Below are 72,089 nucleotides of genomic sequence, written 5' to 3' on the forward strand. Positions count from 1 at the left end.
TAAAGCGCTGGAGGAAGGACCTGTGCCCTAAGTGGCGGGAGCACCGTGGGGTTGCATCAACGTCTGGAGCCGATGCTGGTCCTGCTCCCACCACTGCCTGTCCTCCGCAGGGAAAACGGGACGGCAAAGCCAAGGACGCTGAAATGCCGCCGGTTGCGTGCGTGCAGGAATACAGGAACATATGGGCAGCAGCATGTCCCTGTCTACTCCAGAAAGCAAAACAGAATGAGTGCGAAATAAATTCATATCAACAACAGGATGAGAATATTTAAAGGAAAACAAAATATCGGATGGGGAAAAGGGGCTCAGGCTGGGCAGGGCTTGCGAGGGAGCAGAGCTGCACCTCGGTGGGGTTTGCTGTGCTGGCTGTCCTCACACACCCAGCATACAGGGAAATATAATAAAAAATGACATTAATCTGCGTACATACAAGCACACGCTTGTCCGTAAGCATACACGCACGTGATCCAGTTCTCTGGAGGACCTTTTTTTTATTTTTATTTTGTAATACATGGCTGAGTGAGCAGCCTTCGAGTGTATTTATTACGGTATTGAATTGCTTTCCATGGTAACTAATTGTGATTTCAGAAACACAGGTTCTGCAATGGTACATGATGAAATGGAGCTGAATATGGAAGCAGCTGGTAAGAAGAAAATCACTTGCTTATGAAATAGTATTTAATGATGAAGACTGATGGAGCAGAAAAAATGGGGGGTGGCAGGGACTAGAAAATAAACCAGCCCTCTCTTACCTTCATGTTTTCCCTTAGATTTTGAATTCCTCAGGAAAGCGTCTACTGAATATTTAAGGAAAGGAAACTCCCCTGTGTGGGCTGCCTTCCCATTTCCCGACTTACTGTTTTATTAAGAGGGAGAGTATTTAAAAATCTGGCTGTATAAAAGAAAAGGAACGCTCAGGAAATGAAATTATGATTAAATGGTTATTACTGGTTTAAAAATGGGAAAGCTTTTACAAAACATTATCCATTCCACTTTGAAAAACAGGTGAAAGAGCATGTTTTGAGCAATGTTAAAATAATACAGAAAGGTAAAAAAGGGTTTCCCCAGCCTGTGGGTGCCCTCCCGTACCCCGAGCTGTGGATGGCACTGGGTGCCCAAGGGTGAGCCGAGCGGAGCCGGCTGCGCATGCATGAAGCAAAGTGGTAAAATGCTGAAGACCATTTTGAGTCAGTTTATGAGTTCGCTAAAGTGGAGAGGAGATTTGCAGATTCCCTGGCACGGCAGGCTGCCATTCCCATTCCCTTTAACCGCATCAGGTGTTTGATAGCAAAGGGGCTTTTCGGGGGCAGCTCTAAGGGGCTGGCAGGAGCGAGGGAGCCCCTCTGGCATCCTCAAGCTGCCCAGACACACCAGCCTCAGCTGCTTTTCCTCCCCATTTCCACCAAATGCCAGCATCTTGGCCGTATGCAAACAGCAGTGAGTTTCTTCACTGCACCGTGAACACTGCAAGAGACTAAAAGGCAAAAAACACCCAAGTCAGGAATTTCTGAGCTCTCGCTTTGGGCTAAAACCTCCAACATGTTCCTTCCCCTCCTCTGTAAGGCACCAGAGGGTCCCTGGGATCTATCAGGGTACTGACACCCCCAGGAGGAGAGAACAGTATTCACAGAATCACAGCCTGGTTTGGGCTGGGAGGGAGCTGACAGCCCCCCGAGCCCCAACCCCCGCCAGGGGCAGGGACACCTCCCACCAGCCCAGGTTGCCCCCAGCCCCGTCCAGCCTGGCCCTGAGCACCCCTAGGGATGGGGCTTGTCCTTTTTCAAAAATATGATTGAATTAATAAGCAGTAATCCAAAAACCAGCCCATGAAACAAAAAAAAACCCCACCCACCCCAAAAAAACTCAACCCCCCCAAAACCAGAAGATCCAAATAACCAACCAGAAACCCAGCTGTGATGGGTTAACGTCACCCAGCTGAATGTTCCATTTGTAGGAGTTTCTCTGACTTTGGTCCAGCATCACTGGCATTGGCTGTGTTCATACTTGACAGAAATTCTACAAGCCTGGGTAAATGTGTGCATTCAGCGTAGGTAACGGTATTTTTAGACATATGTAAAGTCAAATCATTTGTCAAGTTCAGTATTAATTTCATTTACCCAGCAGACATTCGTGGTTTTGTTATATAAATGTCTGTCTAGGCACTTGAACTGTGCGTGTTTGACACAAGCCTGTTCGATGGCCAGCACAGAGCCACTCAGGTGTATCAGAGAGATCCATGAGAATCGGCTGTTCCATCACCTTCAGAGTGGGTCTGAAGCGGATCAGTGGTAAGTTTGAGTTGGTGGTTTATTGACCTAAGGAACCGTAACTGAACCTTTAGCACCCTTGCAGTTATGATACACCAGTTTGGCTGCTAGAAGTCTGCATGCCAGAACTGGTGTCCAACCAGAATAATGAAGGTATTACAAGCAAACCATACGTTAAACAAGAAAGTTATTTTAATGATCGTTCCCCAAATACCCAAAGGCACTAGTCGACACTGTGGACTAATGACCTACAAATTTGTGTGATTAGTACACATTTTTAGCATTACAATATTTTTTCAAAAGCTTCAGATGGCACATTAAGTGAAATACTTCTCTCACCTGCAGTAGCTTTGTCCTGAATACCCTTCCGTTTGTTTAGTTTAACAGAAAAACGTACCAAACAAAAACTGAGCTGTAAGGATCATGCTGACCTGCCAAACTCTCTTTGCTGTCCTTACTCCAGATATTTCTGCATATCATGTTGAATACACACCTGTGTGATGTCAAATTTATGTTGACATCACTCCTCTAACCCCAGTCACATTACACAGCCAGAAAACCGCAGTGACGCGGTGGTACATAAGCTCCGTCCCTCCGCAGATCTGCAGGCTCAGTGCAACACAACAGACGATGTAACATCTCGACTGAGGACAATTTTACATTCCTTTTACCCCTTGTAAAACCCTCTGTCATGTGTCGAGTATAAAGCTCACAAATTACATTTTAAAGGAACTACCATAAAGTATATGCTTCAAATAGACCTTTTACAATATAACACAAAATTCAAACGACATTTTTTAGGAAAGCACTTGAAACTTTTAACACTTAGGTCCTGACAACATTAGATTAAGCTGTAAACCTTAAGAAGTTTTATGTGATTAAATAAAATCAGCATTACAATTTCCAGGTATTATAATTATTGAACAGATTTTAACAAGATATAATGCAAACATGAAGCTCAGGAGAACGGTACTGAGAAAACTCTCAATTCTTTATAGATTTATATCTGCACATAGTGAAATCAGTAACAACTGGATAAGAGGTTACAATATTTCGTCTTACATATTGATACCAATGTTTTGCAAGCAGCAGTCTATACATCATCCCCTTTTTAATATTAGATTACAGAATCACTATGACTTTGGGAAAAAAAGAATCTCCAGGTCAAATACTGCTGCCAGGTATCAATAAAACATTTGGAAGGAAATAGTTAAAACCATTAGATTTTGTTAATTGCCAGTGTATGTGTAGATATGTGAGATTCTATATATGTAAGCACATACAAAATCATAAACCTTACTTAACCTTCAAAATGGAACTACCTCTAGGTAAGAAATACAAGACCTTTTTCAATAAATTTAAAGGGTTTATTTATACCTGAGACATTTTTGCATATTGATGTCTTCGTACCTTTACCTCTAGGTACCCATGTAAGTCCTTTATTCTTTTCTGGGGTCCCACACAAAGCCCATTACAGTCAGGTGGGTTCTTCCCACTAACTCCATGGACTTCAGCTGAGTCCTTCTTTACCTAACCTGGATGTATAAACAGTGACGTAACGGAATATATATATATATATATATATATATATATATATATAATATATATATATATATATTTAAATAAACAGTTTCTGTACAAGCAGACAGGCTAGTTTATACAAAACCAGAGCTAGTTCACCATTCCTGATACTTTCCACAATATCTGATTGAAAAAAGGATTATAGTCCTTTATACAGGGTGATACCTGTTTCTACTTGGTGGTTAAAAAACAGCTTTTTGAAGTTTTCTCCAGGTAATGGATCGTTGGCTATACATGACATGTTGAAAATGCTCCTTCTTGGCTGATCAATTTCCCAGTCCTTGACATCAACCCATTTCTCCACCCAGCAAGCAAGGAAACCAGGAGTGGGGGAGTAACAAGTTGATGTGGCTACACTATTTAAAGGTCACAGGGCAAAGTAAATGGACTAGAGATTTTAAAACAAATTCAGGGCATGTAGGAGCCCAGTTCCTCCTGAAACTCAAGTCATTTGGATGCCTGACTCCCACAGGTTCATCACTAATCTCATCTGTGCTCAGTCCAGCTTTCATTAGCAGGGACACAACCAGCATAAGGCTCTTCCAGAATTTCACAGTGCTATTTAGTTTGGCAAACACCAAACTAAAGTTTGCCTTTGTAATCTAAACAGCTCAACTTAAAAAACATAATGAATCCACCATGTTCCACTCCATTTTGCTCCTGTAAGAGGAAATTCCCTGGAAGTGCTTATATGCAAATATAGTGTTAGCATATCTGATAACACAGCAATTAGAATTGCCCATTTTATTAAATACAGTTTATCCAATGAAAATTACTAGTGGAAGTGAAATAAAGTGTGCTTTTAGACACAGAATTGGACATGCTTGAAAAAATCAACAAAAATAATAGTACCATATTTGTGAAAGACATCACAAAATGAATCAGCTTCCAAGGAGATTAGTATAGCCTTCTCATGTTGCAAAAACGTTGGGGGTTTTTTGCACTGTATTTTACAGAAAAGAGTTTGCTTTAGTGATGGTCAGCAAAGCTGCCTTCAAACAGCTCTTTGTTCTACTTACAGGTATAAAACGGGGAAAAGGAAAGCTACATTTCACTGGCAATAGGTCTTCATAGACCTTAGAAATTTTGGAAATGTGTCATTTAAAATAGTGGTATGTAGAATATTTCTGTGTAAAATCAATCAAACATTCTTACCAAAGTAGAAGAAATTTCTAAGACCTGACACCTGCTGTAAGTAGACAAAATGCACTCAATTCTTTTAAACATGAGGAGGATGAGGACATACAGTGATGTACCAGCAATGAGCTCGTAGTAGGACATAGCCACACATTAAGCATCAGATGTAAGAAACTCTACTGCTTGCATTTCCAGTTGGCTGTTCCCATTTTCCAACCGCATCCATTCTAAACCTCCTTTTCACACCATTCCTTCTTGTACCGCATTCAGCATCTAAGCCGGAGGGTTTCAGTGAGAACAGCTTAGACCCACCCGTCCCAAACCTGCCCAGACTGAAGGGAACAGTGCACAGCTCTCTGACCTTCAGCACTACGAGCAGTTTGCAACCCGTTGGTGGAGTACCAAGGGCATATGTTTCCCTTTCCGTAATTCAGGAGCTCTCTAGCACGATGGCCAACAGCATTACGACTTTCATGGAGCAACTGGCACAGGGAGGCACTTATGTGACATGTTTAAAACTTATCTTTGGTAAACACACGCACAAAAACCTGTAACTAATGTTTTACTTCCTGATCATAAGAGAAATCTTCATTTGCTACTAGCGTATGTGTGCAGGTATCTAAACATATACAGGACATTGCTAGTACAAAACATGTTTTCAAATGCCACTGCCAAGGATTTGTTTTAATTCACCTAAAAACAACGCAGTCCTGGGCTTTTTGGTTGGTGTTTTTTTCCCTAACTCTGCTTATTATGCATTAAAGTATCTCTGATCAATAACAAATGAACAATAGAAAGCAAGCCCTATTTGCTCAATTTTCACCTTCTTTCTCATTCTATTCCCTTGTTTTCCAAGACCAATTTAATCAGAATACTTGTATCTCTTACAGCTTTCAGTATCTGTGAGGCAGATCCTGGGGTCCCGTGCTGCAGTACTTGTGCATCCAAATCTCTCACTCACATGAGTGGAAATTTTGGATACACAAAAAGTCTGAGTCTGCTCTTGGTAGGGGTGTTTCCTGCTAACCATTACTAAACAGTACGCTGGTGAGGAGAGGGACCTCACGCCTCTAACTGGACCTGAAGAGTGATCAGACCAGAGCCTGTAAAGCAGAGCTCAAGCCACCAACAGACTGCCCATCAACGTGTATTTTCAAAATGTGCTGCAAATAAATGTTGCTGACCTGCATGGGTGTCACTGATGGATGGTCTACTTTAGTGTACCCAGAACACGAGCACTTTGAAAATCAGGTATTTCTACTGAGAGGTATTTTATTGGCTTAATTTTTAATTTTTCGTTTACCCTATTTAAATTTTGCCTAAGAATTTTTTAGAACCCAGAACTTAGTGCATTTCATTTTATAAAATTAGAATAATTTATATCCTTCTCTTTTCATTGAAAAAGAAATAATGTATAGCCCAAATACATGTAGGGGTATAAATACTTCATGAATGACAGCTGTTTCACTTATTTTACGATCTGCTTAACGGTGGTTTAGACATTGCTCAACCAAATAACTTTGGCAACTTGCACAAAAATGTCCTTAAATCAAAAGTGATGGTAACGCTTGCTTTAATGAGGCCTTCATTACGAAGAGAACTGGAAAGAGAGAGGAGTGTAAGTGCTGAGGAGGTTACCGTGTCCCTAAACCATGCTGCTTTGTATTTGTATGTGAAACGGGTATGGCTGGTAGATGACAGGTGGTTGTCCGTGAGCAATGTAGTAATTACTGAAGTTTCTGTCACTGATATACGGAGCAGGCTGATAATAGCAGGTTACATTGGCTGCATTTGGGATGATATTTTGTTCTCCGAGCACTTTTAAAGCCAGAATTGTGATCATATTCAGAGTTTGTCTTCGTTCATGTCCCATGAGACAGACTGTGCTCTCGTTTACAACTCCACGCAGAGTCATCAAGTAGTCATACTTGCTTTTCTCTTCTCCAATGAAATGGTTGCGCAGATATGACTCAATTTTCCTTTGCTGCTCAGCAACATCTGGAAAATCAATGAAAAACCTGGAGCACATGTAACGTTCCAGAGATTTAATTTCAGCCTCATCTGCTGGCTTAAAGTCACGAACCAGGAGATTGCTGTACTTCAGGAGGCCACCTCCTCTGATTTCCTCTGGGTTCCTTGTGGAAATCAGCTTGTATTTTAAGTGGTCCATTGCTTCGTTGAAGTCTCCATACATACTCTCGGCGATGACAGTGGGGTGAGAGTCTTCTGTCAGTTTGCAGTCTGTTGCCCTGTAAACATTCAGGATGGAGTCCAGGATGATTTGGAAGGAGTCCACGCTAAACTCAAACTGCCGTCTGAGTGAGTTGACGAACTTTAATTCTACATTTTTGCCGCTGTTGTTCGACAGTGAGATGAGGCTCCAGCGATCATGGTCGGTGGAGACTTTGACCATCTTCTGCACATAGGCATCTTTCATGGTCTGAGCAGTGATTTTTTCCTTATTAACACATTTTGGCAAGAAGTCCAATAGGCAATTAAGAACTGCTTCCTTAACAATCTGGAACTCAAGCTCACTTGGAAGTTCCACCCCAAAAATGATGTCTAGGTCCTTGTAACTGGTTCCATTCTGCTTTACCAGGATGTGACTGGCTGTTGAACCGTTCAGGCGGATATCTCTAACATTGATTTGCTTTTCAATGAGCTGTTCCTTTACCACATGAATAATATCCTTCGGCTTTACATCCAGTGTTGGAAAATTTCCTCTGCCATGAATAGGTATGACCTCAGCTAAAACTTGATCCAGGATTTTAATCTGATCCCAGGTGAGACTACTGAATCTGTGGCCTAAGTCCTCAGTCATCGTGATGTCGGTTGGCTAACTAGGGAGAAACAGAAATTAAGAGAGAAATGTTAGAACTTGCTCAAATACGAGAGCGCCTGACATCTCACTCGGTTATAACAAACATGTATCTTCCTTCCCCAGCGCAGTGACAAAGCAGTTCATTTTCCAGAGACACAATCCCAGTTAACGGTCTGAGTCAACCACTGCACTTGTCACAGGACTTTAACTGAATTTTAATGTACTTGGGTTTTAATACTGCTGAGAAACCATTGTCATTGTATAAACTATGACTCAAAGTAAATGCAGTAAACCATATAGACTTGATCTAAAGCTACTCAAAGGTTAATAACATGAAATACTTGGTAGCTATAATGAAACTCCAAATACATTATTTCACTATGAAGAGCTAAAATGAGCAGATTTGTTCTTTCTGTCCTGCCTAGAAATCTCCCTTTATCTTCAGTGATTTCCATACTTGAAACTACTGAAAGACCAGGAAGTTTGTTGTTTTATTTTTAAAGCAGGAATGGTGCAGCATGCTCATTGTTTACCTAGCCATATGCCTTGGGTGTACTTGAGTCTCTATGGATCACCTACACGCACACATCCTTTAGTACCACTTGTTGCGGTTTAAGAACTGGTTATCCGATAATTGTTAAGCTGTTTCTACTGTGATTCTGAGGCAAAACCTTTTCCTTCTAAGCCATTAACCATGTTCCTATGTTAATGTACCAACGCTGCAAGTTATGGTTCGCAGAGCCAATAAGAAAAACCCTTCCAGTCTGCACTGACACTCCAACAACTTCTCAAGAAAGCATGGAAAGAAGCACCTATAGAACAAAATATTGTATATATATAAAAAAGTATATATAAAATGAATTGAATGGGATGAAGCTCAGGCTCTGAAATTCCTCAGCTTAAAACTATATCCTTTTATATAAGATAGACCTTAGCATGGATAATTTATTTACTTTTTACAACGAGGAGGGAAAAAAGGTGCAACCCCCTCCACATTGGTTTTAAAATGTTTCTAATTTATCATACAAAAACTCTAGTTTAATTAAATTTTTGTAATGGGAATCTGCATGTTTGATTTTTTAAAATTGTATTGGTGTGTACTGTGAATATAATTAAGCACAATCATACATTTATACAATGAGGTGTGATTACAGTTAGTAAATAAGAAGTGCATTTAAGGAACTACAAAGAAGCAAAACATTGTTGGGCATTAGGTGTCCAAGGCGTAATGAAATATGCAGATCTCCATCTTACTGTCTCCTGACATTAACGTCAGTGTTACAGAAGAGAAACAGGTCAGAGGGCTACAACACTTCCAGAACTCCTGGGCATCATTTCATGCTGTGCCCCCTTTTGCCTGCTTACGCTTCCTCCGTTCTTTTCAGGTAGCTAACGCTCAGGCGGTTAAACCAAAAAGGTTTATTGCTGAATCCTGTCATACCATTTTCAATACTCTTTCATAATCCGCATGATAACTCACAGACGGATACTGTGATTTACTGGTAACTTTTCGATTAACCTGCATGCCTGGGCTGCTGTGCTTCGGTGCATGCAGTCTGAAGTTGTGTTTGCTGCTCTGAGCTACAGGCGAAGGAAGAGAATGCTTCTGGACATAGCAGGACCTTTCTTCATCGCTCCAGAGAGCAAAAACTCTTTAGTCAATACAGTTATTCGAAGCATTTCTTTACTCTCTGCAGTCAGATGTGAACATCCCCAACCCATGGGAAGCTGCAGTTTACACAGCTTATAGATGGAGGTACAGGCGCTGAAAACAACTTTGCTTACTGAAAGGAATTTCTTTCTCCTGCACAAACATAATTTTGCTTTCTCCTTAATGTTGCGTGTGTTAGCTAAGGCTTGTTTTGAGAGTATTTCTGTTGGGTTTGTGTAAGCTTAGTTCAGAAAGAATTCAGGGAAACTAAAAATTATTTTAAAACAATTGCAATAAAGTATTTGTAACATAGCAAGGGGGTTTAGATCATTGCTGCTGAAACACTACTTGCGCACCTAAAAAGAATACAAAAATAAAATCACTGTATTCCTTAATACTGCATACAAACAGGATGGGAATTCTACTATGCCACTGAACTTTATAATCTATTTTCCACAGAAAAACTATGAAATCCCTTGTAGGCAGACTGTTTCTCAGACAGAGCTGTGTCTCCCAGCCATGCTGATGCAAAGCTGGAGTTTGGAGGGACTGAAGAATGGGGATGCGGAACTCGGGTGTTCAGGTGGGATCTGAAACAGCTCAGCGAGTCACCAGCGGCAGGGAAGAAGTGACTTTCGGGTATTGGCCACCCCTGCAAACAAACTATTGAAACATCGAGAAACGCTTTTGCAGACAGATGGCTAAAACATATTTTTTCAGCTAAAGCTCAAGAATAAAAATAAAGTGAAATCATATTGAGTAATAACACTTCCAAAAAGTCTATGCTGTTGTTTCTTAATCAGTAGTCACTACATATGTACGTTGTCATACAGTTTCCTTCCCTCGCCTCCAGATTCCACATTCTGGAATATTTTATAATTTCAAGTAACTTGTGAACTGACAAATGAGCTATTTTTCATATACTTCTACTACAGTTTCAGCTCCCAAGTAAGCTAATCAAGAACATACATAATTTCAAGCACCTTTCTTGCCTCGTTACAAAGAATGGAACTAACCATATGTTTGAAGTTAAATGCCTGCTTTAAAATTTGGCTAAATCAGGACCAAAGTTGGGAGTTACACACAGTATGTAATTATATACAGTATATACACATATATTTATATACAGTTTTGGTTATGTGATTTGTCTGATATTGCAAAACTTTGAGAGAGCTTTTCAAGGTTAATTCTGTGATGCAAAAGAAAGGGCTTAGAGAAAGGAATGTTGAAATTCAATCCACTTTTTTAGCAGAGGGACCCTCTTCAAACACTTTTTGAAAGTTAGAAGATGCAAGTATCCCTAAATAAGCTTAGAAATCCTTCCTTTATTGCTATATGGCTTTAGTTATTTCAGATTTTATTGCAATATACTAAGATTTAAAAATGATAGGAAAAGGTAATGTCAGTAAATACTTCTTTTGTGTTGAAGAGTCATACATCAAAATGTCATTTCTCTAAAGTGATTCCTGGAGAATTCGGTGATGCTTTGTGAATTCAAAGCCTCAACATTAATGTCTTATGATATATACTAAGAATTCTGTGCTGAAATAATGCCTTCAACTTGGACAAGCAAGGAAAATGTCATAGGAAAACCAGGAATTAAGTTGGCAAGAATATAATTAATCTACAGATTAATTTCTTAATCTAAATGAGCTTTTTTATTATTATTTACCGATTTGCTTCCAGTTTGCAACTCGGTACATAATGCTGCACTTTCCTAGAAGAACTTTCTCTTGTACTTTTCCTTATTCTTGTCTGGCAACAAGAACAATTCCCAGGCAATTTTATAGTCATTAGGAACCTTTTTTCTTAAAATGGTGGTGAATTTATTTACCAAGGTGCTCAGGCTAACGTCAGGAGTTGTTATTATTAATGCAAGTAAGCCTCAGTTAAAATAAATCAGCAGCAGTACTGAGGCTACGATTAGTCAAAGCGTTGTGTAAAAGAAGAGAGACCAAGGGATGAAGGGAAGGCACCTCACTGCACGTGACCACAGCAGACAGATGAAGCCAAACCCAAGTGAGTGCCGGGATTGGGTCAGTTAATGGGAAAAGAAGCTTGAAAATTGCTTCATTCTTTGGGAATTGGTGATGTTTGCAATGGAGGGTGATCCCTGGAGGCAGCTATACCTCACTGCCCCTTTGCCGGCAGCAGCGTTATGCCGTTCAGGGTACCTATATACGTGACACAGGCTTGGAGAGCTGTTACTGACCGGCACCCCCAGCCCCAGCCTTCACTACGTCTGCCCTACTGCACCCTGTCAAAAGAATTGTTTCTTCAACTTCTTCCACATGAATACCTAAAAGTGTTTCATGTGTTTCACAGTGTTTTCCTATCTTAAAGTCTAGGCACAGGCAAATGGAAGGCTTGCATAAACACTGGCACTGTGGCAGTGAGAGGAACAGTCAGTCTTTGAAACTGTGTATTGAAAAAAAGGGGGTTTTCCCCTTGGTTTATCAGTATTCGTAACTTATTGAGACTCTCTCCTATTGATTTTTCTTAGTTTTTTCATTATGGATTTAAAATGTTACTATAAACTGCAGCGGACCCTGAATCCTGCCTGATTTAAGATCTCTGCTAGATAAAGTGATGAGGAAAAGTAGTTTTCAGGGTGTTTTCTTTTACATATACTGGCTAGAGAAGCACAGAATAAGATCAATCAGACCTAGCCAAATTTCGTGATATATTATCCTTATTATAAGTTAGAAAAATATTTCCCTCACTCAAGTTCCAACTTGTCCTTGAGTGGTCACCTTCAGCTGGTGAAGTGGTTGTGATGTGGAAAAATATTTAGTTACTGTGGGATCATTAAACACAGTTTTGCTAATTCTTACTCTTCATTTTTATATTGAAATCAGAGGGTCTAATTTTCTTCAGCAGGGTTTGGACCAAACAAGTGTGAATTTGGTTTTACAATGATGCTGAAAGATTTAGTTAACCACCTCTTAGCACTGCCATGCATCAGCTGCTTCAAAAAAATAAAACTAGATCGGGCTTTACGTCTGAATGAAGAAAATCTGCCGTGCTAATGATAGCTTTCATGTTCCACACAACTTTCACAGAAACAGATACTTACAGTCTAGAGGACAGTCTCATCAAACTTAGCTCATATTTTACCAATAAACTGTTTAGGTTCTCTTTTTATATACTCTAGAATGTTGTTTCAGAGTATTTTCAAAGGGTTTGCAATGTTCTGGCATTCTCAAGCCATCTCAAGAATACATCCAAAACAGTTTTTGTGCAGCTGTGTTAGGCCCATTCTCTTCCCTTTGCTTTTATCTACTCCCTTATTTACCTGTTTTACAACAATTATATGGAATACTTTAATGCTCCAATTGTCTCTGCTTTGCACTTGAAATCAGTTGTGAAGGGACCTTTTACAGATAAAGCAAAATATCTTGTCAGCTGCCATAGTGCCTTACTTTTGGGGGTTACCCCAGAGGTGCTCAAAGTAACTATTGCAATTCTCTTCTTACATCTCCGTATTGCTTTTGCTGCATTCACATTATATGTATCACTAATGACTTCCACAATATCTTGCTAAAGCTTTATTTTAGTTCAAAGATACATTTTTCTATTAAGCCAGACTTTTAGAAGTATTTTGCGTGCTCACTGACTTAAGGACTGCAGCTGACCTAAGCTCTGAAGGCAAGAATGTCAAATATGTAAGGCATCCGAGTCATAATTTAAAGGTGTATGAGACAAGTAGAAGCAGTAAAGCATCTGGGGCATCCTAAATGAGGACATATTTAAACTGGTTTGACAGTGTTTTTCATGAGTTTTTCCTTCCATTAATGTTAATGCATGCAGTGAAGATACTGTTTATTTATCCTGTTATCATGAGGTAACGCATGAGTTGCCATAAGTTTTCAGTACAGCTACCATCTAGTTATCCTGAAATAACAAATAACTCAAGGCCGTATGCTCTTCTCCTGTGAGATAAGGTTGCATGGTGTGCAAAATACACTTAAGCAGAAAGCAGTTTTCTTGGACTATGACACAGAATATTACCTTCAAGGGCAGAACAAGTAAGCAGGAAGAGAGAGACTTTATCAACAAAAAATGTATCCTACCTTTTCTTAAAACCAACCCAAGGAACGGCGAAAAGCACCAGAGTCATGTACCAGCCTGCACCAGCCTTTCTCCCAGATAAAAATGGTGTGCAGAGCAGTACAACCCAAGGGCAGCCATACCCTCCTACAGCACAACGCTGGGAGAAGGAACCGAGCAGCCTACACCTCTACTGGAACGGTACAGGATATTGGGTTGATGGGCTGGGAGTTCTCAGGAGGGACAAAATAATTCAGGAGTTTAATTTGGGCAACCGGTACAAATACATACTCCACATTATACCATCCTGGAGATCTGGGGCTTTTTGGATGTCAGTTTTTTCCATCATGACTCATGGTACACTCGTTCTTAGCTGCATGTGGGTCCCCTCGCAGCAACATTTTCAAGGCCAGATGTATCATGACTTTGTATTGGTTCCCACAACACATGAGGTTCCTTCTTAAGTGGCCTCCAGGTTCGAACAAACCAAGCCCTCGTAAATAGCATGGTATTAGGCACGGTCAATCTTCTCATTTGCTCTAAAATACTGTAATAACTTTAAAAAAAAATATGATATGCAATATTTTGTCTATTTGTGGCTGTGGTCATCACTGAGAAGTTACTGCTTGAGGTAAAGATGATTTGTACTACCGAATGCAGACTATGGACATCCTGAATAACATTTCCAGAGAGAATGCCACATCCCACAGACCTACCGTGGCAGGACGATTGGCAAGCATGTATTTCAGCGGAGTTAATAGGATGACTCACTGGATCCTTTGGTAAAAATATGAATTGTCATCTTGTCACTGACAAAAACATGAACCTCCCAGGGAAAGCTGCAGGAAAAAAAAAAAAGACCAACAACAATAACATTCATTTTGAGAGAAATGTTAACTACCAGTCACCTGCTGTACATAATAAATCATGCATTACAACTTGGCAGTCCTGCAGTCATAACAATAGCCTTTTAAGTTGGAAATGATAAGGTAAAAGCAGTGGAAAGGCACAGAAGTGCTTATAAAGACTCTGGGTTTCAGGTCATACATAATTCCCTGTAAGTAAGGATGTTAACAAACTTACTATTTTCTCCCTGGGATTTTGAAGAAGAATTTAATATTATCAATAGGCATGCAACTTAGCAGGGACACAGTGGAATCATACAAAAAAACAGAACTAATAACAACTCAGCAAAATTAAACATGATGAATTGCATAGTGGCTTCATAAGCTTTCTAAAAATGCATGCAGATGACAGGAAGGTCTTGTTTCCTGGCAGACTAGGTTGTTGGTTCCTTTACAGTAAGCGCAGGATTCTTCAGCCTGTTGCTGGAATCTCCACGCACTGAATGGCCCACTGACCGGCTATGCAGGAATTACAGCTATGTTTTGCAAGTAATCCCATCTATCATAAAGGCACTTTTACATTTTTGTTTCTCATTTCGAAGACATGCTGACAGCTAGGTAGCCTTTTCAAGGCTTTCCTTCAAAGACCTCCATTCCAGCACCCCTTCCGACAAAGTGCACAACACCTACCCAAGGTTCCTTAACTATCCCGAGGAGGGCTCTGTCCACTGCCTGATTTGTGAATGTGAATTTACTCCTTGTTGCTGAGTTATGTTCCTCAACCTCAACTTTTATGCTGAAAGTATAGCTCCTTCTGAGTAAAGATAACTTTACAAGTATGACTTGAGTGTAAATATATGCATAACCTGCAGGAAAAGCTGAAATGATAGCCCAAGGAGCTACGGACTCTATTATTCTTTTTATTAAGAATATTATGGATTTTTCCTCCATGCTACAGCAGTGAGATATTTATCACTGAGTATGCCATTTTACTGCTGCCAGGAACCCAGTACCTGCTTTCCTCACTCTGTGAGAACCTGTCTCCTGTGCCAGGACCTGTCTACAGCATTCATTTGCTTTCCAACTCTTGATGGGCTACTAATTGAAGGAATGAATGTTTCCTGACTTGCTCCTCAAATCTGTGCAGCGATGGCTCATGTTTGCAGCTGGGAATGAAGGGTTAAGTCTGGCAAGGGCTGGGCTCTGGTTAGCCTGAAAGTGAGAAGCCAGTTGTGTCTTCAATGGCAAAGAAAAGAGGTTCTGGACTGCTTAGATAAAAGAGTCTCAGCATGTGGAGTCTGGCTGCCTGGAGGAAAAGTCAGACAAATATATAATCGGTTACTTAAAAAAAACCCACCGAAATACAAAATTCTTTTTAACAATGAACAATTGATATTTCTTTCTGTGCAGGGGTGGGAGGTTTAATGGATATATGATATCCATTAATGGATATATCATCATGATAGTATAGATTAACAGCAGAGTAGAATTAATGGCTTCCCCAGGTGATATTTAGGGGAAGGAGAGAGAGCTTTTTTTCTTTTTCTTTGGTAGAAGAACAACCATTATTATATAATATGTTCATAAAAGCAGCAGCTGAGACTGATGAAGTGCTTCGGCTGTTGGGACATTATTCTCAATGGCTGCCTTTTATTGGCTCCATCATTACAGGAAAAAGGCATCATTTCATTATTCTCTACTCATAGTTTCCAGGATTTTTGAATTGTGATGATATGCACCAACAAACTAATTTCAAAGCCTTTTACCCTTGTGTCTCTGTGTATAACAAGTGAAAGACTATAATGAGAACCAGCAGGGTCTAGGAGATAATGCATCACTCTGTGCCTTGGGTTTCCCCCTCCGACACGCTGTGCCACAAATACTGCTTGAGAGCACGTTCCTGGTCGGTCACTGCTTTTGGGTGTGCCTACTCCCAGGTCCCACCATGGGGCATACTGACCGCCAAACCTATTGGGTGACAGCGTCTCCCATGGGATTCAGTGAGTGTGGAGGTTGCTCGGACACCTTATCCGCTGACCCAGGGCATGTCAAGGTGATTCCCCCAAGTCAGCAAGAACGACAGCCAAGGATCCCCTCCCCTCTCCAGAGATGCTTGCCTCCCCCTCTCTGCCTGCCAGCTTCCAAGAGCAGCGCATGACTGCTCTGCTTAGCTTCTCAGTCTAATACCAAAATCTATTTACTCACTCGAGATACCAGTGACTCAATCTGAAGCTCACTTATCAAAAACTCTCATTATTATGACTAAACTGCAGCAAAAGCAGGCAAGGTAAAGAATGAAACAATCCTCCTTTTCCATCTATTAACCATCTTCATAATTATCTCTCCCCTTCAAATGCCAGAGGAAGAGGGATGAGCTATGCAGTGTGCCATTACAGTCCTAATTCTGGGCTGTTTTCAGGGGATAGAGGACGTTACAAAGTCAAGGCTTTCCTCAGAAACTCTCCAGAGGCTTCCTCCCCTCATCTACACCAAGGGAGACCCGGTGAGTTACAAACGTGGCAGAATGTTCCCAAGAACCTGCCTTGTGGGACCACCTTGGTCATGAAAGCATTGGAGGATAGTGCCAGGTTTGCAGTCATGTCTATTTTGAGTGTTCCAACAAAACACACACAGTAAATTGAATGGATTTCTTTTTTTTTTTTTTTCCTGATCATATCCAAAAATGCTATGTCTTGCTGGAAGCTGCATTTAGTTCATTCAATCAATGCGATGCTTTTTTTTTTTCCCTTCTGAATCAGTACTGAGCCATTGAAGTATCGAGGGTGGATTTTGATAGTATGATGGATTTGGAGGGTTTTCCTTGGGGTGAGCCAGAAAGCTGAAGACATACGCAGTCATGTTCCATAAAGCCCTCTCTGCATCACTCCTGCTCTGCTCTGCCTATTTCATAAAACTATTTGCTATTAAGCAATTATCCTGTTTCACTCCAGAAGTATTTTCATTTTATGGCAGAAGACATGAACCCTGGGCACAGGCTCCAGGTTGACTTGTTAAGCAGTCTAGGATCCCTCTGAAGAAGGGCTTTTTGTGGCTGCTACAGCAAGTGATGAGTTTAAACTGAATTGGAAAAAACTTCTGTATCCTGGACCAGGCTTGGCTGGCACCTCCCACAAAAAAGTGTCTGAGGGCAAGCTGGGGTCCTTTTCAAAGATTACTATGTCTTCCACTGCTCGCTTGAATTACTCTTGGTGTTTATCATGTTAACATATAATTCATATTATTATGACTTATTTCCATACTTAAATTAGAAAGTTATTCTCTGACTACACAGAGCCTCCCCCTGTGTACAGGGGCTCTCTGAATACAGTAGTGGGATTTCCTTTTGATGTTATTTTCCCAATTTTAGGAGTTACATTGTAAAAGTGGGGAAAAATACATGACCTATTTATTAACTTCAAAGTATTTGCTGTACAAGACTTTATTCTTAATTCTACATAAGTAAGAGCTAGGATATGTTTTCTAGAGTTCTGTGATAAAGTAAAACACAGCATAACTCGACTCCAGCTGCCTCAGGGAAAAGGATTATGGCTGCAGCACCAGGACCAGGGTACTGCTACTCTGTAGCGAAGGCAGCATGAAATGTCTCTGTTGACATTATTACTAAAATGCAGAGAGAAGATAAAGCAATGATAGACCAAAGAAAAAGGCTAAGGCCCTGCAGCAAAGATGTGTGTATTCGTGACTTTTCCATCACTATCAATAATGCATAATGACCATCATGTGGATGATGACACCGATTTTTGAGAAAGACTGAGTCAAGCTTTCTATCACCAAATGTGAAAAAACATTCAACGTGACATTGGATGTCAAGAAGACAGGACCTGCTAGATAAGCAAAGAGCTGGCAGAAAGGGTAATGGAGAAGAAAATCAGCTGATGTTGACATAAATTGACATCTGCTGTGCCAGTTTGTAATGTTTTATGGAAGTAAACCATTCTTTTGTTAATATGTACTGAAAGAAACAGTTTTTAGGGCCACAAAAATATCTTGGCTAGAAAAAAAACGCTAAATGATGCTTTGTCTGTGAGCAATTGTGCAACTTGAAGAAACCATGTTCAATATTATGCTCAGATTTTACAGCTATCTATGTTCTCCCTTTATGTACTGCCCTCTAATTCTGCATGGCAGTAGGCAATAGGTACATTGCTGATTCCCTGTGGTATCTTAGATTCTGTAACAATGCTTTAAATAATTATTTTTGCATGAAGATCATGGTAGCAAAAGGGAAAAGCCAGACCAGAACTTTCAAAACGTTTATGTTTGAATCCCAATGGCATAACTTCAGTCCTCAACCAGAAATTGTTCCACTGTAAATGAGAGCAGAACTGGCCCAGTGTCCATGGCTGGGCACCTGACTTCAGGAAGATAAATTCAGAGCTCACTCCCACTCTGCGTGGACCATCCCTGACTCCATTTTACCTATAGATTCATGGTGAAATTTGACTTGGAGTTTCCCTACAAATCTTGTAACTGTTCCATTAAGCTTCATCCATTAAAACCAGTGGGAGTGAAACACAGTCATGTAAGACATATGTGTGATGTGTAAGACACATGCCTTAAATCTGCAAGACAAATTCCATCCCCATACGCAGATGATTATCAAGCTACTGGGAATGCAACAAACACTGTCAATAATGTCAGGGTGACTCACTAAGGGCGGCTCAGCATGAATGGAAAAGGCAAAGCAGAGCACAAGCTACCAACATTTTCACCCCTTGCTACAGCCAAGCACTGGTGGTACGGACCAAACCCGTCCTGGCTGTGAGGAGCCCTGATTCACACCCAGGAGTTCCGGAGCTGCAGCTGAGGACAGAGTCTGATCTTCAGAGCCCAGAACTAGCAAGGCCATGAAACTAATCTGAATTAGGAGCATTTTGAAAATACGTGTAGAATTTCAATCCTTCAAGCAGCGTTAATTAAAGAATCAATTTCCACTGACAGCCTAAATGCTGCTTAATTTACTCTCCAAAATAACTCAATCTCAATGTGATTTCAATGTGATCTCTCAAGGAACTTTGTCTGCTTATCTCTCCCTGATTTATAGTGGATTCATAAATTACCAGACTCTACTGCATCAGCAGTTACTTCTGAACTTGAGCAGTAGCTGGTGATATGCTCTCCAGGGCAGGAATTTAAGTTCAGGCCTTCGCTCACAAGGGTCGACTTTAGATGTCTCTCTGGCAGCTGAATCGTTACAGAGCACAACGTAGTCCTTACCACGGTGCTGTATGTCTGATGCCTAATGAGGCAACAAAACTAAATTTGCTGTAAAGTTATGCCTGTAATGCATAGCTGAGCAGGGACAGCGTGCAAGCAACACTATCGTGAGGTCAAAGGTTTGCAGTAACTGCAAATTAAAGGAAATTATTGCTGTCCTCTTTAAACTAAGCTGTGGGAATGCAAGAGGGCTAAGGTATAAGGACAGAAGACATAATCCAGCCTCTGCTATTCTCCCCTCTGCACACAAAGCCCTTACTCCTCACTGTGGGATGCGGCAGCCACAGCACATGGGAGGATGGAAGGACAAGGGGATCGGTTTTACATTTCTGAAAGGGACATACACAAGCCACATCCGACTCTAAGGAGAACACAAGAGCGTGAAGTGTGAGTCCCTGCTCTTGATCCACTCTCACTTATTCATTTCTTGGCCTTTAGCAGTGATCCACGTCATTATTCATACCTACCTTGCTGCTTTTTATGAGAGCCATGAACAAACTATTATTGTTAACGCAGCACGCGGAAGGCAATGTGTGTGCCTGTGTAGCCAAGCATGGTTTTTTTTGATGGAATAACGAATACGGTTAAAGATTTGCGGTGGATTAGCAGATGCATCAGAGACATGCTTGCGGATGGGAGAAGGCAGGGAGCACGGGAGAGTGATTCCCTGGCTGGGAAGACGCAGAATGCTGGCCCCGGGTTGCTGGAAGCCAGTTGTGCTTTGCAGGCAGGCGTAAGCAGAGCCCTCCCACAGCTGGGGCAGGAACCCCAGCTCGCCGGCTGCCACCCCCAGGCTCTGCCCCCACGCCGGGCACACGGGGGCCCCTCTCTGGACGCCTCAAAAAGGCCTGAAAAAGCCTTAGGAAGGGCTGCTTTGCCTGGATGAGATGACTGAGCTGCCAGCATGTCATCGGACAGCCAGCCCCGAAGACCACACTCCTGCCTTCTGCTATAAATTTGGTGGGGCAGGTCTTGCCCCAAATTCAAGAAATGTTTAGGATCCACGGCAATGAGTGCCCGTAGGAGGACGTGCCACCAAACCGCCCCCCCCCCCGCCTAACTGCCAAACTGCTCTTTTCAGTAAGTTGGTAAAGTTTGTATGGAAAACGCCTCAGACAGGCGGGCGGGGGGGCAGACCCGAGCCGACCGCTCCAGCTCTTACAAAGTTTTGTAACTCAGACCGACGGCTCCCAAGGGACGCGGGGGGGACCGACCGGCACAACCCCCCCTCCGCCCCAGGCACCCCCGACCCACCGCCGCGGGAGGACCCCGGCCCGGCGGCTGCCCGGCCCCAGCGCGGCTCTGCCCGCCGGGCCCCCCCGCCGCCCCGTGACCCCCCGCGGGGCTGGGGGCCGCGGCACGCCGGGCTCCCGCACCGCCGGCCCGGCCGCCGGGGGACGGGGACCGCAGGGCTCCCCGCGGGGGCACTCACCGCGCAGGCCCGAGCCCGCTCCTCCAGCGCAGGCCCCGGCGCTGCTCCCGCGGGGCAGAGGCACCGCCGAGCCGGGGCCGCCGCCGCTGCTGTCCGCGGCCGCCCCGGTGCTGAAGCGGCCCGGCCCGCCCCTCCCTCCCGCCTCCGCCGGCCCTTGTAGCGTAAAGCCGTGGCCATGGCAACGCGCGTCACGCACCCGAGGAGGGGCCGCCGGGGCCGCCCGCCGCCCGCGCTCCCGCCCGCCGCCTCACGGGGGCGGCCGCGCCGCAGGGAGGCCCCGGGGCCGCCCCGTCCCCGCCGCCCCCTGCCCGCCGCCCACCGGGGGCCGCGCCGCGGGGAGGCCGGGGGAGGCCGGGGGCACCGGCGGAGGGGGACCGCTGTGTTTGGCGGGTTCCCGCGGGTGGCTCGGGCCCTGCGGGGTCGCATCGACCGGCCGGCTCTGCCCTGCCAGCGGGATGGGGCCCCCCGGGGCCCAGCACTGGCCCTCAGCCCACCGCCCGCTCCCCGGCAGCGGGGCCGGAGACCCCGGGTCCCAGCACCGGCCCGAGGCCGGAGGCCCGCCGCCTGCTCCCCCGGGGCCCACCGCCTGCTCCCTCGGGGCCCTGCACCGGCCCTCTGCCCACTGCCTGCTCCCCGGCAGCAGGGCCAGAGCCCCCGGCCAGCAGCGCCGCAGGGGCCCCGGCACCCCCGCAGCCCGGTGAGGAAGGTCTGTGGTGCCCCATTTCCCCGTTCATTAACACCCCAAGAAACGTCAGGACAAAACTTGTTAGATTTTGGGATCCGTAAGGTTTTTGGCCTCACTATTTCTGTCGCAGGCACAACAGGAAGGCTCAGCTGAGGTCAGCCCCTCACCTGGCTATAGATACACTGTGCCTATATATATATATATATAGATATATACACACACACACATTAGATACAAGTGCAGCAAGAAGACCTGAAGTTGCCGAGGTTTAGAACACCAGGCTTCCCCACTGCTGCAGGCTTCTAAAATGTATTATCTTTGATCAATTATTTAACTGGCTAGATGGAATAAAACCCTGTACAGGGTGAGGTTGTGGCATTTGTGCTGGTTTTGGTCATTTCCGTGCCACTGTAATACTACATACCTTGTATTTGCTGTTGTACGGTGTCAAAGTTTGCTTTTTGCCACCACACGGAACTAAAATGAGAGATAATTTACTGTTCTTAGAAATGATGCCAAATGGGTAAACCATGATTATTTTTGAAAAAAGTGTAGATTTAGTACTCAGTGACTCATAACAATGAGCATACTTTGACAAAAAAAGGTTATGGAAGTATTTTAAGCTGCATTTTATCATAGGCAAATATGTATAATAACCTTAAATAGCCGTGTCTGTACTTTAACTTACAGCACCCAGATACTTCTAGACTGGCTCTTGGGGATTACGCCAAAGCAAGATTTTAACCTTTTATCTCAAAAGAAACCACAGCAATGAAATACGACCCTTGTTTAAGATAAAAATCCCCAAACCAGCTGTTATTCTTTAGGACCCTTAAAACATTCTTCAATGTTTCTTTTATCTTGAAAACAGTTTTATGGATCTAGTGGTAAGAGCAATTGCAGGAATTACAAAGCACTTCACAATTAAAGAATCCCACTCCTGAGCCGACTTCATTTTATGTCATAGACGCCATGTTAGTTAATGTTATTTTGTGTTCCTAGTTGTGAAAAGTGTTTAAATTAATTTATATTATTTTGCTAGTTTATTAGTTCTTTATTGTTTATTACTGTATTAACTTATATTCCTAGTTGTCAGAATAGGGGGAAAAAAAGGTAATGAGACTTTTGTAACTTAAAAATCCTCATAAACTCCAAACACAAACCAATTCTCATCTACAATAACTGTATTTTCCAGCTGCCTGTTTCTGGGCCACCGTAGCTGAGCTGGAGGCCAGTGGCGCTGAACAAGCAGCACGCTGCCAGAGAGATGAACTGGACGGGTTGTACATGCTCAGCTGGTGCCAGGACAAAGCCCACAGCTCTGCCCAACCATTGCATGTAGCTATTGAATGATTAATTGGACAAATTAATTAGTTAATGGTCCTACTGCAGTTTGAAAACAGTGAACTGCTAAGTAAAAACTACGTGTCGTTCTTTTTTTCTTCACTCTATATCACTAGGTAATTGCCAGCACCATGGTATGGCTGGGTAAGGGAATCGCATTTAGTAAACGCCGAAAAGCTTATGTTCAATGGCCGATGAACCTACATAAATCGATGTCAGGCAGGGAGAGCTGGATTTTCTTGGATTTGTGCCTTTACCTCTGCGCATTTTCAGAGAGGCGGATGTAAATATTGTGCCATCGTGATGTCACCAGGCTGCTGTGCATGGCCACAGGCAGGCAGGCCAGGGACATGATCACTGGGCTGGCAGCAGTATATTCTTCAAGTTGAAAAGCAGCAGGACACTGAATGAAGGAGAAAGACGTCTGTATGATGACAACCTGGGGCCACTGAGGTTGCTGGGACTTTTGCTGCTGAGTTCAGTAAAGCTGGGATTTCACCCAGAGCACTTTGTTTGTTTTGGTAATGAGGATGTTAAAAGCAACCTCTGAGGCCAGGTGTCTTCTGCCAATGTGATGTACAGGAAACGCTCTCTAAAGCATGGGTGCTGCCTCCTCCTACTTTGGCCCTAACTCAAGAAGGCACTTAACATATACATAAATACATTTCTTGTCAGCAAAGCTTTTGAGCAAACACCTAGTTTAAAGATTTGCTTATTTCCGATTCATTGGTTAAGAAGCAAGGTATTACTCCACAAGAGTAAAAAATGAGAAAATCTAGCTGTAAATCCTTATCATTTACATCATTTATAACCAGAGCTTAGTCATCTTTTGACCAGTGATGCACAGCACTGATTTCTTGCTGAATGAAATTTTAGAAGCACAGCCAATTTTTCAGAGAGGCTTGGAACTATGCCCTGTATCAGGTGTTATGAATGCAAAACTCAAGGCCCACAACAAGTCGTGGATAATCTAACGCAAGGTCACATTTTTCCAGAATAACAGCACCTAAATCCTCAACTGTGACAATGGGGTCCAGCCTTACTTTCAGATTTTATCAAATTTCATAGGGATTGTGATGTGCAGAACAAGTTCAGACTGCAATAGCAATAAAGGCAGTTGCAAAATGTTGAAGATTACAGAGTCTGAAACTGTAAAGGTCAGATCCTGATCTACGCTTCCACACTTCTCACATGTATTTAGATCTGAGATACCCTGTGCACTTAGCTCTCCGCTCTGCAGTTCAGTGAGGTGGAAGAAAATCATCTTTACCTTTGGAAAATTCCATCACAGGACTACGTTTTCGTTCCAAAATTCCAGAATTTCATGTCATGAATGATGCATATTCTGTCTCAAAGGAAATTGTCTGAGAAAAAAAAATTCCCATGGCCTTAATTTTAAGCATATTTTTTGGAGTCAACATGAGTGTGTGTGTGCGCGCGCGTGTGTGTGTGTCTCTGTGTGTGTGTCTGTGTGTGTGTGTCTGTGTCTGTCTGTCTGTGTCTGTCCGTGTCTGTGTGTCTGTGTGTCTGTGTGTCTGTGTCTGTGTGTGTGTCTGTGTCTGTGAAAGTGGACTTTCCAGGTTAACTAGGCATTCACTTTTGCATGCACACACAAAAAGAGAAACACAACTGTAAGACATTTTCCTTTCCAGCCTGCCAGGGTGAGGCCGGCAGACTGCACATATGACTGTCAGAGCACTATAAGCTCTTCCTCTCATCACCAAGGACCCTGGACTGAGCACTCAGCCAGATTTCAGAAGGAATTTATACCATCTCTGCCTGTTTTTTCAATTTAGTAGCCATAGTGGGAAAATTGGACCTTACTGAGTAAAAGTACTGTAAACTATTTGATGTGCAAATTTCTCTTAAAGGAAGTGGAAGGAGAGAAGTCCACTGAGGACAGAGTTTTTATAGCTCCTGCTACCTTTTATGAAGTTTTACTCTTAAATGTGAAGAGGCTTGTTAAGTTTATGTGTTGCCTGAACCTAGAAATGGAGAACGTTTTAATTTTTCCAAAAATGTCTCTCTGAAGACAGAACGCAATTCACTTTTTCTTCTGCCACTGGTACTTAGAATAAAAACAATCAAACCCATGAGATGAGTCAGAATTAGCTCTTTTCCTGTACCGATGCTCAAGCTCTGGTCTATTCGAAATAATTTCTTGACCTTTGGCCAGAGAGGAAAAACTTTAAAAGTGCAAAATAAGCTATAAAAATGACCATTAAGGCATTTCCCCAGGAAATCTATTTAAATGCTGATGTAATTTTCTACAGTAAATACTTCAATTCAAAACAGCTTCCTTAACTGTGGGAAACTAGAAAGGCACCATCAGAATTATAAGGAGAGGAAGGTTTGCCGTTTCGACAGCTGACACACCATGAGACACATTGAAGGCGTAATGCATGTACAAGGTGCCATGTGAAAGGGATGCAAAGAAGACCCTGCTCCAAGATGAAAGAAGGGTCTCCCTACTCTGCAATTTGAGGTGGATTCTGGGACATTCAGCAAACTTTGCTCCAGCTGTCCAGTTTTGAAGAAGCTCACGTAAGCATAGAAATTAAATGGATATCTAATAGTCCAACAGGTGAGAGGCTGAAGAAAATCCATTCGGTATCATGACTGTGTAATGGAGTGAAGAAGAGGCTTCTAATTCAAGACACAGAGTGGTGAATGTCAGTTTATTGGGAAGCCAAGAGAAACCAGAGATGTGGCATCATAAATCTAGTTATACTTCCAAAAATACATTGTAGGAACATTAGATGCTACTGGGAACGCACATAGTAGAGCTAAGTGCTCAGCAAAGCATGCTAACCTAATTTCATCATTACATGTAAGAAGAAAACCCTGTCTCATATTTTATGAAAATTGTTATGGTGAATCAGCAAATTACTTCTGTTTATCTCCTCCAACGTCAGCACACTGAAGTCTGGAGCAACTTGAACTAATCTCAGGGCACTTGCAAATAGAATATATTCAGACCAGCTGAAGCTGGGCTAAATGGAAACAAGCAGTAATTTGTCACTGACAGCCAGCTGGGAAGCTCAGAAAAATGCTATTTCTTGACTGTCCTGTCAGAAGGAAAGACAAGCTCTGTATGTGCCTTTCAGCAATGACTCCTTTATCAGATCTCAAATAAAAAATCTTTATTTACACTTAAGAAATGTGTGGTCGTTATAACAAAATCTCTCTGTATGGCAAATGCTGGTGTTTTTACATATATGCCCATATATGCACATCCCTGTGGTGGTACAAAGAAAATAAAACTGCACAGAAATGTATAACCTGATCTGGCTTGCTTCACTGCTAATCCAATCTTCTTTCCTAGTAAAGCTCAAATAATTTGATTGTGTGTGTAGGGCACTCTGGAGCACCTGAGGGATGCAAACGAAATCCTACCTAAATACTGTAGATCAGCAGAGAAGCTACTGAAATGCCTTCCTGCATCAGTACTCAAAGTACATCATGACATTTCTGCTGGTCACCGTCAGACCCAGGGAATCTCCTGCTGTAGGGCTTTTCCAGCCACCCTGGAGCCGTGTCCTTCACACCACTCATGAGAGCGTGGCATGAAGCACAGCAGTGCTGCAACCCTCCATGGCAGCTGCTTCTGCGCTGGGGAGCAGTCTGCAACCTCACCCACGCACCTCAGTCCCCGAATGTGGGCCCGCCTGGCTGCACATCTTGCTGTAGATTTCTTGTGTGCTCAATTCATTGGTTCTGCCATAACAGCGTTAATTGGCTATAAATTCAAATTATCCACATTTTCTCTTAAAAAAAAAAAAAAAAAAGATGTGCGGGCACCAGAGGATGTCATACCGTCTCAGCCTTTGTCTCCTGGCACAAAGATCAGGAACAAGACTAAAGGTCTCGTAAAAATGCCTCGGGGACCATGACTGCTGAAGCACTGTGGGCTCATGGCTCTGGAGTCAAGCAGCCTCTTAAACTTTTCTTTCAAGAAGAGGGACAGAGGAGGAGAACAGGGTGCAGCCCCAAAGGGCACCTGTGGAAGCAGGCAGCAGTAGAAGCAGGCAGAGGGTATAGGGGGCATGGAAGAAATCACAGGGAGTGAATGGCAAGGAAGGAAGCATTTACTGATTTAGAAGATGACTCGGAGCAAGATCTGCTCCCATCTGAGCAATGCATGTCCCAACTGCTACTCTGCGGGAAGGAGAGAGAGACCGAGATGGCCCTTCCCAGCTGTCCCGGCAGCAGCAGAGCAGCAGGGCCGAGGCTGGGGGCTCACTGTGCCTGTGCCCCAGCCCTGGAGCAGAGGCCGTGGGTGACGATGGCACTGGTGCCCCAGGGACTACGCCGTGCTGGAGCAGGTGGCCAGCACTTGGAGGTGACAGACACGCAGCTGGGCTGCACGCGCTGACTTCAGAGCACGGCTGCTGCTCCGGTGCGTGACGCCAGCAGCACATGAGTCACCCAGGGCAGACAGTAACAACGTTAGTTGTTTCCACATTTGCAAAGTGGAAAAAGCTTAGATCAGATTTCCTGGTATTTTTAACAGCGAAATGGCTTAGCAAAGCAGCAAGGCTCTTCAGTAGTATTCATGTGCTACAAAGAATCTTTTCACAGGCTTTGCATGAAAAGATCTGCATTGAAGCCTGATATTTTTATTTATTATGTTGTGCAATATTGCAGCAATTAAAAAGAATGACAAATACAGAGGAAAAGTGATTCCTTTAGAGAATAAACCATTCTGGCAAATACTGTACAGAAAGTAAAGATTTGTTTTGATTAGGATTGAGAAAACATCTTTTAAATACCCAGTAAAGCACAGGCAGGCCTGGTAGCAAAACTCCCTCAACCCATGGAGCAAGAGAGCTGTCACACAGGCTTCCTGGCGGTACCCCGTCACAGCACCCTAACTCGTGAGCTGCCAGCTCCTCCTGGCACCAGGGCTGCCGTGCCAACAGCAGCGGGGCCGGTGCCAGCTGTGGCAGGACTCCTTGCAGGACAAGGCAGCTGCCAGCTCAGCCCCAGATCTGGGAGAAGTTGTAGTAGTTTCTGCTGAGATCAAAAAGGTACAGCAGGGAGCAGGAAGGATCACATCTGCTGTGTCCTGCTGCTCTGCCGGGGAAGCTGGAAGAAGAGGATGCGAGGGAGGCTCTTCTTGGCCTCTTGCTTCCCACTGGCTTTTCCCTGCTGCAGATGACAAGGAAATGAAAGGGTCTTCTCTTCCTCCCTGCACAAAATTAGTGCTGTCCCTGCAAGGATACCCCAAACCTCTTTCTGAGCCACGTACTGTCTCCTCCTTGAACATGAGAGGACCAGGGAACTTGGGAGACCTCTTGCACTGAGACCAGCCCCTATGTAACTCCCTGGAGAGTTACCTCTTGGACAGCTTGGATCTTTTAAAATTGGCACTGGGGTAAAAGGGCAGCAAATGTTAATTCATAGCCCAAAGCGGCAGGGGATAGCTGGAGCTATCTCCAGCTCAATGGGGCACTTTTTGCTGCAGGATGGAGCAGCTGTAGCACAAGTCAGGCTATGCCCTTCTCTTCCCTCGCCCTCTCTGGTCTTTTCCCAAACTGAGATGTCTAAGCAGGGCTTCACGCTCACCAAGGCCTCCAAATCTGTAATATATTGCACTCTGCAGAAAGGAGAGAGAGATCTGTTACCATTTGCAGGCAACTTTCACAGCTCTTTTCTTACAGGCTGCAACCTGTTGCAGTGAAGCTGACAGAACTGAAAAATAGGTTTATTGCTTCACCCAGCAAGAAAGAATCCATCCATCAACATTTAAAGAGCTTGAGAGGGGAAAAAAGTCCAGATGCTCTATCCTTTCACTGTAAGAATTCCTATATAATTTCTGAGACTGATCACACAGCAATCGCTTTATGGGGAGCTGCCGGGTTGGTTTAGGATGTTCTTATTTGAATTATCGGTAAAGATTCATGCTTTTCATTGATCCCCACCGGTGGCTGGCTGCACGTAACAGAAATCTGCAGCTTCCCGTAATAAGCAGGAAGATCGTACGGAAGAGGCTGTGTTGGAATGCTGGGATCAGTAAAAAAACTTATTAACTGACTCTTAAGTAATAATGCTTATTTCTAATGGAAAAGGCTACTCATAATGATGAAGCCATCATGCCATCTGTGAGGAATTTTAGGAGGTCCTGGCACAAGCCAGGCTGACCTGGGTTGTTTCATTAAGCAGAGATTGTGTGAAGCATTACGGCTCAATCAGAACTGTGATAGCACCATGTGCCCCCAGCAGTTCCTGAGCAATATATTGTGCTCTGGTGGATGTGAGGGGCATATTTGTTCATTTGTTCTTATATTGCTTTCACCTCCACGCTTTCAGAAACTCTTGCAAAAACACAAACTCCTTTGGAAGAAAATTACTTTCAGCAAAGGAGCTGAAGGTAGATGATGTGAGCTACATCATGTGAAATACCTGTTTGACTTCCCAAAATAGCAGGTTTAGTAGCTCAGAGAGTCCGAACAACCCCCCTAAAGCTCAAGAGGCACAATCGTAACACAAGTTTTCTACTAATACAACAACATCATCCTCAGGCCACTGAGAAACGGTTTTCTTAGTTGCACTGGCTTGTTGAGAGGCATGGGGGGGCACCTACTTTGCTAAATCCTGCTCTTGTATTCACCTCACTAGTCACAGCCCTGTAACACCTCCATGCTTCCCCAGAGGAGGGAAAGTAATCATCTGTTGAATGTGGTGTTTACCCTTGGTACAGCCTTCCAGCTAGAAACCAGATGACCACCAGAAAACACCTCGTAGAAAGCTGGAGTATTGGTTAGGAATCACTTGAATTTAAGGTTTTAAAAGCTGTTCTTCAAAAACTACTAGTAAACACCATTTGGTGCATAACTTTTTATATAAAAATAAATTTGTTTTTTACTACCACCAGGTATTGGTTTTCACCTGTAGAGCAAGAAAACATTTCAGTTACATAGAAGAGTCCAACTAAATGGTGCTATGTTTATCGTAAATCTGCAAAATGAAGGCTTGGGATTTCTGGCGTGTGTATGGTTAGAAACCTCTAGCATTGTTTGAAACCTCAGCATTTGATTATGCAGGAAAGAACCACTAATATTAACACCAGTTGCGCTGACATTGTCAAAGTACACTTTGTTTCTTTTCATATAGGTATTTTCCTCTACCAGGGAGTTAAATACAGAAAGGCTGATGAAAGAAAGGATCAAAAGCTTATGCAAGCTGGATTCTGTTGGTTTATTCTTTCCATTACGATGGCATCAAGGCTGCCTCAAGGATGAGGCACTGAGCACAGCTCTGATTAGAGGTCTCTCCCCATGATTACAAACCCTATTTGTAATGGTAAGGTCTGGGAGAGAACAAGCAAAATAAACCATGAATGGTGCTCTCTGTCCCACGCTCGAATAATCAGATCCACCAAGCATGGGATGGAGAGGCATCCTGTCAAGTACAGGTCACCGTGCAGCAGATCCAGCCTGGCAGGACGGGCTCCTGGATGCACAGACAGGTCCTGTAACACACCCAGCTTGCACGTACGATGCCTCCACTGATGTGAATTGCTGCTTGTCCTGCTGCTGCCAGGTGTCCAGGGTAGCAGTAGTGCCACATGGATGTGGAAAGGCTGTGCCTACCCCCAAAGAACGAAGTGTGGAATGTGTTATGTGAGAAAACCTGTACTATACAGGGCATCTACCAACCTCAACAGGAGCTTATGGACCTGGGTCTGGAGATGGCACTAATGGAAGTTTCTGGGCTTTTGCAGTCACTAGTTGCTGAGGAAATCACTACTTTCAAAAAACCGGTCCTGAAGGATCTTAGGGTCTTCTCCCAGTTTACCCTCTGCTCCATCAATCACACTTCTGCTGCAAAACCAATGGCTATTTTTTTAAGGCAACCAATTTCAGCTGTTTGAAAACTGATTTTAGAAATATATAACATTCTCCCCCCCCTCCACTCCCCCACAACCCCCCTTCAAGCTAATAATTACAGATTAAAAATTACTGAAGCTTCAAAAACTTTTGACTAATTTAGTCAGCCCAGCTCTACAGTGTCATTTGCCTTGCAGAGGAAACAGCTAGCTGGGAAATCATAGTTTCGGCTGTGAAAAAAGGGACACACACACAGACACACCCCGAAAGTATTGGGTATGATTATTTCTCAAAAGTGCCCCAAAATTAAATGCAAAAATGTAAAGCAAGGACATAAAATCTTTTTCATTTGAAAAAATATGCTATCCCAGATAAAAGGTTTTGTGTCCTGCAGTCTCCACAAGCCTTTGGAGGTCCTTTTCTTACTCCAAGGCAGTGACTGAATTTAACCACAGCTGCAAAACCTGTTAAGCTGGTGGGGCCATTACTGGGTATTGTACTGATCTATTCTTGAAAGAAGCATTCATTTTTTTAAATAGACAATTTTTTATTTTTTATTTCTGTGCAGGTTCTTTTAACTGCCTATCTCCTCTCATCTTTTTCCAAAAGAAAAATCACTTCCCCCTCACATTAACTGAGTTTAATTTTCTCCTTAAATCTGTCGCAGGCTTCTCATTTGTTCGGTGGTTGACAGAGTATTTTCAAAGTCTAAATATTAATCTATTTAAGAAAAGAAATGAAGCATTTTGAGGAAAAAATCAACTTTCAGATCTTTTCCAGAACTAGCAGTCTATTTTCTTCAATCTGTTTTTGATTTGAGTGAAACCCCATGTCCTTATTTTAAATTGGCTATCAACATCCCATTACAGAACACAACCGTGATAGCTCAGTAGAAGGTTGTGTCAGTGCTACCGGCAGAGATAAGCTGGAAATGAAGCTTATTCAGTAAACTCATGGTAATAGAGCAGGAACAAAATTTATATATAAAAGAAATCACCCCAGTGATGTAGAGTGCTTTGGTTTTAACTGTACTACTGACTTTCAAAAAGGTCTAGCTTAGATATACACCAATTCTTAGAGTGACCTGTTTTCATTTACAAATCAAGTGCATTGCTCTGGTGGACCTCAGAGGTAGAGTATCACATAATTAAGGCCCGTATTGGAGAGTTAAATGGTTTTATTGAACTGATTCTTTTGTGGCTGCTTTTCAGATCCTGGCAGGCTAGGTCTGAATACCTAAACAGCATGTCCAGTTACAGAGCTTTTACTTTCCAGTTTTCCTTCATTGTTCTCCAAAGAGACAGGAGAAATCCCTCTGCTACTTCATATAAAGAATGCCTATACTGGAAGAAGTTTTCTTCCCGTTAAACTTTGAAGGAGAGGGTGACATTTCAAAGGAGAGCCAGAAGGAAAAAGAGGGAGAGGCTGGCACAGAAGGGTGTTGGGAAGGGACACCAGGCACCTCTGAACCACTAACACAAGGTGCTGCTTTAGCGTCTACCGTAAGCATGTTCCCTGTATTCCCCACCCTGAAGTGTTGCCTCGATGAATTATTGAAGCGATAGGAAATCACTGGACATTAACCGCCCAAGTACTCATTTGCTGCTTCTAGCCCTGCGTTAAAGATAACATCTTTAAACTTATCTATAAAAGCACATGCTGGGCAGTATAAGTAGATAAGTAGATCAATTCTTGTTTCTTAGTGCTGATAGAATCATAGAATCATCAAATTGTTCAGGATGGAAAAGACCTTTAAGATCATTGAGTCCAACCCAGCACTGCCAAATCCACCACTAAACCATGTCCCTAAGTGCCACATCTACACGTCTTGTAAATACCTCCAGGGATTGTGACTCCACCGCGTCCCTGAGCAGCCTATCCCAAAGCTTGACAAGCCTTTTAGTGAAGAAATTTTTCCTAATATCCAATCTAAACCTCCCCTGGTGCAACTTGAGGCCACGTCCCATTGTGCTATTGCTTCACAGCAATGAAGGGTGTTGTGAGAAGGAGGTGGATGTCTCAGGAAAAGCCAGAGATCACAGAGCCCACACAGGCTCCCACAAGGGCTGCTGGGCACACCCCAAAGGGAAAAGTACTCGAGCAATGGTCAGGCTGGATCTATTTACCAGTGATTTTTGCAGGCTTGAAGGACTAAAATCTTACATGCACAAAATCTTTACATTTGTAGTCTCCTGATTGCAATTTTGTAATTTGTTCTTCAGCCACAAAAATATAGTTTGGTTGCATGTGAATTATGGGTGAAAATGTGAAAGTATTTACAGTGTGTCATGTGAAAAAAGCGCTATTTGTTGTCACCAGCAACGGCATGGTCTTCTAGAAGAATTGCTAAACAGCAGTCCAGGGATTTGGGTGGTTATTTGCTTATTTAGCAGGGATGCTATGTACACCAGGATCTTCTGGTTAAATTTACACAGCTTGTTATTAAATTAATACCAGCTGTGACAAAATAAAACTCTGCTGCATGATCGATTTGACTCATAGAGCACAGAAAGTTCTCTTGTTCCCAAATTTGTTATTTTCAGTTCTGCCTCCTTCCACTCTACTTCAGCTGGCGCAGAAAAGGCCAAGACTGAGTGACAGAGCACCTCCAGGCACCTCTCAGCCTACACCGCTTTCTGCTCTTGAGGATCACCCGGGACGGCTCAGCTACGCAGGGCACGCAGCGCTGCCTCCTCTCCACGTTACGGGGTCACCCTTCCTCTCTTCTCCATGCATGCAAAAGGGAAGCCAGCTGGCTGCAGGCACGTCCCTGCTTCAGGGTGCTTTTGGTGTCGTGTTTCCCTCATCAAGAAAGTCTACAATGTTTTAAGAGCATGAAACGGGACTAAGAGGAAGTTTTTGAAATATATCAAAACATATATATTTAAAAATAATAATAATAATAAAAACCAACAGAAAATGAGCTTTTTATAAAACATGAATTGTTGGACTACCCTTTCCATGGAAAATTTTGTAATTTCTGGTATTCACGTTAAATTAGAACAATTTTTGGTGAATCTTCTGTGGAACAGAAACTCTTACAGTGGCATCTTCTAAGTCAAAATATTACAGAAGTATCCCCATGAAAGAAGAACCAGTACTTCAGTACTGAATGAAGCAATATTCATATTAAGTCACCATCACTGGCAACATCACTGCCTCCTGTTGCTGCCTTATATTAACAGTGATTGTACTGAATCATGGAAATCCTTATTTTGTGATTTATAATCACACAGTATGTGGTACAAAAGATTGCCTAGATTAACAAACCTTTTTACATCCACAGTTACATGGCCCCCTACAGCCAGAACATCTGTGCTTACCCAAGTACAGAGAGTGTGTAGACCTACATTTTGCCATTTTCTCTCTATTCTGAAACAGGACTAATTGCAATTTGTCGTTAACTCTTTGAATTTGACTCATCACAGTTGCCAACCATTTGCAATGGAAATCTGGTGTGTTGCCAATGTTTCGGGCCATCAGTAATTTCTCTGTTTCAGAGTCCATCTGCTATAATGAATATTGCTGCAAGTAGAAGAGCAAAGTAGAGATTGGGCAACGCGTGCACGTTCCTGTGCCAGTGCTCCTCCATCAGGAAAGACCGAGGAGGCCAAGCTGCCTGGCCCACCCTGACAGCTAACGTCATTCACCCTTCTGCAGCCAACCGCTTTTGCTTCAGAGATGCATTGCCTCGCCAATATCCAACATTCTATAATGTCTTTAATTTCTTTCTGTTATGTGTAGACTTTAAGTACAATGTGAGTCAAATCCTTGTATTGCTTTTACTTGGCATATGCTAAGAAAACTGCATTTTAATTACAACAGTGTTTTCCACAGCTTTAAAGTTCTCAGTAGTGTTTGTATCATACCTAGATTTACTTGTTCTAATGTTCTATCCCCTGAACTTTTGAACATTTACTTTCTTTTCCACCGCATGTGTGACTGACATTAGGAATGACTAAGGGTACAGATCAATTATTGTGATTAAAATTGATCCTCACTGCAACGCACTCCTGGCGTCACAGTTCACAAACGAACGCACATGAACTCATTTGGCTTGGTCTTCCAACCATTACCTACAGTGAGAATTTAATTGAATAGAGTAGAACTATTGCTATGTCAAAATTACAGTATTTGATCATCAGAGGAATGAAAAGCAAGCTGTGTCTATGTACTTTATACCAAGCGGTAAGGTCGTATTTAGTTCTGAATGCATTTTAGAAATGAGCCATTTTATAGCAAAAGCTGATGTTTAGGAGGTTTATGCAATATAGGACCTCAGGTATCATGAAAATAAAATGTACCTTTGTTTCCTCTTACAAAATACGAAGAGTAACACCTATTTCTGTAGGCTTAGCTGAAAGGCTATTTGTAACACACTGCATTGATGAGCTCATTATAAACAACCAGCCTGTGACAGCTACTATACTGGTCTGTACCTGAATGTCAAGATACATAAGAAAGGGAAAAAAGGGACAGAAAAGGGTCATGATGAAGGAAAAACAAGAGCAGGAAAAAGAGTGAGCTGAAACACCACTGAGAGAGAGGGAGAATTTTGTTTATGTAATGAATGTTTTAAACCTTGTTGCCCCATTCCTGTCCTGAAAGCCATCACCACCTCTAAGTGTATGCATTAAAATGGCAAACCCACATACCTCCATCGTGTCTGGAAATTGAATTCCACTGTAATTCTTCAGCACTTTTATTTAATAATTCTGAGGTTTTTTCCCTATTTTCAGTTCACTTCTTTTCTAGCTCATCCTCTTGTGCAGCTTAGTTTGTCAGTTTTATTTCCTCAAAGTGCTGTGAAGGGAACAACATATAATTCACAGCTCAATAAAATCTAAGGAAAAATAAATGTTTGCTGCATCAAAGATGAGATGGAGATTGTGTAGGAGGGAAGGTGAGGGGAGGAAGCAGTAGGTAGACTTTAAATTGCTTCTTTTGGGAGAGGTTTGAGAATTGAGAGTTGGTAACTCAGAGTACAAAATGGCTGAGGCTCTAAAATGGACATCTCAAGAATCTGAATGCAGAAAGCAGGAGGAAAGCGTTTGGAAATAAGTGGCTGCGCAGGGTGATTTCAGCCTAAGGAGAAGTAAGCCATCAGTACTGGAAATCTATGATTTGTTTGAAGTAAGGTAAACCAATTTGTTTACAATTTTATTGGCTGGGAAAAGCCAACAACAGTTTCTTCATCTTTCAAAAACACAGGATACAGAAACCTCCCTATTTTACAGAGGCAGAAGGTCTGTACTGATAGTTCAGATATTAGTCAACAGCTTTATTCATTTCAAAGGGGAGGTCACTCAGATGCCAAATAACAGTGACTCAAATGTCAAAATTATCCCTATTCTTTTTTCCCTAGAGGAGACAGGCTGGAGGATCTTAGCACCACATTACTGTCAGTGATGCTTCATTCTGCCCCCAAAATGCAGCTTCTGGCCAGCAGAAGAGTTACTAAAATAGAGCTGAATGGGAAAAGCCCAAAGGCAACGCAGCTGCACAGCACAGGTATTTTGCATCAGTATGTTATATAGAAGGCATTTATGTTGAGGGGCAAACTTGCCAAAGCAGGGCCACTTCCATTTCCCTCGCACACCTGTGACAGCATCACAGCTTTCCAGGCAGCAGCAGGGAGAAATCTCACAGGCAGGGACCCCTGCTGCCTTCCACGTGCAGTGCTCTCGGAGTCTGGCCCCGACCGTATTCCTGGCATCAGAGATGCTGCTAAGAGAAAGAGGATGGAAGAGAAGCTGTGAGTCTTCTTACAGCAGTCTGTGCTGAGGGAGTCAGTTGAATCGAAGTGCTAACACTACTGAAAGAGTTTGCTCTGGGTCTTTCAGGGAAGGCTGGGCATTTCAGACTTACACGCTTCTTCCAGTCCCCCTCCAACCCTTTAATCTGGAAAAGCAACACCGCACTGCTATCCTGCTGCCACAAAGAGTTCTTACTGTCTTCTAAGCATTGGATTTTAACTTGGATCTCCAATGAATTTTTTAAAAAATACTAAAACCTTAAATGGTTATGAAATTCAGAAGCAAATCCTCAGCTCCGTAGCTTTTGTGCAAACACTACAACTTCAATGGCAGCAATGGAAGTACCTTTGGTTGGCAGCAGTGTAAGGAGAAACAGAAGTTCCCCCATTTTTGCTGAGGGAAAATGTATCCATCAGAGTAGGCTGGAAGTGGATGGGGCTCTCCCCATATGAGCCAGGGAGGCACGGAGAGGAGGTAGCAGGTGCCAGCAAGAACTGAGGGAAAGAGTCTCCCTGTCTTTGAGTATGATGAAGAATTGCGCTCCCCTCACACCAACCCCTGCACTTGGACCTTTAAAGAGCAGAACCAAAATGGTTTGAACTCTGCCTCTTCCAGAGGCCGCTTCCCGCAGGAACATCCAGACGGAATAGAGATCAGAATTATCCCCACATGCCTGGCAACGGCACCGGACCGTGTGCCTACAGATTCCCCCGAGCCGCAAGATCAGCATTCTAAGAAGTCTCTGCTGATAAAATTTGTCCTGCAATATTTATTCCCTTCTCCCTGAAATAGTAAATGTCAAATGAAAGCATGCAGACACTATGCAATTTATATTTTTTAATGTACTTTCAGTATATTATAATGAAAATGTTTACAAAAGTATGAAGTACATAAATTTATACACCTATATATTTTTGTGTAAACATCTTGGTATGTCTCTACATCTGTACCCACAGTAGATAAAATATTTAACTTAGGTTGCTGAAGATAAATTCTTGGTAATGTGTGTCTTCCAAATTTCTTTGTGTTTTTTTAATCATGAAAATTCAGTGGCGTGTATCAGGAAAAAACCCAATAAACTGCATTTCCCTAGTAATGCTGCTTGTCTCTTAATCACAGCAACACTGATAGGATTTGATAATAAACAGGTCAATAATCCTTAAAATCTTCTCTGCAGTTTAATCTTCTTAAAAGCAACAGGACCCTGTAGAGAATAAGCCACACCATCTGCAGGTAGGATCAACAACAATAGGTGGATGAAAGAGCGGAGACCACCTAAAGCATTCACTTCTGCACTTAGATGTGGTACTACAGCATAACTATACTTAAACAACGTGGTGCTTGGGGTGAAATCCGTCTCCCATTGAGTGAACAAAAATTCTAGTACTTCACATACTGTATGCTGATATATAGCCGACCAAGTAATTGCAAAGCAATAAAATCTATTTTTCTTGTGACACAATCACAATCACAATGTTGCCATGGCAATGACTAAGCTTCATTGGCAATATTTAATTTACAATCTTCCAGCCATTTAAAGTTTTGGTTTTTTTCCCCAGAAAAACTGAATAGAGTGAGTCAAAAACAAACAACAAAAAAGCTACTTTCTCTAGCCTTTGACTATTTTAAAATTAGAAAGCAATAATTGTAATTTTTCATAGATGTTTTACCTGGTTAAACTTATTATTCAAAGTGTTCAACTGACCAGCACTCTGAACTTTTGAGATGTTAAATTTCACTTGAACTACCACCCCGCTTTTAAAGAACATCTTCTCTATTGGTGGTGTCATGGTACTCACACGTTTTTCTGTCTGTGGGGATTTCATAGCTTGATTATCTTTCTAAATTCCCTCTGGCTCTTTAATATGGGAAGCTAGCAGTGAAGTCAGGGGCAAACATACGGATTTCTTAGGGCCGTCCATAAAGCCCTCTCCCTCCTGCCTCTGTTTTTCTAACACACATGCAGGATGTCAGGTGAAGGACGTGAAATAGTGTCCACATGATCCCTTCTGCCATGAGCAATATAAGAGAAAAGGAGGGAAAGCCGGTGCCATGCACTGGTTTGTACCTGCGCAGCTTTGCAGGAGGTTTGTGTTCTCGAGAGAATGGGAAAGACAGTGAGGAGTCCACCACCAGGTGGATATTTTTTTCAGCAGTGAAAAGGGAAGAGGGAGTTCAGCTGGAATTTGGCTCTGTTAGCTTACATCCTGAGCAGCACTGAAGAGGCTGTAGCCTACTTGGCTCCCTCCTGTGTCAGCTGTGTGAATCTGATTTATACTTTTTCAGGTCTGATCGAGGTAAAACCTTATACGTTCCTACTTCTCAGCAGTTCTTGCTTCTTTGCTCTCTGTCATTGTTGTGGATAATTAGGTCAGTTTTACTTCTCTTCGACATCACTGAAATGAATAATTTTATTTCAAAGGAGATGATCACTATAATAGTTCCTATCTAATGTTGCTGCCACCTCCAAATCATGTCCTAATTACAGAGTGCCAGTGATATAGAAAGAGATGTGGATATTCAATGATCTTGTGTCTGTTTCTGACCCTGGAAACCTTATTCATTTAAGTAACTATTAGTCACAAGAATTATTGCACGAGCTTCTGGGAGGTTGATTCCAGTAGGACTGTTCACACAGGAGCAGCCTGCTCACAGCTAGTTCTCTAGATTAAATATGTTAAATCTCTGCTACATCTCTCCACAGACTTGGTTGTAAAACCACAGACAATACTATTTGCTTCTGTGCATTAGTGTTACCGAGAATTACCTACCAACGTGCATCAGATCCAGAATATCATAAACTGTAATCACATCTTTTCCCATCTCCTGCAAAGGCACTTTACACAGACCCCTCCCATTAAAAGCACAGAGCAGCGCAGCTGCTAGTCACTGCACCCCCCCTCACCAGCATGTATTTCAAAGCTTTTACAGTCAGGATTCAGTGAGCTTTATCATTATGAATTCAGACTCCCAAGACACAAGCTAGAATAATTACTGTTACTAGCTTTGCTCAAAAGTGTCTTCTGCCACACTTATTACAGTTCATTTGCTGTAAGTACTCCCACATTATTACCACATCTACAAGCTCTTCATATATGAATTTCACACCGTGGGGGTAAATGAGGGAGCTGTCAGTTCAGATATGTCACTTTATTGGCAGGGTTTTGCCTGAGATGCTTCAGCAGAACACGACATTAAAAATGCAGCAAGGACGCTTCCTTTCCCAGCGCTGCTGCGGCTGTGACCAGCCCGCGGGGCCATCACTCCTCTGCTGCCCGCACAGAACCTCGCCTTTGCACAGGAAGGTCAGCAAGGGAGCTCCTCTGGACTCCTTGGCCCATCTCAAACTTCAAAGTCTGGCCCCAGCTCCAGGAATTAAAAGTTTCCATTTACACATGTTTTTATATAGTGTTTTCAGAAGTAACAAAATTAAGTTATTTATTCCTGCTGACTTCCCATAAAAAGCCACAGTTAAATAACGCTCCTAGGCACATCTACAGAATCCTGTTCACTATATCCAGAATTTAAAAGACATAGAGATTGATCCTAATAAACACAGACCTGAATTATCATAAAGCAAGATTAAATTCCTTGTTCCAATACCTTTTCTGAACACCCTATTTAGAAAGAATACAGTGTTTAGGACTGAGAGGTAAGTTCGTTCTCATGAAGAAAAACTATGATTTCATGTTTGAAAGCATAGTTAGCTCTGAATTAATAAATCAGCATTTTTTCCAAAGCATTCTGGCATCCGAAGAAAGCCTCCTGACAAAAGTAATGAAGATCAACCTTCTTAGCACTGTCCAGTTTTCACCGCTTCTAGCAGCTTCCAATTACCAGCCCAAAGACCATGCTCAGTTTGGAAGAAAAATCAGAATCTTATTACCTATTTGTCTAACAAACTGACTTTGCCTTAACAAGGACTGTTGTACCTATAAAGTTTTATACATTCCATTTGAAAAATGTAGTCACTTCCCTATTCTGAAGGCTCATGGCACGCAAAGCGAATCAGTAAATAAATGAACAAGAATGTTCTTCAGGTTTTAGCGAGTTTAATCCAGTTATATTAGCTAGAAAGATTTGTTAAAGAAAAAATAAACCCAATCAGATAGTTTATTTCATCTACAGTAAACAATGAATGAAACCTAAAACCCTCTGTGGAAAAGCAGGTCTTGAAGGGAAAAATACCTTGGCCTAAGTCTAACTGCAAGCTGTACTCCTCTACAATATGGTGCGTTTAACTCTGAGAACCATCGTTACATTTACCCTGTAGCAAGCAAAGTCTGACCATGAAAAAGTTTGGGGTTTGAACTTGGGGAGCAGAACATAGTCGATACGAATAACAATACTTTTAGCTTTTAGATTGAGCAGCTGTCAATTTTGAATAAGTCAGGTATTACCAGAAATTAAGCTTATGACACTTATCAGATGTCGGATGGCAAAACTATCACTTTCAATCATCAGATAGCTGATTTTTTCTCATTTGCCGCTGTCAGATGAGATGAGAGTCAAACAGCAGTGATGGCAGCTGCGCTTCTGGGAATGATAGGGAGAGGATTATTAACTACCCCAGTGTTCTTTCATGCAGTGACAGACATGCAGATTTACTTTATGGTTAGCTGGAAGTTAATAAATGATTGACTCAAAAGGTCTTTTAGTATCATAGAAGATCAGAGCCCAAATCCTCCGTCGCTGTAAATGGCTGACAGGCTGTTTGGAATGCCAGCAGGTGAGAATCTAGGCCTGTTTATCTAAAGAAATGAAGGCAATGGGAAAAAAAAATGCATCTTAAAACACATAAACTGTATTTTGTATCTAACTAGGATGTATAACTTTTTACTAAAAGTCTTCATTTTACTTAATCCTGTTAAAAATAGTTATTTTATTAAAAGCTGGAGGCAATCAGAAATACATTCTCTTAAAAGTGATTTGAAGGGTGACAAAGCCCTTCAGCTAATGACGTGCTTGTGAACTTTATTTTTGGAAGTTCTGTTCCTATAATTATGTTCTGTGTCACAGTGAATTCAAAGGCAGAAGATCTTATTTTTGCAGTCTTTTCTGGGTGTTGAACAGTTTATTAGACATGATGGACACTGCTGTCATTTCGTTCTTTCTTTTTTGGAGAGGTGGGGTTTGGGTGGGAGCCTTTGTCTTAGAAGAGAGCTGTGTATGAATTTACACTGTTGTTAACACATGATACAATAAATGAGAGTCTTCCTTAGTTCTTTCAAAATTATTGGTTCAGACTCTCAATCTTGTACCAATTAGACATCGCAGCACTTAAAGTTAACAACTTCTGTCTGAAAGATACACCATCAGGAAAAAACTTGCATCCCAGGATACCAGAGTGACTCAGCAAGGTGACTCAAGAAAATAATTTAACTTGCTGGCGGAATCACCACTTATTAAAGCAGACTGTCACGATCTTACAAAGTAACATCTCCAGCAATTCAACAGCAAACACAACTCAACATCTGATCCTTGTGCTCCAAGTGACCTAAAGAGAAACGCTGCATGCTTAGTGGGGTATCTTTTATTTCAATATAGTAAATTACATGCAATAAACTGCAGAATTTTGGATTTTTTTGATAAATATGACAAAATCACAGTCTGATATCAAATGCTCATACTAAGGCTTTATACAGGTCATGCTTGGTGCTCTGAAGAAGATCAAGGTCTCTGTTCTTCAGAACATTAACCTTGTTCCTGTCAACATTTGCACTAACTGCAAGCCTGTGAAAGTTCTTCTAGTGACTCCAGTGGGTATTAAATTGGTATATTTTTTCAGGTTATTTCTCTTTTTCTCAATGTACTAAAATTCTGCAGTTTAGTCTAGCTCTGTTCTGTTCAGCCTCAAAGGGAAGAGCAGAGACTGCACTATCCCAGAATAGCCTACAACTGCAGGTAGGACATACCTGCAAGGAATTCAGTGGAAGGACGCAGAATTTATAGAAATATTGCGTGGGGTTTATAAACGATTCATGTAATTGGCTTCATGGAATAACATTCTGCTTCCTTTGAAAAGTAATTCCACTAGTTTCCTTTGCTATTGGAAGACAAGACAGAGTAGCAACAGAAAAATCTGATGTTACAAGTTTTCAACGCTTTCCTCAGTGCATCAGAATTTTTTTACTTGCTTGTCACGCTTAAAATTTATTATCACTAAAAAAGTATTACAGTATTATATTTCACTATATTTGAAATGAAACTTAACACCATAACCTGAGAAAGAGATAATGTAAAAACGGAACGGAATTTTAAAATGAAAGTATAAATAAATTATAGGTAAGGCCTATAAATTAATCATAGGTAAGGCCAATACTGTGTTATCCTTGCCCTACATGTATCAAGATTGCATGTGTGTGTGTACACGTATAGATACAAATAGATACATGTATGACATATGTATAGCAACCTAACTTCAGCCAAAAAGTGCAGTAACATAAACTATAGTACTGTGCAGCAAATGAATATTTATTTTAAAACTTCTGAATTAGTCCCATTGCTCTCTTAGTTTGTTTGAAGGTTTGTTTACAGAAGGTTAAATACATTTTCAGGTTTGGTGAGCTAAAGATACATGCTTAGCAACAGGTAGAAAAAAATACTGGTATAACATGCTTCCCTGCCCTCTTGGTGCGGTCATATACTTTGTTTATTTTGTAATTCTGTAATAATAACATAAAATTAATTTATATTGAATCTCTTTTGATATAAATAAAAATATTCTGAGCTATTCTGAAACTTGGCATATAGCATTTTTGTATCAGAACCTAACTGGAAATATCAAATCAGCATTTTTTAGCTGATTATTTTTTCATGGAGAAAGCATATTTAATAAACTTTTTCATCTTCTCCAAACAAATAAATATAATCCTGATTCTTTAACAAATATTTAGCCAGTATTTTCAAACCTTGAGGTCAAATTCTCACTAGTGAGATCCTCACTCCTCAGTTACACACAAGGAGATGGTTTATTAGCACCTACAGAGCACCTGTCATTATGCCTGTACGTAAGGGTCTACAGGACCAGGGCTTTAAAGTGCATCTCCTCAGAACAGGTATCCCATTTCATTTTGGTTTAGGCCGTATTTGGTGAGGATGTTATTTAAACTGGGAAAGAACTGCAAGGCGGCAAACTGCTCACGTCAGTATGTTCTTGGTCGAAAGGTGAGAGCGGATGGTGGAGGACCACAGACAGCGAATGCCTGCCTGAAAACGAAAGGCAGATGAAATTCAGTGCAGATTTATGTGCCATGATGCACGTGGAGAAATCTGATTTCGCAAATAAAACGAAGGTTCTGAGCTGCCTGTTCCCATCGAAGGGCAAACCCAGGAGGCCTGTGCCGCCCTCACAGCGCGCCCCAGGCCGCCGCAGCGCTGCTTTGGCTTGGCGTGTGCGCCCTGACATTCGACTGGCATTAAAGATCACGCAGATGCACACGTGAGCAGTTTGATGTTATACAAGAGATTTCTCGCTGTCAGATTGAGGACTTTTTGTATTTCTCCTCAAAAGGTACTAACACCCTTTGCATTTCTTCCTTAACCACTGCTACCATCTCACTCTGTTCGGTGCATGAATGACACACTGAAGCTTCCGTGGTCGCTCCTGATACACATTCAGTGGCACTCAGACATTACAAAGCAAACTCTTCTGCTCTTAATGTCTTTATAAATCGACAGACAAGAGCTAGAACCGCTGCCAGAGGAACCGTTTCTATGTACTGGTGCTTCCAGCAGCCGCTTCCCCGCTGCCGAGGCCCCGGGGGCTGCCGGGCCCGCTGCTGAGCACGGGCTAGTCTTCCCCCCCGGTCCCTCAGGCGGCCGAGCCCCTCCAGGCCCGCAGCTGCGCTGCACAGCCCAGCCCAGCCCAGCCCAGCCCCTCCCGGGGCTCGCAACGACGGCGGGGAGCGCCCGGTGCGCCCGAGGGGCGGCGGGCCGGGTGCCTCAGGCTGCGCGCCCCGCCCCGCCCTGAGGGGACCAATCGCCGCGCTCCCGCCCCGCCCCCGCCGCGCGCCTGACAGCCGCGCCGCGCGCATGCGCGCCCCCGCCCCACGGCGGCTGCGCGTGGCGGGGCGCGGTAGCCGGAAGCCCGGAGCCGCCACCGAGCCGAGCGAGGGGGGAGAGCGCCCTGCCGCCCCGCGCCCCTCCGCCGGGCCCAGCGCCGCGGAGCCGCCCGCCGCCATGTCCAACATGGAGAGTATCCTCGGGGCGCGGGTCTCGGCCGTGCGCCCCCGCCGCGAGGGGGGAGTGGGGGGCGGCGCGGGGCCCCCGCGGTGGCGCGGGTGCGGCCGCTGCCGGTGGGTGCTGGCGGCCCGCCGGGGCTGGGCGGCCCGGGGCTGGGCGCGGGGCGAGGCCGGGGCTCCGGCCGGGCCCAGCCGGGAGCCGGCGATCCGGGGCCGGGCGAGGCCGCCCCGCCCGGGGAGGAGCCCTGAGCCGCCGGGAGGGGAGGGGGCGAGGCCCGGCCCTCGCCGCGGCGGTGGGTGGTTGCTGGGCCGCGGGCCTTGATTGGAAGGGGCTTCTCGGGGACTGGGGGCTGAGGGTGGGCGTGAAGCAGAGAGGAGCTGTGCTTTCTGAGTCGGGGGTCGCCCGCCCGGCGGGTGGAGGAGGGGGCGGGAGTGCCAGTGCTTCTTTCTAACCTTGTGGGGGGCGAGGAGGGGGAAGGTGGTCTCTCGTCTCTCCCAGAGCTGTGCTCCACGGGGGGACGGCCCAGTGCCCGAGGCAGAAAAAGCAACGTACAGTGTAGGGCAGTGCAGGCTGTGCCGCGGGGGTATGCTGCGCAAGGCTGGGGTGATGTCGGCAGTGCTAACTCAGCTGTCCCTCCAAACAGTGACCGCGGCCAGCTGGACAAACCTGGCTGTGTTTCCTGGTGTTGAAAAGAAGTTGCACGTAGGGAAACCCATTCTGGACAAAATTAAACTTTCTTGCTATATATAACTGTCTTAACACACAGGGGCAAAAAAGCCTTAAAGACTGTAGAGGTTTTGGTGGGGTTGAAGCGTGCTGGCAGTGCTCGGTGTAGCTGGTTATGGAAGGGACTGACCAGGGGCTGGAGCAGCTGACTGCGAGTCACAGCTAATGGTGGAAGGTCGGTTTCACTTGGGTTGTGGCACATTGAGAAAGACACTTCAAGGGAGGAGCAAGTATGTGTTCATCAGGGATGGGTGAGCTATTCTAATTTCAAAGGTAAATGCCCTAAGTGAGTAGCTGAGGAAGTTATTTCAAAATAAGCTGCTTTGAAATGCTGCTTCAGTGCAATCAGTGTAAACAGGTGATGTCATATTTTACCTGGTGGTTCTGATCTCTGACCTGAAGCATACCTGAATGAACAACCTAAAGGTATTTTCCTGTTTGGTAAATTGCCTAATCTGTGGCTCAGTGCAGTACACTTACTGCTGCTGTGAAAGGGATGGTGACCTAGGTTTTAAAGCAAAAAAATACAAATACAAGCAGCAATCTTTGTGTTACTGGTAGCTACCGTAATAGATACCCTAGATATAGGCACAGCTGTTACCTTTTTGTGGCTTGCTTGTGGTGTTAATAGGGTAACTAATATATCAGCAGACTTCCTAATGTCTTCAGGTTGCTGTCAGAGCTGTAAGATGCATGGCTGGACTTGAAAGGAAGAAGGCAATTCTGGAATAATTTATGTACTTGAAATATTAAAGAAACCTCAAGTACCTCAGAATGTTTAGCTTTATGTGCTTCCACTTAACTGTTAAGCATCTTAGTACTTGCTGCATCTTCCTCTTGAGATATCAAAAGGTGGCATGAAAGAAGCCTATAAAGCTTTGTACTTCCATTTTGTTTGAGAAAGACTGATACTGTTTGGAAGCTTTCATCAACAGTATTTTAAGAGTATGGGGTTTTAATTGTTATTTTTACAACATACACTTTATTCTCTGTCAGTAACACTCAATGCAGTCATTCTAAGCCACTATGAAGGCTTGTTCTACTGTTGTCTTAGAGTTTTCAGCTTAAGCAGGACCTAGAGCTTTTTAAACAGAAGAGGTTATCTTGCTGACTTAAGTATTCTTTCCCGAGAAGTCAGATGATAGAGCTGTTGGGGACCCCAGAATCGCTCACATGACCCAGGGCTGGGAGGCTGCTCTGTAAAGGAGCTGCATGAGCAATTTAAGCCTGAGATCGTGCTGTGGCTTGAAAGGGCAGCCTTGCCTCCTGGTTTGTACCTGGGCATGGTCAGCCAAGGCAGTTTGCTGTGACGCTGTTAATTTGTCTTGTTCCTCAGTGGCTGGTTTTTTTTGGTTTTTTAGATGGAGAGGTTTCAGGTAGGCCAGTAAACTGCATTTCCATTTCACTGAGAGCTGAGGACTCTGGATGTGTGAGTGAAAGTAGCTGGCAGAGTAAGACTTTCAGTTCCTCTTAGAGGATGTTTGGTTTGTTGTATTTATCAGTCTGAAATAGGTTTGATGCTAAGTTTAGCGAGCTTGGGATCTGAACTTATTTTTTGTGGCCTTATGTTTTAGAACCCAGATAATAAATAGCATTGTAATTGTAAAGCAGCTTGGTAGATCTTATTGTGTGACATTCAAGGGCTGACTTAAATAACATTGTCCAAGTTTTAACAGCACTAACAGAGAAACACAGTATACGCTAGGTCTGATAGCACCTCAAACAGAGGGCAAAATACTGCAATGAAAGGATTGATCGTGTTCCTGAACCCTTAATGCGTGCTGCAGAACACCTCTTTAATTTGAAGTTTGCTGCAAAGGAACTCAACAGAAACTCAAAAAAATGTGACAAAGAAGAAAAAGCTGAGAAAGCGAAAATTAAGAAGGTAAGCAGTGTGTGAAACAAGCTCTTTATATCTGTTGTTTACATACTGTATCAGGAAACTATCTGGTGTTTTTTACCATTTTCCTAGTACACATGCTAATATTACTGTGGTAGATGCTTGTGATTTAAAATATACGACTTATAAATCTTCCCGTACTTATTAATAAATGTGAGGATACATTCTTGTGTATCTTCTTGTACAACTTAAGGTGTTTGCTTCCTGAGAAGATTGTCTTGCATGGATTTTGTTGGACTTTTTTCCTTAAAGTTAAAAATATTTAATGTTGATGTTTATCTTCTTGTGTTAAAAGGACTTTGTAGTGGCTTTGCATGGCAGGGTTTTGGTAGTGGGGGGGCTACAGGGGTAGCTTCTGTGAGAAGACGCCAGAAGCATCCCCCATGTCTGATGGAGCCCGTGCCAGCTGGCTCCAAGACGGACCGGCTGCTGGCCAAGGCTGAGCCCATCAGGGATGGTGATAGCACCTCTGTGATAGTGTATTAAGAAATGTGGGACACACACACACACACATGACCAACTGTGCCAGTGAGAGGGAGGAGTGAGCGTGTGTGAGAGCAACAGCTCTGCAGACACCAAGGTCAGTGAGGAAGGATGAGGAGGCGGTGTCCCAGGTACCAGGGCAGAGGTTTCCCTGCAGCCTCTGGAGAAGACCATGGTGAGGCAGGCTGTCCCCCTCAGCCCGTGGAGGTAACAGTGGACCCCATGCCAGAGCAGGTGGATGCCCAAAGGAGGCTGTGACCTGTGGGAGGCCCATGCTGGAACAGGTTTCCTGCCAGGACCTGTGGCCCTGCGAGGGATCCACACTAGAACAGCTCATGAAGAATTGCAGCCCATGGGAAGGACTCATGCTGGAGAAGTTCATGGAGAACCGTCTCCTGTGGGAGGGGCCCCACGCTGCAGCAGGGGAAGAGTGTGAGGAGGAAGAAGCAGTAGAAACCACATGTGATGTACTGACTGTAACCCCCATTCCCTGTTCCTCCCCACAAGCAGCACAGGGTGACATAGAGAAATGAGGAATTCAAGTTAAGCCTGTGAAGAAGGGAGGGATGGGGGGGAAGTTGGGTTTTTTTCTGATTTCAGTGGTAACAAATTACACTGATTTCCCCAAGTCAAGTCTGTTTTGCATGTGACCGTAATGGCTTAGTGATCTCCCTGTCCTTATCTCAACCCATGAGCCTTTTGTTATGTTTTTTCTCCCCTGTCTGATTGAGGAGGGGAGTGACAGAGCAACTTTGGTGGGCACCTGGCATTCAGTCAGGGTCAAACCACCACAGGCTTATGAAGAGGAACTTCAAAATAGTTCTTGAGTCCTTGAAGTAGCGAAGAGGGAGACTAAATTTAGTTGACTTTTGTTTTTGTCCCTGAGATACAACCATACTGACGGTATGTTTTTGTTTTGATACAGGAAACTTTTAGGAATGAGAAAATTATGTTTCTGTAGCTCTGTAAAACCTGCTACTTGAGGTGTGTGTTAGATACCTTCCTTGGAAAGAAGTTAGGGGTTCACATCTTGAAAAAGCTTGAGGACTATTGGGGAGGAGGGAGCGGTTTTGTCTCTCAGCAGAAAAGATACTGTGATGAATTGATGCTTATTTAAAAAATGAAATAGGCTATTCAGAAATCATGTTTACAAGAGCAGGGAGGGTTAAAATGCTTTCTCTTTTCCTTCTTTTTTTCAACAGGCAATTCAGAAGGGTAACATGGAAGTTGCACGAATACACGCAGAAAATGCAATCCGCCAGAAGAATCAAGCCATCAATTTCTTGCGGATGAGTGCCAGGGTAGATGCTGTAGCAGCAAGAGTTCAGACCGCGGTGACAATGGGCAAGGTAAGCCTGTTTTCACAGATCTGTTGCAAGGATGAGACCTCTGATTTTAGAAGTGACTTAATTGTATCTATAATGAGCTGAAAAGTTTCAGTTTTGGTTCAGATGTAGCTAATAGTACTGGAATCCCCCTGGCAACTGCTGCTAGAAATAGATTGCTGTCCACTATGTTTTGTAGCTAGTAGCTTCTGTTAGCTGTTATTACTGGTGCTCCTTCAGATACAGTGTGTTTTACTGGTTATATGTAAGATTATTTTGCAAAGATGTTGCTCCCTTTCCAAATAAAGTCATGACATAGGACTTGTGATAGCTATGTTAGTACTGCTGTACAGCTCTTCAGCCAGAGAGTTTGTTCTGCCATGTGATCTGTATACCAAATACATCCCTGAACATTTGACAGGTCTTCAAGACCCAGAAAAGTTAATGCCCCGTACACCTCAGTTTTTAGTGAATTATAGGTCAGAATGCGTATTTGAAGTGTTTGAGTTAATTTATAGAATTTGGAGTGGTAGGAACTACTAAAAAAAGTGGTGTTATGGATGGCAATAGCGTGTGCCCTACTGCTTGATACTGTAGAAACTCTGTGGATAGGAGTAGGAGATCTTGGTAAGAAACTGCTCATTTTTTTTTCTAATAATATTTTTACCTCATTTCAGGTAACAAAGTCAATGGCAGGGGTAGTTAAGTCTATGGATGCCACGCTGAAGAGCATGAACTTGGAAAAGGTAAATAGACTTACTTTTTTTGGAGCTGCACATCAAAAGCAGAAAGGGCAATGGGCGCAAGTTTTAAAAAAGGGAAATTCCATTTAAGAGAAGAGGTTTTTGCAGTGAAGTTGGTAGATCCTGGAACAGGTTGCCCAGTGTGGTTGTGGAGTTCTTATAAATGGAGAAGCTCAGAACTTGACCGGGCAGGGCACAGACCAACCTGCTTGAACTGCAGTGTTGCACCCATTTCAGAGTTGACACTGGGAGAGGAGGGGGATGGGGGCAAGCTTCTGATCTCCAGGAGCTGCTTGCCCTTGTAGTGTGATTCTTTTGCCAGTTGAGATACGTTTCTCTCCTGTTATCTGCAGATCATTGATTTAATTCATATTATTTCATAGATATCTGCACTAATGGATAAATTCGAGCATCAGTTTGAAACGCTAGATGTTCAAACACAGCAGATGGAAGACACAATGAGCAACACTACTACGCTAACAACGCCACAAGTAAGAACAGTAAATTTTTTTAAAAGGTGATTTTAAAGTGTCTAAGCTGTACGGTAACGTCTAATTCTCCTCTTTCTGCCTACTTTGAGACACAGCAGCAACTGGAACCTTTTCACTTTGTGCTTCTTTGTGATAAAGAGACTATTTCAAATTATACTCACAAGTACAGAGGATCACATATATGTATTTTAGTTTATTTCACTTTTATAGGAGGCTTTATATTGTGTCTTAAAAACTTTAACTCTCCTACTGAATAAGCAACGTTTTGATTAGTTCTTAATGAACTTCTGAACCAGAAGACACTGCAGCATTAATTATCAAGGCAGAATATGCTATGAGAAGATCAATAATTTTAACTCACTGTTATTAACAAAGTTACGTTAGTCACTACGAAATTAGTGGTAGCGTATGCAATGGAAAGGTTATTAATTGCCTACTTTCAATTTATGGACATGTTTACTGAAATAAATCTTTAAGCAATGCTTGACATAGCTAAGAATTCCCAGCAGCTGTCCCTTTGTGCGATCCTACAAGGAGCTACACGTGCTATTCTAACAGTAGTTTTGTCAAGAGAGAAATTTACTGGGCATAGTACTTTGTAAATAAAATAGACAAACCTAACCCCAAATCCAACAAATCTATTGGAGATGGTTTTGTTTCCATGTTGTGCAAAGCTAATAATCAACACTTGAAATATTCAAGTATATGTTTGGGTTTTTTTTACAGATAAGTTTGATTCTTTAGAAGCATTATTTCAGAAGCTAGACTTCAATTAATAGGATTTTAACAGGCTGAGCACCTCTACTCATTATTTTTGTGTTGTGGTGGTGAAGCACAAAAATGTTTGTAAAAGGCATTTACCTTTAAATCAGTTTTGTTAAAATAATTTCTCTTAAGATTTAACAGAAGAGGTTGTCGTAAACTACAATATGCAACAACTAGTTTTGTTTTTCTTACTCTAGAATCAAGTGGATATGCTTCTACAGGAAATGGCAGATGAAGCAGGGTAGGTAAAATTTGGAGTGACTATTTCTTGAATAAATTTTGCTGCCAGCAATCCTTTCTGGTTACCTTGAAGGTTAGATACCCTTGTTTTATACATCTGTTCCTTGGAGGCAGAGAATAATCACCATTTTCCTTTCACTTCTGGACATCGCTTTTTTAATGGTTTAGTTGCCAGTATTTCATTCTGGTTTCACTCAAAAGCACTGTGAATGTTAAGATGCAGGGGTGGTTTTGCAAAAGCCTAAAATCAATGTTACTTGCTGTGTCAGGATAGCGTTTTATTGTTTACTTGGATTGGCTTTAGCGTATAGCAATCCTTGCTACGTTTCTCCACACTTTTCTTCCCTCCTGCCCCTTACCACATTAAAACTTCCTGTAGCTCTGCTCTCACAAGCTAGGCATTGCAAAGCAGGTCATCATGATGTGTTTAAGTGTTGGGGGTATACTGAAATATTTCAGAGAATTTTACTTGCTTTCTTGGTGATGCATAAGTTGGAAGTGTTGCTCTGTTGGCTTGAGGATAAATACCTCAGTAAAACTTTTTTTATGAATGAACTCTATTGTTTATACGTACGCTACATCCGATACACCTTTGTTAAATGGCAATCTTGCTTAGTTCTGATTAAACAGAATTTATTTAGCTATTGCTAGTTACACGACTTGTCATCTTGGTAAATTTACTGATCAAGTTGTCTTAACTAGCTGGAGTACAGTGTTCATGGGATGCTGGTGGCCTCATGCCATCTCAGTATTCCTCTGCTTGTCAATTACTGCGCTGCTTCCTTCAGCCATGTACGCCTGACTCGGTTTTTTTGCTTTGTTTCCTCCTATTAGTCTTGATCTGAACATGGAACTACCTCAAGGACAGACAGGTTCTGTTGGTACAAGCGTTGCCTCAGCAGAACAGGTAAACATTGGATTCAATTGAAACTGATGTTTTCTGGAGAAATGTGGTATGAGAATTAACGCTTTGCTCAGTCAAAACAGGCTTGCTCAATTGTAATTAGATTTTAGCTGTCCAAAAGAAATAGTGTGCAGTTAAGAGTCTTGCAATCAAAATAATTTTAACAGTATGTTTGTCTGCTTAGTAAATCCAGAAAGTTTAGATGTTTCAGGGTTTTTGTTTTTTGCATGGTTATTTTAGAGTTCCAAACAGTTGACTCTCCTACCTACTCCAAATTTAATCCATCTCCCATAGCATACACGAGGCCTTTGGGGTTTTTTTCCCCTTTAGTGTGTGAAAGGTCTTATGGGACTAGTGCAAAGGAATCCACATTTGCTGTAGATGGATAGCTTAGCATTTTTTGTGCATGAACAGACCCTGATGTCAGGGTTGCACAGATGTCTTGGTGAGCTGCTTTCCCCATTCTAGGGGAATATGTTTGAGAGAATGGAAAGAGAACAGGTTTTATTCTGTCATCCAGTCCTTGTGGAGAAGGCTGTAGGGAGCCCCATCTTAACTGACTAATCTTTGGGAAGCCCTGAGAATTCAACATTCTTTGAAAAGTTCATTTTCACCTTGTACCAGACCCCCTAAAAAGTTGGACCTACTGTCTCACTGCTCAGTTGGATGCCAGCCTTGGTCAGACAAGACTGCATCCAAGTAAGGATGCAGTTCTGTAAGAGCTGATTTGCACTTGCAAAAATGATACATTAAAGAAAAACCCAAACAGCCCTATCTCTGCTTGCTGTGTTCTGAAACTCCTTCCTAGGTATCCACTGCGGGAGGTAAGATAGCTGTATGGACCTCTGGTCTCGCCTGGTACAGCGTACAGCCATTTGTAAGGTCTTAAGCCAATCTTGCTAGAATTGTACGTGAGAGCATGTCCTGTCATCTGGACATGAGATTGCTTGACCATTGCAGAACTTGGCAAAAATGAATTTTCATATTACTGATCGCTGGTTTCTTTGTGTTTTACAATTCTGCAGGATGAGCTGTCACAGAGACTGGCCCGCCTACGTGATCAAGTTTAAGTTAAAGAAAGTTGCCGTTCTTTGTAAATGCTTTCAAAATACCCCTTCTGTCACTTAACCCTCCACTACGCTAGAGAGGCGTATACAGTATGGCCTAGGTATTTGAGTATTTGTAATATAGGGTACTCCACTCCTAGCTTGCTACTCTTTCTAAAATACATTAAGTAACCCAAAAATATCAGCTCTCTAATGTCCTTTTCTGTACATTTTGAAGTTGATATATTTTTTGCAGGCTTTTTTCACAAAATCAAGTTGATATTAAGTCAGCTAGTAATGTTGGTACATACTAGCTAATAGACAAGCAGAGTGTCATTGATATATATTTTAAATTATGAAGTGATTTTTTTAAATTATGAGAACTGTTTATGGTTGGAGAACTGAGGTATTCGGTTCAGGTGATTGTTGTACATAACTTTCGTACGCAGCCAAACTCCTGGAACGCACAAAGGTGGACAGTGTGGACTTCATGGAAAATACGCTTCTTAAAACAAATGAGTGGACTTCAGTCTGAACTTTTTAGTCTGTTAAAGCTAGGGTAATCATGCTGAAATTAGTGGTTTAGATCAAAAATCAGTCACCAAAAGCTGGTTTCGTATAATTGGGAACTTGTATGGCATCATCACTTTAATACAGGAAGAATAAAATATATTTTTCAACTTCTGTCAATTCTGTTGAGTGTTGCAGCTTGCTCCTTGTTTAATGTCAGATGCTGTAGCTTCTCCATTTTGCTTTCTTCTGGGTATCCTGGAGTGCAGCCAGTTATGCCACTCACACCTCTATTCTACCGAAGTAACATCTAGTTCCTTGTCAGCAGGGAACTCGTACTATCTGTTTTTATAGATTCAAGCTGAGAAGCCTTATATGAAGTAACTGAAGCCTGCTTTTTGCATTCCTTCTTACTCTGTCTTTGCTTTTACTCTAGTCACTTTTTTCATAAGTAAGGACAAGTCTCGTGATCATATTCCATGCCTCAGTGTTCTTCCATATATGAAAAAATACAGAAGTGCTCTTCCTCGGGTTCAGATCTTCACAGTCCTTCATGAGTCACTGTCCCGACCCTGTCTTCTCTAACCGGGGCGCTCCCTTAGGTCAGCTTTTCCTCCTCTGCATCTCATGGCAGGTGAGAAGTGGATGAGTAGTGTCAGCCAGCTCGATCAGAGGGGGTTATGTTGGGTTAAGAACAGCCGCTTTATTTTGTAAGGTATAATGTTGCTCTCTACAAATGAAATAACATTTGTAATATTGCAGTTGTATGGATAAACTAGTTTGTTTTAGTGATCCCTTTATATTTCTGCACAGTAAGAGAATCTACTGGCTGCTCTCAGTAGCTTCAGACTTCTGCTGCAGTTGTGAAGTAAAGAAATGGTTAGCAATTTGTAGCTGAGACTGCTTGTGATGTGTTGTGGTAAACAGTGATGTTAAAATTATCTTGCTGACTTTTGGGGCTCACTTTTTTATGTTTTATCTTTGTAGGGGTGAGGGAAGGTGTAAAGCACTAGACTTGGAATTAGTTCTTGATATGCTGGTGTTCCAGATCACATGCGTTTCCCTAGTGTCAGGGAAATAGGAAAAAAATACTTCCCTTTTTTTAGTCAAGCAGGATTTTTTCAGTGAAAAACGTGCAAAAATGATGAAACATTTCGGAGTGGTTTCAAACTATATTTTGAATGTGTTACTTAAATCACTTTGAAGGTTTAGCAGGATGCTACATACTGAAGTATTCAAGGCTACTGTAAAAATAAGATAAGGAAAATAAGATACACAAAACAACCTAAAATATTGTGCGATTGTCTCTTACCACACTGGCAGCCTAAACTTACAATTTGTTTCACATGGGGTCTTTTCACTTGTTTACATTTATTTTCAGTGCAGCTTGCTTTTAAACACCTTCAGTGTTCCTCCTGTAAAGAGGAGAAATTGGAAGATGTTTAAAAACCATGTACTCACAGCTGTAGTCTTGGTACAATCCTTTGAAGTAATTAACAACACGTCTTAGGATAGGGGTTATGTACTACGTTTTATTTTCCCCCTTAGCTCCTTCTGCACAATACAACAAAAACAGAACGGTGTATCTATGCAGCCAGGTTGCCCACGACTGTGGTAACTGCTTGTGTGCGTGCCTTTGCCTTGCTGAACTTACTGTGTTTTGTTGGTAGTCAGTTACTTCGTATCATTACAGGACTGGAAACTTACTGTTGTGGAATAAATCCGCCTCTGAGTTTACTTTATGGCTGCTTGTTGATGGAGCTGTACCATAGAGTGCTAAGGTTTTCAGTGTTTGCTATTAGACAGCTTTAGCTACCTTGTTTGGCTTATTTTAATGTGAAAGATTATGCTGATTTTAGACTGTTCCTGGCCATTTTTAAACTATTTGAGGGGGCAGACAGCAATTCTGATCTTGGGTTTTCTGAGTATGTTGCCTTGCCGTGAGCCTTGGGGCTTTGGCAGAATTTAAAAAGACGAGACTGTTCGGTTGCTGCAAGATAAATATTAAATAAGCTTCGTTATCCTACTGGCTATATACAGCCTGTTTCATGGTTCGATCTTATCCCAGGCTTGCAGGCTCCAGTACCGGAACAGATTTCCAGTATCGTTTCTTTAAGGGATTAACAAGTAAACATAATGGCTTGACTGACATAATTAAAGTTACCTGTGCGGGATTATGATGCAAAGGAGGTAGGCAGGTGTAGCTGACTTGGGGAAGAAATACATGTTTGAAACAATGAATTCTTGCTCCACTGACTTCACTCTGCAAATCGCTGCGTATTTTAAGGGGGCCAGGATTTTGTACTGGCTGCTTCTGTGTATAGGACTCCTGCCCTCTCCTGGGGAGAATGATTGCTCTTTAGAAGCACTTTGTGAGAGCTGGCATTCATTCAGAAAGTGTTAGCAGTTAACATTTTATATGTATGTATTTTTCTCAAGCCTTTTGGAAATCCTTAAAACTGAAGGTTACTCTTGGAGTAACCTTTGAGGGTCTCCTCTTTTCTCTCATTTGCTCTTTTCTGAACAACTCTGGCTCCTCACTCCTATGTTGCTGTGTTTCTTGTAAGTTGACTGTATGCATTTATAAAGTTCATTTCATGTTAAATAAATTGTATGAGCTTTTATGTAACCTTATTACCAGATAATATTTCAATATTTATGCTTATGAGCAGGCACATCTAAAGTGAAACATTACTTGAAATGTTGCAAGATGGTTTTGGTCGACTTTTTTTTTTTTTAATTAAACCTTGTTTACTAAAACTGCTAGTGTGTGGTAGCATTAGTCTTCATTTGTTTGAATTCCAAAACAGAGAGCCGTGAAAAGCTTCAGATGAGAGGAGAGGGAAGGGAAGGGAAAGAAGAACAAGAACTTTAGCTTTCTTGATTGCAATGGGATAAAGTGATCAAGTTGCCTTTGTGGAGATCCTCAGAGCCAAAAAATAGTGAAAATTTGTTAGAATATAATCAGCAGTTGTGTACAGAAATAAATCCTGAAGCTGGTGACATGTATAGAGAAGAGAATAATTTTTGTAGCTCTGGTAGAGTTCATTTTGAAAACTGCTTTACTTGTATGACGATTTGTAAATGTAACTGCAAGTGGTAAATAAAATTGTACAGACAACTTATTTCAGATGTGTTCCAATGTTATATGGCTATTTGGTGGGTCTCAGGACATGGATAAACAAGCAGATGTCATGGTGTCACCGATGTTTTCCTGTGAGAAGATAATCAGGAAATTAAATCTTTATGGAGACAAAAATAAGAAGGTACAGTGGGTACTATTGAGAAGGATTTTGGGTAACAGTTTAGGGAGTGATTAAGTATAACAACATGAAATATGATTTAAAATCTAATTTTTTATTTTTTTTTTAATTTAGGCTGGCATGGAGTGTATCCCTCATGCTTAAACCTCTTAAGAGGGTCTTCTGTCTTTACTATATATAGCAAGGGGTCATGTGGAAAACTGACAGGAGATGGTGTGGGTGTGAGTTTGTCCTGCCCAGAGCTGAAAACCTTCCGTTTTTACTTTCCCCTTCCATCAGCGCTTGGGAACAGCAGAGGGAGCCTCAAGCTTTGCATTTCCGTAGGTCCTACATAAATTATTATTTTATTTTTTTTTTAATTCTTAAAACAAAGAGCACTTTCACAGAGTACTTACTAGCTGGTTTCAGGATCCGTCTCCCCTGTGGAACCTTTTGTTTCTGGGCAGTATCAAATCCGGGTAGGAATGGTGCTTGGGTCCCTGCTGGGAAGCTGCTCTGCTGCACAAAACACGACCTGGCAACATGCTGCACAGGGCCATCAGCTAATTGGGGTTAACACCTAGCCCTCCGTGCTAAGTGCCGGCAGAATGTTTCTTTGCTGTCTTTAGGCTTTAATCTGGGACTCTGAGATCTACTGTTACAAGTGTGATAGTAATTTTGTGCTTAAAACTTGTTTTAAATTGTCCAGTTTTCAGTTCAGTCCTGGGTTTCTTCAGCTGTTGTCATTCTGGGTTTGTCCTGTGGTAATTCTCCGATTTTCTACAGAAGGATGCACTCACTGTGTACTGATGGAAAATATATTTAATAGTCAATTTAATTTTCTTACTAGAAGCATTGCCCACACTGAGGATTGATTTGATGAAGTATTTGCTTTAGTTTCAGGGTTCTCTCTCTCCGTGTGGTGCATTGCTTTTTTGACGTTAGCATTTGCATTTGGCTGTTGCAGAGGCTGGTTTGAACTAAAGGCAGCACCCTGCTCAGTACTTTCTTTTTTGTCAAACAGTACTTTCCCGATGAAATCCTGAGAAGGGTCAGTGGCCTTACTTGTATCGGAAGCAGCTCTCTTCATTACCATTCAAATAAAGGAAAAGACCGATGCGAACAATCTGTAACTAATTTCAAGTGCCAATTGAGCCTTTTTAAGTTGGAAGAAGATGCAGTAAGTGAGTCTTACAGGCTCTTGCTTGACCTTTACTACTCTTTATTAAGAAAGTCATGCTGAATCAGCTGTGATACACAGTACAAGATAGAAAATCAATGGGCCGAGGGATCCCAGCTCTCTCCAGTTCTTAGGAAAGCCTTCCAACGGTGCCGCTTGCCAGAAGGTTGTGAGCAGCAGCCAGAACCAGACCATCTCGCAGCAGACAGGCACTTCCAAGCTCTTACTTCTCTAGGTAAGGGTGATTTGGGAGCATAAAAGAACCAAAGTATCACACATTTCTAATCTAAAAGGTGGTTTACTGTTGCAACAATGTATGCATATTGCTCAAGCTATTCTAAACATCTTAATTCCGAGTGAAAGAATCTTTTTGCGAAAGTCTAAAGCAATAAATGTTACATACTAACCAATACGTGTATCTGACAAGGTAATAACTTAATATCCCTACTATCTGGTTCATAATTCTTTATTGCAAGCAATTTCTGTCAAACTGTCGGGATAGTAAAACTTTTTAAAACTTCCTTAAAAAAACCACAATTTTTTTAAATTGTATTTTTTACAAATTTTTTTCTTTTTGCAAAGATTAGTTTAACATAATTCTGGACAAGATTTCTCACAGTCAGGACTTCGCTTCTTTTGCTGCAAAATGGGTTGGTATTAGAACCGTTAAGCTCTGGTTCTGTTGCTGGTGATTTTTCAGTTCCAGGTACCGGTATGAAGCCCCAACATTTGACTTGAAATTCATAGGAAAAGCAGGCAGTCCCATTCAGAGTGTTGTAAATTAGTTCCAGTCTCCAAGAGACTGCTGTAACTAATTGATATGACCTGGAAGTGGATAAAGTCCCTAACAGTAAGATCAACTTTTCCTCTAGTAATTTGACAAATAGAACTTTTTTTTTAAAAAAAAAAAAAGTCCCTTGTAGGCTACATACCCCATTTGTTCTTCCCTGATGGGCATCGTTTCTGCATTGAAGTGATAATGATTTTCCAGATTTCTGCTGATTTGTATAGCAGGTGCCTTTATTAATGCCGGAAGAAGGGAGAGATTGAACAGCAACAACAGCAACAACAAAAAAAGATTCCAGGCAGCAGCTGTATATTGAAGTAATTCCTTATCTGGTTACGTTGCTGTAAGTATTTGACCACCGTTAAAAACTCGGTATTTCTATACAAAATGTATACTTCTAACAACCCCTTCTGCAGAGACAATTCTATTTGCAAGGATAGCAGCAGTAGTTGTGTATTAATGGTAATTATTACATTTAACAATGGCACTGCTTTTTCATCCAATATTTTAAAAATGCACTGTAGAGCAAGGGTTAATACTTACCAAACCCTGGGTTGTCTTGTGTATAGCGTGTTTAAAGCAGCAAATATAGAACGTCCTGGGTTCTCTTTCAAAAGTAATGCTTTTGTTCAAGTTTTACAATTTCAATTAGCCTCCGGTTAGAGTATTAAACAGACCAAGTATTCCCAAGCTCTTTGTAAAGGTCTACAGTGATGTCTGGGAAATCTGGATGTTTTCTCAGGATACTATTTACTGAACCGTACAAGCATTCCTCCTCCTGCTCTATAAAAGATGTGCAGGAAGACCAGTGGTTTGCAGAGTCGCTGGATCTCATTTATTTTCTACAACCACATGGAAATCAGGAACTCCCAGTGTTTGTGTGGGGTTTGGCTCTCGCAGAGTAGGTTCATGAAATGGGACCTGTGCAATGGAAGCTATTAGAAACTCTGCATCAGTGCCTAATTAATTTTATAAGGATAATCTTAGACAGTCGCTGTAAGTGCATGCTGCTTTCTGTATGGACAGTGGTCTGAGGAGTTTCTTTGTGCATCTCTGCTCCCAGCCCCTTCAAAGCCCGTATCCCACCCATTTCCCTCCCATCCCTGCGACCGACAAGTCTGTTGGGCTCCAAAATAGTCTCACTGTGAGTATAAACCCACCAGCAGTGACTCGAGGGAGTCCAGTCTCCTATTTATTTGCGCTCTAGTGGGATGTGATCCGTGGTCTTCAAGGGTGAAAGGTTGAGGGATGTGTGTCTTGTTTACCTGTGCTTTTCAGATAACATTTTCCTTTAATCTATTAAGCAGACACAGCATTTTGTCCCACGGCGTGCAATGGCATCACTAATGATGCGCTTAATTACTACCAAACCACATATGAGTGACCGATGCCAGCAGACAAGAAGAGTCAAAGCCTGGTCTGTCAGCCACGAGGAATGCAGCAAGGCTTCCCACTTCCAGTGGTTAATAGAAACATCTTTCCGCGAGAGCACGGCAACGTCTCTCTGATTTATACATAGTTTCGGTGATGGGATAAAGTCATATCAGATGGTATGAACTCTGACTGATGGCGAAGGGGAAACTAGGTGTTCACAAGTAAGGGTGAGGTGATCCCAAACTATCAATGAGTTTGAAAATCCAAATCTGATTTTTTTGAAAGTTATTTAAAACAACCCCAAAACCCTATAGATGCACGGAGTTAATTCAACCATTGTAGCCACTGCTGCCTTTCAACGCTTTTGAGGTTTTTCTTTTTTGCTGAAGCTATTACATTTAGACATTTGCATGTCATTGCATACTGAAGAAGGCATTTGGACTTAATTTTTTGGCACTGCTGCAAAACTGTTGCATACGTTGATCAGCTGAGGTATATGGCTCGGTCACATGCTATGCTGGGGCTGGTTCACAGACACAACAGGATGGAGAAGATACAGCAACACAGCTGCTAAACATATTTACCATTGAATAGTTAGTCACACTTCTGGAGTTTTAATTGAATTACCTTTGACAGTGAACAGCAAACCTGGTGGGTGATCTACTAAATTTAACTGATGAATGGGCTCCCTAAAATCAATTAGCATCTAGGGCTGTGAGCATGAACACATCCTGTCGCTCTGCGGGGACCGGAGCAGGATCAGAATGACAGCAGCAAATGTGAGACAAAGTGAAAGCATGCATCTCCTGCCGCTGCTGACCTCTGCTACCCACATGAAAGAAAAACAGGAGTCTAACAGGAGCTGAAAGAATCTGACAGTAAATCATTTAAGCTCTGTTTTGCAGAACTGATATAGGATGCTTCTAAACTGCTTGATTAATTCTGGGCAGTATATTAAAAGCAAGACATGGCGGAGCAAGAAGGCTACTGCCCCGTTCCATCGGCACACCGAGCTGTAAGAAATACCATCTGGTTGCTTTATTATTTTGCAGGGGTTCAGGGCAGTGGGTAGCCAGGAGGAGCTGGCTATCTTCTGTTCTTCAGCTACAGTGGTAGTGTCCTGTGTGCAGGCACAGAGAAGCCCTCAGTCTCTGGGATAGTTGTTTGTTATCTGAATAATCAACTGATGGCAAAATGCGGGCTGGAGGTTCCTCTGACCTTTGCCTCGTCGCAACCCGACCCGCGCGGCGCTCAGCTAGAGCATGTAATGAGGTACAGATGCGACAGGTCGGATAATTGAATACACACAAATATTTGAGGGACTTTCAGGTTGTGACAAACTGATGAAGGCAGAAAACTCTTGATTGGGGCTGCTATCTCTGGGCTTGGGGGCGGCTGGGAAGAGGGGAGGAAGAGGAGCCAGCAGCCTGCCTTCCTCTCACCCTGCTTGCCCAGGTGACCAGAAAAGCGCTTCCTCAGGTATAAATCTGTGCAAACACTTGATTTATTTGGTTTTAATATTGACTTAAGTGAAGACTCGGTTTGGACTATACCATGTGTGAGTTTTGGGGAATTTTTTTTATTATTTTATTGCTTTATTGCATCTCAAAATATGTTCAGATGCCCAGACTGAAGCCTGCCCAACAGCCCTTGCAGGCACCACCATGGGAGGTTACGATTCAAAAACCTTGTTTTCTCGGGGGCGTGTGTGTGTGTGTCCTGCCCCATACCCCCCCCTCCCAGGCTGGTGCCCTGGGTACCACCTTACGGGATGCTCTGAACTCAATGTAGGGCACAGTGGGGCTTTTCTTTCCTCACCTTCATCAGCAGCTAGCGTGGACAGCATTTTTTTTATTTTTAAGAAAAGTGATATTAAGTAGTACTTTTTAAGGAAAAATTCTCAGGGGCTCTGCAGCGAGTGTGGCTCTTGTGCACACCAGGCAGTACTAGCAGAGCTGACTCCGTGCAGCTGTTGCAGGTAAATAGGTACATTGAACTGGTGCTGTGTCCTCAGCCGAATCCTCATCTGCTCACCCTGCATTTCCCGTGGGATGTGGGAGTCCTTCTAGCGTCATCACCTTTTTGCTTCCCTTAAGGTAGGCATCGCCCTGCAGCACGGGTAACGTTGCTCTGGGAAAGGACAAAGCCAACAGGTTTCACTTGATACTTCCCAAGAGGGACCATGGCTGTGCCACCAGGAGGACACAGATCTGGCTGCAGGTTACCTTGGGCAGCCCCAGGTCTGCACGTCGGGAACACCCCTCACCTGCGACTGCAGGTCCCAGCGGCCTCAGCCTGGCCGTAACGCAGCTCAGAGGGAAGCCAGGAAGGCTCCCGGAGCTCCCAACAGGCAAAAGCTCATCTGAACCCCCAGAGCTGTGCAGGGAGAAGGTACAACACCACTGCCACTGGGAATGAGTGTGGGCATGGCCACCACGCTGACCTCGTACACCATTGCCACTGGGGACGGATGGGGGCATGGTCACCGTGCTGAGTACAAAATAATTCCCAGCAGCGATGCTGGGTGGGAAACGATCTACCCTCACTTTGCATGAAGGGCCCAAACCTCGTGGGCGACATTTGACTGCAATATCGCGCAGCTATGGGGCCTTCTGGGCCTCTGCGGCTGAGCTGAGGTGCTCTTGGGAGACTTGGCACGTCTTCTATCTGACTGTAGTCTTGGGAGAAGAGCATGGCGTTCGGGCCAGACCTGGAAAAGCTTCAGCCAGGGAGACGAGAGGAGATGGAGCGAGCACCTGAGCAAGTCCGGGAGCAGCGCCAAGCTGGCTCCAAGTGTTTCATGACTGCTTTGCAAATGTAACTTTTTTCTTTTTTTTTCCCTGTAAAGCACCAAAAAAAAAAAAAAAAGAGGATGAGATCCAACATGGTCTGACGTTCTATATAAATTATTTTTTGCATTACAAACATATTTGTTAATTTAACTAATGTATAAACAAAGGGCTACTGCCCATGCAGAACAGCCTGGGAAGTCCTGCACTGTGTCTGCAGCGCTTTCTGGTCTTGCTTTCCTCCTCTCCTCCTTTCGGAGCCGCCCTGAAGTTTCCCTCTGAAGCCCAGCTGCTGGGTCAGCTCCTGCCCAGCCTGAGACAGCGCCGTGCTGACAGCCCTGCTGCACACTTCAACTTCAAACACACCATTTCATGGCCCATTCAAGTACTTGGCTTCAAGACGAATACACAGGAACGCGGCTCCAAGCACCCGGATCAATCCCCTCAATAAGATTTCATGCATTTTCAAGTGGTATCTGTCTTGATTTGGAAAACAAAAAGCAAGGAAAAGACAACAGCTAAAAACCTTCCCAGTGCACAAAGTGAGAAATGTGGCTTTAATTTAGACAACTAATCGCTTCCAGCTGAACCGGCCATTAAAAACAGTTGAAGAATTACAATGTAAATAGATTAATGCAGACAAAGCAACATGTGCGCTATTCCATGTCTTCTTGTTACCTACAAAATACTTGGGCAGTGACACACTGTTAGTCTAAGCCACTTGTTAGGTTCTGTGCTAATCAGCTAAAATTAAATAAACATGACTGATAAAAATGACTGTTGTGTTTGAAAATTGATGCACCAACAGAATTTACTCCAGGAGATAATTACAGATGATTAAGTAACAAAAAAATAATTCCTCCAGCACAGGGGAGATGCAGGGAACGGGCACCTCCTCGTGTGCCGTCCTTCCTTTTGGAGGGATGAGCCGAAGCTGCAGGAAGGTCTATGGGTGGGAAAATCCCGAAGGAGCTTTTTCTGCCCCTGGAGTCCCCAGTGACAGACTGAAAAAGGGCTGGAAAAACCAGTGTTTTGCAGTTGGAAGAGCACGTACCTAGATTGTACCTCCAGCGTCCCGCTCTTCCCACCCCAAGGATCAATCTCTTCGTTCGTCTTTTTCAATGTGAAGTATCGCACAGAAGAGCTCACAGGTGAGCCATGTAAGCGACAAATATGTTTCTAAATAAAATGATAGTTTAGATGATAAAGCCAGTTTCCTTTGTCATCAGAACGAGAGCTGATTAAGACTCACCTTCTAAAATAGAAAACATCCTTCAGGTTTTCTTTTTTTTAATTATTTGTTCTTAAAGCAATTTATTATTGGAACGATAACGTTGAGTGGAAGCCGAAGAAAGGGAGTGTTTTCCAAAATGTAGAGTAAATGGGGGGTGGGGGTGTGTGGTGTTGCATTTTTTTTCTTCTCCACAGGATCTGTTGGTAGGAGCTTCAGACACAAATAAATGAAAGGCATCACTTGCACGGCAGGGATCGTAGTGATGGGCACAAAAAGGCCCTCGCCGGTCACATCTGAACTAGACCATCCCCTATAAGGTGACCTGCTCGCCGGGCGGTGAGGAGCACGGTGTGGGCAGGGGCCATGTTTCGAGCTGTGCCCCGGTGCTGGGCTCGCTCTCAGGGGGCAGGCAGCCCACGGGGGTGGGTATCTCCAGGAGAGCACTGTGCAGCACTGACTGACTCGTCACCGACAGCCATCGCCCTTTGCTTCTCTCCCTGATGCCTTCCCACCGTTTCCAGGGGTCACTGCCTACCTCAGCCATGAGGGTGTGATGCTGCTGCGTATCTTCTCGTAAGCCCCAGCAGCGCCGCTGACCCACATACATCAGCGCAGGTTGAACAGGCACGTTCAGCAAAGCTCCGTGTCTGTGGTTCCAGCCAAGGCAGCGAGCTCTGGCTGCTGGGAACAGCCTGGCCACCTTCCCGAAAGCTTGGCTCCAGCACGGCACTTACAACCCCGCTTACACTTGCATACAAAAATACCAGTGAGTTGCTGACCTGGGACCCTCACGGATACGCGAGGAAGATAAAGCAGTTGCCTGCTGTTAGTTTTGCTGCTGTGTTTTAGAAACGCGAGCTACAGTCGGCGAGATGTCACCTGCCCCAGCAGCACGGGCACTGCTGGCACAGCCCGCTGAGGGCACCGAGTCCCTGCAGGTGACTTTAGCGGGACACGTTACATGTGCTGGTGTTCGCAGGAGATGTAATCCTGAAAGCATGCCTGCTCCAAAGGGAGAAAGCAGTTCCTGCTGTCCCGAGTGCGGCAGGCATGAAATACGTCATTTATCGCATTTTACTGTGATAAATAGAATATTTTGCTAGAATGAGCCATATTATTAAGCTGGTTCCTCTGCAGAGCTTAACACAGGCATTTCTACATAATTTTTCCACATATTTTCTTTAGCACACTCATATCCTTTAGTATCTCACCAAAACACATGTTCGAGTCGAGGTTAGCCCCTATGAAATGAAAATCACTTGGGGTGCGGAGGGGGAAGTGGAATATTATTCTTGATCCTGAATTGAAATATTAGAAGCTGACTTCTGAATTATACTCCAGGGTTACCCAGCTATAATTGAGATTGAAATTGGTTTGCTATTTTTGGTACAGCCTGGAAAGCTCCAAGTCTTATTCCCATTTGTGCCGGTGGAAATCCCCACCCATCATCTCAAATTCTGCTCTGCCCGCACCTTCGAGGTGAAGAGTGCCTCCCTGGCTCCTTCCTCCCCAAAATAATGATAAATGACAGCTGGTCAAAATTGTAGCTGGCTGTCGCTCCTCGCCAAAGAGACGAGAAGGGGCTTCACCCCCGAAAGCTGATTGACAGGCAGGGTCAGGGTGGGGGAAGCGCTGGCTGGACCCTGTCAGATCACAGGGAGCTGCTGACAGCTCGCGCCACAGTCAGCCACCTTCCCTCGCCGGTGAGATTTATGCTGCCATTCGGAGGGTGTTAATTAAACCCTGCTTTGCTTAGAACAACGTGGAAAAAAAACCAAACAAAAACCACCCCAACAAAAAGAATGGGCCGAAGTTGCGATGTGCTCTTTTAAATCTGATTTCTTGTTCTGCAGGTGCTATCTAGAGGTGGTTGGGTTTCTCTGGAGGAACCATGAGCGACACACCCTAACGCTCCAAAATATTAAAGCAAAGTTAATGTGCGTTTGCGTTCCTCAAGCCAGCACCATACAGCAGCAAACAGCGTTTCCCAGCAGATAATTAACAATCAGCTCAGAAATTTGCTTATTGATGGGGACAGGCGATACCGGGACATGCCTGGGGTGGGATGGGTCTCCTGCAGCTCCCGGGCTGGCCGTGGCAGAGGCATGCTGCAAGGAGCTCTTGGTTTCTTTTCCAAGTGCAATTTAAAGAGTGCCAAAAGGACGTGGGCACTGTGCATGGCTTCCCAGCTCTTCCAGAGCAGAAATCCCCCGGGAATTCACTCCACGGGTATATTACAGACGGTACAGTGGCTGCATGCTGCAGTGGAAAGGCCCAAAGAGCTTCCCCAAACAAATTAATCAGTGGATTAATGGTTAATGGGAGCTGCTGTCTGTGGGACTGTCCCAACGTCAGTGGCAAGAATCAAACAAGTAGTTAATATTAAATTAATAACTCACAGCAGTCAAACTTTTAAGCCTTCTACTAATTTGGTGTGTTAAAAGCTGAAATAGTATGGACATGTCGTGAAATGGCAACTTCACATATAATAACCACCACCGCTGATTATCGCTAGATATTGAACATTATTTGGGCAGAGAAAATCACTTGATCACTGCTGAGCTTCAAATGTATTTGGGAAGGATGCTATGGAGAAGTTGGTGGCTGGTGGGATAGGAATATTTTGTGCTGTAGGATCTTTGCTTCCAATCTAGACCGCCTGCCAGCACCAGGAGCACTGTGGTGGCACTGGTCTCGGCTTGGTCTGTGCTGGGGGATGGAGATAAACCCTCTGCGTGACCCCACCGGTGCGGCAGCCACTCGCTGGCTGGCAGAGCAGAGCCGAGCAGAGCTTTCTCTTTGCCGAGAGCGCAGGGGAAGGGGCAGCCAGCAGGCTCAGTGTGCCCATGGCACCATCCGTCACCCCTCGCTGTGACGGGCCACCTCCGAACACAGGGTGCTGAGCTCCTGCTCTTGCCTCTGACTCCGGGAAGAAAGGAAAGGCTGAGATCACTGAAAAAAACCTTATTGCTTCAGTCCTGTACGCTTCTGTTGAAGTTATTGGCTTTCAGCCGTATCCTAGCCAGGCTGCAGATGCAAACTGTCAGCCCTGGGCAGGTCTGCCCTCACCTTGCCCGCACAGAAACCGAGCAGGGGCTCTTCCAAACCCATGCCAGGGGATTTATACTTCCACGCCAAAGGCAATGCCAACATCACTATGTTTGAGCTCAGTTCTGCTCGCAATGGGCTTGGGTTTGGGTGGTGCTGACCCTCTGCAGCCTGGGAGCAGCTGTGGGGTGACACTGGCAAGGTGGGGTGTCACCTCAGCCTGCAGTAGCTGTCATCGCTTACAAGTGCAATGGAAAAAAATAATGGAAAGATGGGGAGGAAGCGGGTCCTGCTTCTGCCTTCTGCTACAATCCCTCTGCATCAAATTGGTCCAAAGCCAAGCCAAAAGGAGACAGAAAGGGCTGCGGTGAGGCGAAGTGAGGGGTGGGGATTTCCTGGAGGACCTCCTTGGTTTGCACCGGGAGCAAAGCAAACTACAAAGTGAGATTAAAAAACCAAAACAAATGGAAAAAAGAGGGGGAAAAAAACAACCAACTCAGGCAAATGGTCTGTGATAACCCAGATCTCATTGTTAAATGTCTACAGGTTACTGCAAAAACAAAGGGGCCAGATGGCAGCCCCTCGCCGGAGCGGGGCTGTTTGCTAAGAGCTGCGGGCAGCGGCAGCCTGGTGCTGCCCGGGGAGCAAAATTCCTCCTTAAATCTCAATTCCAGATTTGGGAGCTCCCCATGAAGGTGCCCTGGCAGCACAGTGGATGCTCTCAGGCTCCGCACGGAGCGATGAGGTGAGGAAGCCGCTCCGCTCCCCTCCAGCTTTCTCTGGTTTGTGCTTTTGATGCTATTTTCCTGATGGTTTGGAGTTTTTAAAAACTAAAATTGCTCCTGTGAGTGCTGGAAGCCAAAGGGAGGTAGCGTGCAAGCTGGCCCCGGCTGCTTTCAGCAGTCCTTGTTCTCACCTTGACGGTCATTCAAGACTATTATTTTTTTCTTATGAAATGCCTCAAATCCATAGTGGAAAGCATGTAAATCAGAGAAATACTAACCTCTGGGTTCCTGTGTCACAGAAGGTAGAAGTCCTCTACGACAAGTCAATGCTGTAAGCTAAAATCAATGAACTTTATCTTCAAGCCTGTATTTCAAAACCAAATAAAACTTTCTCTTGCTTTAACCCTCTGAACGAACAACTCCATTTTATCTTTTATTTGCTAGAACGGTGGATAATTTTCTCTCAACACCACCAGTGCAAAACAGCATTTTGATAATAAATCATTTCCACTGCTTCAGTGAAGAAGTGTGTTAGTACGGTGGGATCGGGATGCTGGCAGGACACAGAGCTGGAAACAAGTGCGCTGAATTGACAGATAATAAATATTAACCAATTAATGAAATGGTCGATGGATTTAGTCATGTCAGTGAAGGCTGTTAACGAAGCCATGATGCTATAAAGCCAAACTGACTGGCAGAGCTGATCGCTCCAGGAGATGCTGAATCATTTTTTTCATCATCTCAGAGGCAAAGAGCACTCAGTGCATGGTGGGTGAAACAAAATGCTACCAAGGACACTGATGTGCCTTTTACACAGTAACTTTAAAATACCAGAGCAGAGCAGCTGCATCCCAGCACAGAGCGCGCCACCGGGGGATGCTGCTGAAGGAGGGAGGCTGGGTGCACAGGTGCAGAACCCACAGACCGTCCACGGGAAGGGCGTTTCACCACCCATAAGAGTTTGGGGGTTTCAAGGGGGCTGCTGCAACCTGCAGGGACCGCCTGAGCTCTGTGACCCCCAGCCCCGTGGTGCCCGGGAAGGGGAGAGCGGTGCTCGCTGGCTGGGAGCCTGGGAGCGTGGCAGCAGGGATGGGGACCCACCACCAGCACGTGGTGGTGGCACTCAGGGAGCAGCGTGGGGTGAAGGTCCATCATGTGGGGAGCACTGGGAACACACCCCAGTGAAGCACGTGCTGTTCCGTAGCACTATTGGTGCACCCACACGGTGTTGGGGCTGCGCCGCGGGGACATGGAGGGACACATGAAACAAATTACGAAATTGCAGCTCTGCCTCCCTCGCTTCCCCCAGCCCCGCTCGGCCCCAGGGCTCCCGCGTCCTGCAGACGGGTTTGCAGACACATGTCAGCGAGTCGCCTCGCACAGCCCCGGCATTTCCCGGCGAAGCGCCTGAGCGGCGGCTGTCTGCTGGGGAGAGGTGTCCCCTTGCAAGGAAAACACGGGGCAGGTGCACGTGCTGGGGCGAGAGCCCGTCAGAATTAACAGCCTGAAAGAATTTGATTTACCTCAATGTATCGATCGGTGCAAACAAGCAAAAAGTATGTTGAGATGATCAAATGAGATGGGGTCTTTTTTTCTTTTTTTTCTTTTTTTTTTTTTTTAAAGTGGTGAAAAATACCAAAGGCATGACCGAGGAATTAATACGCCACTTATAAACACGCTGCGGGGAAAAGTCAAGGGGAAGCAAACAAGACCCAAAATAGCTTTATCTCCAAACGTCCCGTGAAGCGAAGGAATCCGCTGATATAAACACAGGAATTGCAACTGGCCACATGAAACAAAGCCCCGCTTTCAGTGGCACCTGGGGATGGTGAGATGGAAGTAATTCCTCTTTAATGAAGATATTGTGATGTGTCTGAGGCTTTGGGCAGAGCAGCAATCTCCGCTGCCTGGGAAAAAAGGGGATTAAGTTACAGAGCGGCCTTGCTGGAGGAGAAACCCCCTGTTTTAAGCAAAACCTTAGCTGGCGTTATCTGTTTAATGTGTTGCACGCCATTTGCGGCATAAACATTTCCAGTTCATTTTAATTTCATATCGTAGCAGAATAATAAAGACAGCAGGGTTATTGGTCGCAGCTGCGCAAATGTGGCAAATGTAACTTGAAGAATTATTCTGTCAAAGAGACAGAGCCAGATATTATTGTTTTTTCCCTTACAGTCGTGCCAGCAGTTAAATAGGGGATTTTATTAAAAATATTCATGTAATTAAAATCTATAGCCTTGAAAGCTGTTATAGGAGCTGGAGTTAAACCAAAATAACACATTTACATTCAGATGTTGCAGGTTTGTCACAATATGAGACCGCCTTCGGTTCAGAAAGCAAAAACATGAGAAGTTTTGACTTCAGTTTTACATTTCCCAATTTAGGTAGCTTGGAAGCGTGCACTGATTGATATAGCTTACAAGGACAAACTTTTTAGCAAACATTAGATTTGCTTATAGAAATTAATTCATTATGATCTGGGCGACTGGTGTGTCCTGAGAGGGAGAAATGAATTTTACTCAGCACACGTGTAGTTTTAACAGCCACTGCCCAGGTTTTCAGCCGTTGTCCATCAGCGTGATGGATCGCCCTTCCCTTGTCTCACTTCCCAAACCCCAGCCCCGGCTGGAATGGAGAATTTTCCCAAAGCGAAGGAAACACCCCTGGTGAAAAGCAGACCCAACAGCCACCCAGAGCCATTTCTTTTTTCTTCTTTTTTTCTTTTCTTCTTATTCTCGAAGTTTTGTCCAGTAATAAACAACTGTTTCAATCTGCTGTGCTGATCAAAAGAAATGTTTTAATCAGTCCCAGACAAAATATCATGCTATTATGTTATCACTGGAGCAAATCATCAAAAATACAAAACAAAAATATCGGTTTAATACGCTCCAGATCAGGAATGTCTTGAAGAAATTTGCCGTCCTCACAGGTGTGTCCTATTTTAAGGAAAAAAAAAAAAAATCTACAGGACGGGGGCTGGCGCTGGGGTGAGCGTGGCTGTCTGGGCAGGAATACTGAGATCAAAACTGACCAAGCCCAATTACTGCAAATAAACCACTTGAAAAGCTTTCCCCTACCCCAGGGATGTTTTGATTAATATTTTTTTTAACTGAAAAATTATCTGAAAATCACCCATCTGTGCTTTCTTTCACCTGCTGCAAACCAAATCCATGGGGAGAGCTGCGGGGACACTGACCCGGTCCCTGCTACCACCAAGCCATGGCTTTGGCTGGCGAGGGCTCCAGCCCCAAGGAGACCCACATGCTTCCAAGTTTTGGAGACAATTTGCCCAGCGGGAGCCTAAGCAGGGTCCGGATCCAACGCGGGGTGATTGGAGCCATCAGTGGATGCAGGAGCATCCCTGCCCCACGAGCCTGATGTGTGATGGCTAGCAGAGGTACTCGCCATCTCCTCTGAAAAATTTCAGCTTGAGCAGAGCTGGATCTCATTTCCATCCTCTGCTCTGTTCTGTGTCCAGGAGACCTACCCAGTGAAATTCCTCCTTTTTATGGTCCATGACTCCAGCTGCACAAATGATACTCAAAACCAATTTAAAAATCAGTGATCTTTTGGTGGTTTGGGTAGCTGAGGTCTGGCGCAGGGCGCTGCTGCTGTCTCATCAGCCACCCCTGGCAGCCCCGCTCCTGGGAGCAGCAGCTGACGGGCCGTGCTCTCGGAGGGGCCGTTCATACACGCTGGATTGAAGAAATCTGGACTCTCCATAGGGTCCTCAAAGTGGTGAGAGGAGCCAGTC

The 72,089-nt window shown here is 43.4% G+C and overlaps 2 protein-coding genes across 2 annotated transcripts; one reads left to right on the forward strand and one right to left on the reverse strand.

Annotated features, from left to right (window-relative positions):
• Positions 1 to 6,557: 6,557 nt before the first annotated feature.
• TENT5D (terminal nucleotidyltransferase 5D) lies at positions 6,558 to 21,122 on the reverse strand. The gene is made up of 3 exons (XM_037408276.1): positions 21,023 to 21,122; positions 14,224 to 14,346; positions 6,558 to 7,825 (listed from the first exon to the last, which is right to left on the reverse strand). Exon 3 carries the CDS (start codon positions 7,804 to 7,806, stop codon positions 6,631 to 6,633), a length of 1,176 nt encoding a protein of 391 aa, XP_037264173.1. The 5' UTR covers positions 7,807 to 7,825; positions 14,224 to 14,346; positions 21,023 to 21,122; the 3' UTR covers positions 6,558 to 6,630.
• A 23,580-nt stretch (positions 21,123 to 44,702) lies between these two features.
• Positions 44,703 to 54,129, forward strand: CHMP1B (charged multivesicular body protein 1B). The gene is made up of 8 exons (XM_037408105.1): positions 44,703 to 44,836; positions 47,337 to 47,434; positions 49,135 to 49,281; positions 49,935 to 50,003; positions 50,384 to 50,491; positions 51,454 to 51,497; positions 52,331 to 52,403; positions 53,426 to 54,129. Exons 1-8 carry the CDS (start codon positions 44,821 to 44,823, stop codon positions 53,468 to 53,470), a joined length of 600 nt encoding a protein of 199 aa, XP_037264002.1. The 5' UTR covers positions 44,703 to 44,820; the 3' UTR covers positions 53,471 to 54,129.
• Positions 54,130 to 72,089: the final 17,960 nt, after the last annotated feature.

Source organism: Falco rusticolus, chromosome 14 (genome assembly GCF_015220075.1).
Source record: "Falco rusticolus isolate bFalRus1 chromosome 14, bFalRus1.pri, whole genome shotgun sequence".
In the NCBI taxonomy this organism is placed as follows: domain Eukaryota; kingdom Metazoa; phylum Chordata; class Aves; order Falconiformes; family Falconidae; genus Falco; species Falco rusticolus.

Bases quoted from the DNA above. Each gene is read 5' to 3' on its own strand.
- TENT5D (XM_037408276.1), bottom strand. From the start codon at position 7,806: ATGACTGAGGACTTAGGCCACAGATTCAGTAGTCTCACCTGGGATCAG.
- CHMP1B (XM_037408105.1), top strand. The intron at 49,282-49,934 runs GTAAGCCTGTTT...ACCTCATTTCAG, and splicing joins CCGCGGTGACAATGGGCAAG to GTAACAAAGTCAATGGCAGG. The intron at 50,004-50,383 runs GTAAATAGACTT...ATTATTTCATAG, and splicing joins AGAGCATGAACTTGGAAAAG to ATATCTGCACTAATGGATAA.